We start from the raw sequence: 72,089 nt of genomic DNA, 5'->3' as shown, positions 1-72,089 counted from the left end.
ATAAGAAAGGAGAGGTCACACTGCTGTGTGTGTGTGTGTGTGTGTGTGTGTGTGAGAGAGAGAGAGAGAGAGAGAGAGAGAGAGAGAGCAGCTGACCACCACTGCCCTGCCCCACCCAATTACCCAGACCTTCTGCTCCCCGCTCCCCTGAGCATTCATGTAGTCTGAGGAAATTAGAGGAAATACAGCACATGCAAATCTAATCACTGCATCTTTCCAGAAAGACCTCGGAATTGAGTTAAAGTGAACAACGAAGCTCTTACGAGCATGTGTGTATGTGTGTGTGTGTGTGTGTGTGTGTGTGCCAGTTTGTATTTGGGATTTTTCTCTCTGATTTTTGGCAACGTCGTGTGTGAATGAGTCTGCGATGAGTGATAAGGATTAGCCAGTTAAGAAAACAAGATAAACAACACAAGGTCGTTTCAGACTAATTTAAGATTTAAGATCAGGTCCACATGTGGAGCAGGAACGCTTACTAGGAGCCAATTTTGGTCTTATTTAAAAATAAATAAATAAATAAATCTTTGACATAAAAGAAAAGAAAAGTTGTAGCTGCTTCAATTTGTTAAAAAAAAAATAAATAAATGAGGAGTTTGTTAAATTAATTTTATTAAAAAATTTGTTAAAAACAAATAATATAAACATTCATTTTGTATCTACTTTGACTTACAAATATGTATTTAAAAAATTGTTGCATCTGTTTGAACTTATAAAAAATTATTTTAAAAAAAGTTGTATCTGCTTACCAATAAAAACGTGTAAAAAGATTAAAGCTAATTTTGCTTTGACTTATTAAGAATTGTTCAAATATAAAAACTGTATCTGCCTTGACATATAAAAATCTTAATGTATCTGCTAAAAAAAAGAATTGTTTCTACTTTATATATATATATATATATATATATATATATATATATATATATATATATATATATATATATAAAAATTGTTGTATCAGCTTTCACTTATACAAATCACAAAACAAAAAATGTCATCTATCTGGCTACCAGTAAAAGCAAAAAAAAAAAAAAAAAAAAAAATCATGTTGTATCTACTTTGATTTATAAATATACAAACCGTTTCAGTTGTATCTATTTGGACATATAATTGACATATGATTAAAAAATTTAAGTTGTATCTGTTTTGACAAAAATATTTTCTATAAACATGAAAGTTGTATCTACTTTGACTTACAAAAATGTATTTAAAAAAAAAAAAAACATTTTGTTGCATCTGTTTGGACTTCAAAAAAAAAAAAAAAAAATTCTAAAATAAAATCTGCCTACCAAAAAAAAAAATTAAATAAATAAATAATTTAACTCGTGCATTGACGATAAAAAAATTATTTTAAATTTGTATCTACTTTGAAATAAAAAAAACCTTTTTAAAAAGTCTGTACTTTTAAAAGATGTAGCTGAATTTGCTTCGACTTATAAAAAAAAAAAAAAAAAAATCAAAGAGAATTCCAATTCAAGTTGTAACTCCCTATCTATTCAAAATGTACAGTGTATTTACCTTGACTTGTAAAAAAATTTTAATTAAAATAAAGCTGTATGTGTTTTAACTTATAAAACAAATTTTTCAAAAATGCACCTGCTTTGACTTGTGATAAAGTATAACGAGTATTACAGTGTATCTACTATCTACAGAAACGTACTGTGCATCTTCTTTTTCCCTTCTCTGATCTATGAATGAGTTTGTGACGAGTGATGAGAATTAACCGCTTAACAAAAATGAGATAAACAACATGAGGTCACCGTTTCGGATGAATTTAGGATGGCTGGGCTCCACGTGTGGAACGAGGATGCTTTCTAGAAGCCGATTCTGGGTTTTATCGTCAGTCCGAAAGCTATCTGTCGAGCTGCGGACGGACAGATGGAATGAATGAGTGATCGTTTATAACCAGCATCCTGTGGGTTTGTGTTTGCTCCTTAAAAACACTGATGAATCCGGTGTAAATACTGCGGTTGTGTTAGGAGTCCGGTGCTGTCAGCATGCAGGCAGCTGGTACCTGATGGACGTGAGGAACAGGGGTGTGGCTCGCACACACACACACACACACACACACACACACATACACACACAGCTGAGAGAGAGAGAGAGAGAGAGAGAGAGAGAGAGTCCTCACAGCTACAAAATCAATCCCCACCCTTTTTTTAATTTATTTATTTATTTATTTCTATTCGCCTATTTGATCCCTCTCTCGCTTTTCTCTTCCAGCCCGCGTTCTTCAGCCGTCCCTTCATCTCTACGCCTTTGAAATCGTGCGAAAGGCATCCGGACACCAGTCCGTGTGCCGTGAGAGCACATGCTCCTACACTCAGTCGTGGCAGCTGCATGGCTCCGGGTTGAGTAACACAAAGGACGACAACGGTCCTCTCGTGTAGCGCAAAGAGGCCGTCTCACGTCCCCCGAAGACCTCCTTCCTTCCTTCCTTCTTTCCTTTCCTCCTCCTCTTCTTCTTCTTCTAAATCCCACCAAAAATGGCTTCCTTTGTAATGATGCAACCATGTCCCCCGACCACCGGCTGAGCCAGATTTGTGCGACCAGGGGTTGTGTAGATTATTGTGCATAAGTGCTCGTGAACACCTGTTTCGCTTCGTGGACCCGAACTGTAGAACACGGTTTCCAGAGCTCCTTCCAGTGTACTCACCTACATCACTGTACATGTTCATTAAGGTGGAGTCGGAAAAAAAAAACCCTCTGAAAGACACGTACGAATGCTTGGGGTGGTACCGTGAAGACCGATAGACCTGGAAAAGGTGCGTGTGCTCCACTATTGATGTTAAATCGCACACATTTCCAAGTGAAGGTACTAAAGATTATTTGGGGTTCCACCCCAGACACACACACACACACACACACAAGCAAAGGTGCTTCCATAATAATACAGCCTACATATCTCTCACTGCACTGCACTTTATCTCCACTAGTGCACTATTTTGATGACATTAGACCCTCTTTCCTGTCTCTCTCTCTCTCTTTTTTTGTTCCCCCCACAATCCTACCCTGCACCGCTCCCAGCTGGCCCTGGCTGCGGATGGGCGGATGCGACATTAAACACACACTGTAGCGCCGCGACAGCCGCAGGGTTGCCAGATTTCATCACCATTCATTCCATCATCTGCACACAAAACCCTTCCACGCTTCTCCTCAGATCATCCAAACCCTTTCATCACATCACATTCACCCGAAAGGCAATCTTACACTCCGAATCCTTTACATGATGCCAACGCTCCTAAAACACAGAGAGTACAAAATGTCAATCTGGCAACCCGGGGTCTGAAAAAACCCAGCCGCAGCAGCTCGAACAAAGAGCAGAAATGAAAGAGCTGGAGAGGAGATCGGACATGCTTCATCAGCTGCTCTGGGTCAAAGAAGCAAATAACAATGCACTAGTGTACACTCTGATCAATTATAGCATCCTGGATTAGATTTGAAGTTATTATTATTATTGCTATTATTATTTAAATGAACACTTGTGTTATTTTCATATGCAAAGCCGGTGCACGAGATCCTTTCAAGTGACAGCTCGACATTTGCATAAATTAATACATAATAAGTCAATATCAGAACACAGCTCTCGAACGAGTCATGTTTTTGCACATAACTGTCTAATCTGTTAAAGATTGCTGTATATATTTATAAACAAAACATCAGGATTGAAATGGTTCCAAAATATGAATGATGAAAAAAAAAATGATCTAGTGCATTAGGTCATTTTATTTTGTCATCTGTCCTGCAATGAAAAGCACCTTTTTTTTTTTTTTTTTTTTTTTTCCCCCTCCCTATAGAAATCAAATATTTTTCTCCATGAACTCACAGTGATGCGAGGGATGTTCTTCTTGCCCTGATATCCGGACATCTTCACCCTCTTTTGGATGAACCGTTATGGCTGAAATAGATGTCAAAAATTTAAAAAAAATTCTCCAACGCTTTTCAAGGAGAGGAAATCAGGCCGTGCTGTGCGACGGAAGTCGGAGACGATCGAGCCGAAGCGCAAAAAGAGAAAGAGAGAAATCACAGGGAAAGAAAGAAGAATGTCTATCTGCTCTCCTTTTCTCCGCTGATGCGCCAAGAAGGACAGAAAGAGCGCAGCGCGCATGCGCAAAGCCCCCGCCCTGTTCCATTCCGAATGGACAGACGTTTAGCCACGCCCATCTCCGAGTCCAAGAACTGGGTGGAGGAAAACATTGGATCCAGTGTGACCAAACGCTTCTGAATGCCAAGCGAGCCACGGATTTTTAATGAAACAGGGTTAAACAGGCCAGAACAAATTCGCACCGTGGTCACATGGGGGGCACAAGAGCACTGCTGCCACCCCGGAAGCACCCCAGCATGCCACCCCAGTCTAACCTCTGAGAGGTCTGTGCAGTTCATGCATTAAGCGTTAATGGATCATATCCAACTCATGTTGATTTATATGCAGTGTTGAAGGGCTTCTGACTCATTATTAAGAACCGCAGAGCAAAAATCTCCTGCTTTTATTCTTAAAAGTTATCAGATGTTCTACAAACAACCTTAACCTGTGCAAAGGTAGGTGGCGCTATCCCTCAATGACATCTCTGTGCAACTGAGGGAGATTTCCTTACTGAGATATAAAGAGAAATCAAGTACAATGATAATAATAATAATAATAATAATAATAATAATAATATACCATAAAATGGGTTAATTAAATGTTCAATCTAGGAATACGATTGAAAAACAGAATACATTTTCGTTGTTGTTTTTTTTCTTCACAGAACATTATATACACTCCTTACTGTACCGTACCCCACCCACAGTAAACACTACTATGAGACATGCTATCTTTAACGGAAGTGTGCATTAGTTACAGAAGGAGTGGCCGGTCGTTACGGATAGCGATCTGACCAAAGAAGATCCAGTCTGTCTCTCTGCTAAAAAAAAAAACAAAGGGGGAAAAAAAGGGATTGATTCGGTCATATGTTGGAGCCTGGTTTCATCAACCTCACCGATTAATCTCTCCACTATTCACTCCTGGATTACGTTCCTGTCTCTGGGTATTAAATACAATAACTTTTCCTAAGAAAGAAAGAAAGATAGATAGATAGATAGATAGATAGATAGATAGATGGATGGATGTAGACATAAATAACTAGACAAATAGATGGAGTAATGGCTGGATAACAGACAGAGATAAATATTACATGGTAGATAATTATATGGATGGATGAATGGACAGATAGACAGACAAAGAGAGAAAAAGAATTAGAGTGAATGGATGGATAGATTGATAACAGACAGAAGGAGATAAATAATTACAGGGATGGATGGATGGATGGACGGAGAACAGACAGACAAACATAAATAATTCAACAAATAGATAAATGCGTAAGAAAGACGGATAAATAATCACTGGGATGGGTGGATGGGTGGATGGATGGATGGATGGACTAAGAGAACAGACACAGAGATAAATGACCAGAACAATAGGCAGATGGATAGGCAGGCAGGCACAGAAATAAGGGTGGGTGGTTTTAAGATAGATAGATAGATAGATAGATAGATAGATAGATAGATAGAGTGCTCGGGTGTTACATTAGAGTGCATTAGTCCAGCTGCTTCACCACAGTTGTATATTGATCTGGTCGATGATTACAGGCTCTCGGTGAGGGAAAGAGCTGCAGCATCTCTCTCACATCCACACGGAATGAACGAGTGAAGCTTTGTGAGTGAGAGCAGCTCAGGGTCATGTTACTACGCCTTAAATCATGTGTTCCCCCCTTTTACTCTACTCTTCTTCTCGAGATCACATCAACTGCACTGATTTATGATTATTAAATGTGTTCTCCCCCCCCCCCCTCTCTCTCTCTCTCTCTCAAATGCAACAGGAAGAGAGAAGCAAATTCTCCTGAATCACTCCTCCGCCATTCCTCCGCTCCCGTTTTCCCTCCGTCGCTGTCGTTAGACGGGGCTGGGTAACTATGGTTACTGCATCCCAGATATCGAGAGCTCCCTGTAGTCTTAGCATGTCCTCAGAGGCAGCGGAACAGCACGCAAGCCAAGACTCAGAATTTATAAAGCTTTGTCTGATTTGTCTGAGAAACGGTTCATATAAATGCGCTCGTCCTAATATACTACTGTTTCTATAGTAACAGCTCAATCAAAGGGATTCGTATATCTGTTAATTGTTTTTTTTTTTTTTTTCTAAACGGATTAAAAACACTATTTAACAGAGGAAAATGTGTAATCGCTGATGTGCCGAGGTTTTCAGTAAGGACATGTTTATTTAACATTTATGGAAGGAGTCTCCAGTGTCAGTGCTTTGGAACAGTCAGAGGTAAAGCTGTGACTTTGCAGTTTCTTGGGGTTTTTTTTTGTCTACAAGAGAGAGAGAGAGAGAGAGAGAGAGAGAGAGAGAGAGAGGTTTGGTGAGGGAACGAATGTTTATAGCTGCAAAAGTTCGAAAGATCACCTACTGAAATCCCGCCCACTAAAATGCAATGATTTACATGCATTCGAATTTTCATTTCACATTGTCTTGCTTAGAGAACCACGTTTTATGCTGTTTAAACTATAAAAACATAATCTGTTGAATAATAAAGTGTTTCATGTCTTTTTAATACCCAGCAAACTACTACAACTGCTCTAGGAACGTGTGCTATACCTTTACTCTCATTAGAAATGTAAATGTCTATGAATATGCATTAATATGCAAATGATGAACACCACCCCCATTTCCTCCTGCCATTCCGACTCCTTCCTTTCCTTCCTCCATTAACCCTCCAACCCTCATTACGATATGCCAATACTTATGGCACAATATGGCTGTAATTATGGCTACAACATTTAGTCTAATCCAGAAAAAGATTTCACACAAAAAATATGTCATTTAACGTGAAATAATTTGTCCAATCCAGCATAATTTCTCTAATCTGGAACATTCTGTATGGCCGAGAATATTTTCGCTAATCTGGATTTTTTTAAAAATCTAATTCAGAATAATTTCTGTAATCCAGAGATATTTATCTAACCCAGAATATTTAGTCTAATCCAGAATAATTTCTCTTATCTGAAATATTTTGTCTAATCCAGAATATTTCATCTAATCTGGAATCTTTTGTCTAATCTGGATTTTTTTTTTATTTCAAAAATCTAATTCCAAATCATTTCTCTAATCTGGAATATGTTGTGTAACCATGAATAATTTCTCTAATCCAGAATTATTTATCTAATCTGGAATATTTTGTCTAATCCAGAATATTTCATCTGACCTGGAATATTTTGTTTAATCTGGATTAAAAAAAAAAATCTCATTCTGAGTAATTTCAATAATCTGGAATCTTTTGTCTAACCCTGAATAATTTCTCTAATCCAGAATTATTTATCTAATCTGGAATATTTTGTCTAATCCAGAAAAACTTCTCTCATCTCAAATATTTTGTCTAATCCATGCTATTTTGACTAATCTGGAATATTATTTTTTTTAAATACACAATAATTTCTTCAAACCAGAATAGTTAATCTAATCTAGACTATTTCGCCTCTAATCCAGAATAGTTTCTCTAATCGGGAATAATTTGTCTAAGCCAGACTGATTTTTTCCAAACCTGAATATTTGATCTAATCGAGAATATTTCCTCTAATTTGGAATATTTTGTATAATCCAGGAAAACAAAATGTCTTTAATCTGGAATATTTGATCTAATCCTGAATATTTGGTCTGATTCTGTGAACAATTTGTCTAATCCACTTTGGCTAAAGAGTCTTAAGAGGAGACGTCTATTGTGCAAGATTGAAGGTCAGAATGATCTGGTCAGTAAAATGGTGAGTTTGAGCAGAATTTAGTACAGTGTAGGTAACAGCAGCAGACAGCTAGCCCATTAGCTGCTAGTAAACTAGCTTGCATCTGTCACAGGAGCTCAGTATTTGAATGTTGATTTGCTACATCAATTTCTCAGTGATGTCCAGAACAGTAGCCAAATCAGGGATGCTTAGAACACAGATTTAGAGAGACAGACAGTTGAATGGATGGATAATCACAGACAGACATAGACATGAATAATTATAGCAGTGGATGGATGGATGGATGGATAGATAGACAGATAGGGAGATAGATAGAGTTGCAATCAAAATGATTCGACCCCCAGTGCAAATCAGGTTTATTGATTAAAATGTACAGACTTGCAGCGGTTTGCGATGAACAAATCAAATCAAAGCGATTGAAATAGTTCAACACGACGAATGATTCAAGTGGTTTCCCCAAATTCAACTGAAAATGCAACTTATAATGATTTCCCCAGTCTCAAAATTATTCACCCCCTTCATGACGAGCATCTTTAGTACTTAGTAGAGCACCTTTTGCTGTTATGACCTGCTGTAAACGAGATGCAGAGCTTCTGCAGCGTTCCTGAGGAATCTTCTCCCGTTCCTCATGAGCACTGTCCTCCAGTTCAGTAATATTCTTGGGTTTGCGTGCTGCAACCGCCGCCTTCACATCCCACCTGAGATTTCCTATGGGGTTCAAGTCAGGTGACTGTGATGGCCCTGTAGAATCTTCCAGAACTTCTTCTGTAACCAAGCCTCGGTGGAATTTGAGGTACGCTTGGGATCATTGTCCTGTTGTACGGTCCAATGATTCCCAAGCTTCAGCTTCCTCACAGATGGCATGAGGTTTTCTCCTAGGATTTCCTGATGCTTCAATGAATCCATCTCACCTTCCACACGCTGCAGGTTTCCAGTGCCAGAGGATGCAAAGCAGCCGCAGAGCATCACCGAGCCCCCACCATGCTCGACTGTGGACAGAGTGTTCTTTCTTCATTCTTCTTCCTCCAGACATACCGCTGATCCATCGTGCTGAAAAGGTCCAGTTTTGTTTCATCGCTCCACAGAACACAATCCCAAAACTTCTGTGGATTATTTATATGATTTTGAGAGACTTTTCTTGTGCTTTTGGGTCAGTAGCGGTGAACGTCTTGGAGTTCTGGCATGGAAACCTTCTGAGTTTAGTACGCGCCTTACTGTGCTCACTGAAACCTCAGTGTCTGTTACACCAGGTCTTGCTGCAGGTCTTTTACAGTCACCCGAGTGTCTTTCACAACCTGCCTTCTCACAAATCTGCTTGCAGCTGTTGATAGCTTCCTTTTTCTGCCCCGTCCAGGTATTTCATACATTTTCTACCCCTAGCCAGTTCAGGTATTTCATGTGTTCCAGCTCAAACACACCTGCTGCAGCTAATGAAGCCCTTGATTAGTTTAACATCAGGTGTGCTTGAGAAAACACCTGTTCTGCATATCTGTGCTGTTGTGAGGGATTCTATTCAGGGGGGTGAATAATTTTAAAACTGGAGAAATCATTATAAGTTGCATTTTCAGTTGAATTTGAGGAAACCATTTGAAGATGGAGGGATGGGTGGAGGGATGGACAGATGGAGGGATGGGTGGAGGGATGGACAGATGGCGGGATGGGTGGAGGGAGGGACAAATGGAGGGATGGGTGGAGGGATGGGTGGAGGGATGGGTGGATGGAGGGATGGACAGATGGAGGGATGGGTGGATGGATGGACAGAGGGAGTCTGGTACCTGGTCATTGAGGTTCTGCAGCAGCTCTTTGCCAGCGCTCCTGCGGATCTCCACCTTCCTGTTGTCCGTGTTCGTGCTCCTTTGCTGCCCCTCCATCTTCTTCCCGTCGGTCCACAGCGAGTCGAGCGGACACAGCACTCCACACAGCCTGGGGGTCGGGGAACTCCGGGACAAATCGGCTGTGTCTCTGTACATGGACATGGCTCAGACTGGAAGCTCAGGTGAAGTGAAGGCTCTGGTTCTCAGGACTGAAATGAAATGCACAGAGGAGTGGAGGAGTGGAGGAGTGACTCAGTGTTCAGGGTGGAATTAAACCGCACCACCACCACCACTGCTAACGCTACTGACAACCAGGATTAAACTTCTTTATTAAATAAATAAATAAATAAATAAAAACACTGCATGCGAATCTCATCCTCATATTCTGGTTATATGTTGCACGCGACTAAAGCCATATATATATATATATATATTTATATTCTCAGCTCGTGCACATGCACGGTTTAGTTTCGATCATAGGACAAGCACGCGCTTTAATGCAAACCCCGACGCAAATGTCACGCCTTAGGAGAAAATATAGGTGTGCGTTACCGTGCAGCAGATCTGATCAGGATGCGCCTGGGAGCTGCGGGAAGATGTCCACGCACAGCTTCTTATCCGGAAGTGCTGCGCTTTCACGCAGTCACGGACGCGTCCAAGCTTCTGATCTCTGATCCACTTCCTCCCGGATTGATTTATGGTGCAGCTCCTTTTGTTTTGCTCTGTCTGACCACCGTGGCCGTCCCCCCCGCACGCACGCACGCGCGCGCGATTGTGTGATTGCCTGACCGCGTGATCGATCTCCGGCGGATTACCGGCGCTCACACGCACCGCACATCTGGAGAGAATTATAACACACGGTGCAACTAAAATACAAGCATGAACGCGGGGAAAGTTTGCGTTAACTTGATGTCGGGGCTGCGTGTCCGCGGTGGCGCGCGCTGCCCCGCCCAGGGCGCTGTCCGTTCAGCACCGCGCGAGCCATTCCACACACCTACACCCACACCCACGCATTACTGCTTACATAGTCTACAAGCCATAACACACACACACACACACACACACACACACACACATTATTGCATACACAGTCTACAAGCCATAACACACACACACACACACACACACACACACACACACACATTATTGCATACACAGTCTACAAGCCATAACACACACACACACACACACACACACACACACACACACACATTATTGCATACACAGTCTACAAGCCATAACACACACACACACACACACACACACACACACACACACACACACATTATTGCATACACAGTCTACAAGCCATAACACACACACACACACACACACACACACACACACATTATTGCATACACAGTCTACAAGCCATAACACACACACACACACACACACACACACACACACACATTATTGCTTACATATTCTACAAGCCATAACACACACACACACACACACACACACACACACACACACACACACACACACAATCAGTTGGAATCATAAATGACCCGCAAATTAGTGGTCCCAGCACTAACTGCTGCACCCATGCTGTTTGTCCAGTGATCTTGTGATGGTGTGACGTGTTATTAGAAGCATGCTTTAAGTCTCCAGATAAACAAAACAAATGAATGAAGAAATCATTCTCTCTGCATCGTGCTGTGAAGGGAAAATAACCGACGACAGATTTCGCGTTGATTCCGAACCGTTTCATTCCACTCACACTACAACATTTGGCCATCCGTTCCATTATTCTATTACGTAATAACACTGCATACTTTCTCAAATCTTATTAATAATTACACTTAACATTGTGAAAGCGAGTTCCTGCATGTCCTCGCTTACGTTACGGCAGCTATAACACTCGCTCCTTCAGCAGCCTGTCTCGTTTCTCTTTTCCGAAGCTAACAAACTTGTCAAACATTTTCATTTATGTTTATACGTGTAGCGGACGCTTTTATTCGAAGCGTCTTCCAAATGCGGAAGTACAAGCGAAGCGATATATCAAGCGGAGAACGATACAAGTAGTGCTACCGTACAAGAGCTATAGAGTTCTAGAGAAGCAACGTGCACAGAGTAAGTTTATTTATTTATTTATTAAATAGTGTGGGGGTTGGCATTTTAGGGTTTGGTTAGGTGTTGACGGAAGAGCTGGGTCTTTAGTTGTTTTCTGAAGATGGTGAGAGATTCTGTGGTCCGGATTGAGGTTGGATTGAGGTTCATTCCACCACTGAGGGACAGTTAGTTTGAAGGTTCTTGAAAGGGACCTTGAGCCACGCTGAGTAGGTACTACTAAGCGTCGATCATGGATTGATCGCAGATTGCGTGAGGGAACGTAAACCTTCAGGAGAGAGTTGAGGTAGGGGGCGCTGTTCCAGACAAGGTCTTGTAGGTGAGCATCAAGGCCTTGAATTTGATACGAGCGGCTACAGGAAGCCAGTGGAGGGAGATGAAGAGGGGTGTGATGTGGGTTCTCTTGGGCTGGTTGAAGACGAGGCACGCTGCTGCATTCTGAATCATCTGAAGGGGTTTGATGGAGCTGGCTGGGAGACCCGAGAGTAGTGCGTTGCAGTAGTCCAGTATTGAGATGACAAGAGCTTGGACTAGTATCTGTGTAGCCTGTTCGGTGAGGTAGGGTCTGATTCTCTTGATGTTGTACAGGATGAACCTACAGAACCATGCAGTTGTTGAAATGTGGTCCGTGAAGGTCAAGCTGCCATCAAAAGGTTCCTGGCTGTCCTGGTTGGCTTAAACGCTTAAACTCCTCTGTCAGAAAAAAAGAAAGTTCTGTTATGTATGCAACCGTGGTTCTATGGACGTCAGGTAACCGCCAGGGTTCCTCAACGCTCCAAACTTTTAGGAACTTGTTTAGAAGTTTCCAGGGAATGATGTTAACGTTATATGACGGCCACACGAGTTTGTGCAAAGGTTCTTGTGTACGTGTGTTCACACGCACCACTGGTATGAGGTTATGAGAGGAGAAACTGAACTTACCTCTGACTGCGACAGAAGTGGCATTGGCACTGGAGACGTCTTCCGTAAACATGATAGAAAACGTCACCACGGCGACGAGTTTTTAATAAACCCGTTCACGTGGAGCGTCTGCCGTGCGGGTCCCTGAACACGAGCTGTTACTATAGAAACGATAACGTGTTCGAACGAGCGCATTAATACAAACCTGTAGAACTCTCAGAGCCGCTGTTACAGAGAATAAATCAACACCTTCTGAAGGAAACGCTAATTTATTTCCCACGTTCAAACTTATTACTGAAAACCAGGCAGAGCGCTGAGTTTCTTTATTAGAACGTGTATATTTTAACACACACCACATACCAATGAAGTATATCCTTACGACTGCAGTTATCATTACCAAGTAGCTCGGAAAAGCATACTGTGATGTCATACATCACAATTTCGATATTATCTCATCATACTGCCTCATAAATCCTGCTTATTACAACACGTCCCACACCGCCTTCCCTTAGAGAGCATCAGAACATGTGTTTCAGCCTATCAGGACGGAGCAACCCATGAGTTTAGCTCCTCCCACTCCTGCCGCTGATGTCATAGGTCACCGGGATCTGGCTGGATGATTGTATTAGTGTGTGATTAGATATTTCTGGGTGTGTCTCACTGGGCTTTCTTCCTAGATTATAAAATACATAATGGTGGTCAGTTTTTAAAAAAAATTTTATTTATGGAGGGAAACATCAGGAAATAATTCCAATGAAGAAGCAACGACTTATTGAGCTCTGAGAACATATCGTCGGTTTTATGCGGTTAGAACTCACTCCCGAGTAAGTGATCCGTGTTCCTGATGGATTCTTGCATGCGTGTTGTATTTCCAGCTCGGACAGAGCGTACTGACTCATCAGATTCATCAGCTTTTGTCTCTCTGCACTTCTCAGGTCTTAAAGCCAGACATGGACACACCTTTTACTTCTCATCTTACCCACTAGAGGGCAGAGTAGATCACTGAGAATGGAAAGCTAGTACTGATTGGGAATTCTGGTTTTATTGAAAAAAAAATTTGTCAGTGAGTCAAATCGTTTGACTCAGCTCAGCAATATGAGTCGACTCTTTCGGCTCCCAAACGACTCACTGGTTTTATTGGTTTCAGAACTAGACACACGATGATATTTGGGCTGAAATCATTTTACGAAGACCTCATATACTTTCTAAGAAACAGAATATCTTTACTTTACATTGCATTTCATATCAAATAATTTTCATCCATTTCAAATCGACTTCATTTCCATTTACCCTGAGAATAAAAATATATATATATATTCTAATTGCCTAATTTTATTTCAGGACTGTCAGGACTCGGTGGATTTAGATGTACATTCCTCTTCCTATTAACTCCATCCATTTTCCTTTTAGCTGTTACTTAAGAAGAAGGTTCTACCATACAATTTACACTCTACATTAAAATCATCTTGTAGACTGTAATACACTCTGTTAGTCCGCTAGGGGGCAAAATAGAGCAATAAACTCACAGCCATAAACTCAGCTACTGACCAAGTGTGTTGCATAAAGATGTGAACACAGGTGAAGTGTGAACACCTGACCGTGACACCCACACATGCTTCTTCAACAAAGCAGGAAGGTCAAAATTGTACAGAACACTGTAGCGTTAGAATTTACCTTCACGGGAACTAAGAAGCCCAGACACTGTTCCATCATGAAGGTGTCCCTGTGCAACAAAGCCAGCCCCATGATAGCTCCATGGTGTGTGACTGGAAGAACTCGAGGTGTCCTGAACTCAACCCTACTGAACACCTTCGGGATGAACTGGAACTGGAGCCTCCTCAAGTCAACATCAGCGCCTGACCTCGACCTCACTAACGCTCTTGTGGAACGTCTGAATGAACACAAATCCCCACGGCCACGCCCTCAAATCTAGCGTTAATCCTTCCTGGAAGAGTGGAGCGCATTATAACAGCAAAAGTGTGACTAAATCTGGAGAAAAAAAAAAAACAAAAAACACACATTAGTGTCTCAGTCAGGTGTCCAAAAACTTTTGCCAATACTGTGTAGTGTATATATTTTCAATTTCAATATTAGGGCTTGTTTTATATAGATTCATCGTATAAAATTCGGAATAAATCCATTTCAGTTCCAGGTACCGTATATGATAAAACCTTAACACTGAATTTTAATTTTATTTGACTTTTTTTTTTAAGATAAGGAGTTGCAGACTTTTATTTATTTATTTATTAATTTATTTATTATTTTTAGAAAACAATGTGCATACTAAAGTAATAACTACCCCAACCCCACCCTCTCAAAATAAATAAATCAATCAATAAAAACAAACAAACAAACATGATTTCTTCTTTAAATTTAATGTCAAAACGATCCGAATTGTCCACGGACAGGGGTAATCTGTGAAAGAGGTTTCTCCACGCCCCAAAGCAACTCGCTGTAAGCTTTAGCTCGGCCACAATCTAAACAATCCGACAAATTCAACTCATTATCTCTAGCTACAAAAGCGGTAAAAAAGAAAGACAAAAAAAAAAAAAAAAAACAAGAAAAGAAAGAATCCCATCAACGGAAAGTAACAGGAACGTGGCGGTGCACACGGGGGCGTGAGCACTTACGCGAAATGGTGAAGGAGAGACCGAGTGATGAGGAGGTCTTATAGGAGGAATAAAACAAAACGGAGGACAATTGTGAAAAACGTCACAATGTTGCTTTAAGACACAATGTGTCGATCACGCAAACTATCTGAAAACGTGGCTACGTGCACTCAGAGGTTCTGAAAGGGTTTTTTTTTTTTTTAATCGAAGAAACATTATGGATCCTTAAAGAAGCTTTGAAGAACCCTAAACATGTACGAGGACTATGCTGAAATAAAAGTGAAATAGTTACAGAAATTACAGATGATAACGAGTCTTTATTGGTCACAGCAGAGTGAAATTCTTTTCTTCGTATACCCCAGCATGTCAGGAAGTTGGGGTCAGAGATGATACAGCGCCCCCCCTGGAGCAGAGAGGGTTAAGGGCCTTGCTTAAGGGCCCAACAGTGGCAGCTTGGCAGTGCTGGGGCTTGAATCCCCGACCTTCTGATCAGTAACCCCTGATACGAGTAAACTATCTACAGTACCTGAGAGCATGCTCCAAGACTTACTCGTTATTATGATCGACGACTGAAGGCTATGGAGGAAATACAGTCATCCTTGTACTGCTGCCCCATATCATGCCTGATATGGCATTTGATCGGATTGGAAGTGTAAATCTTGCCAAGCTGCGAGCTGAAGTGTGATCCGTACTCGCTTTAAACGTTCCGGTTTTTAGCTCACGTTTTGAATGAATCATTGTATATTCAGTAATCACGCTCCGCGAGACAGAGGAAGCGTTACTTACTAACTAACTGAATAGTTTCAGTCGAGAAATGCTGTTCGTCTGAGGAGAAATACGTTTCCGTTCCAGACCAAAAGACGGTCCATGATCAAACATTTCATTTTAACGTGGGACTGTATTATCATTCTAGTACAATTTCATCTCTAGTCTTTGGGGCGGAGCCTAGAGGGCGGAGTCGTATTAAATGCAGCTCAATTACAAGGCTGCTTTCACAAAAAGCGCTGACCAGAGTCTTCAGTTCTTATACGTTCAAATGCGTCACGCACGCCGTCGCCAGGACAACGCGCTTACCCGTCCTAGCTAGAATCAGCTAATTTTAGAATTTAGCTAACTAAAGCTATTCTCGGTAATGCGGATGAAATAGAAGACCGGTGTATCCTCTGGGGACGAGGAGCTTGTTTGTCGTCGTGCGGCGGAAAATGAAGAGAATTTGACCCGACTTGACTGTCTGCTACTACGGTTTCTCTCTGCCGTCTTTGTGATCGTCGTCATGATCTGCGTAAAACCCCTTATTGAACATCCAGAAATATTTACTAATCTAAAAAAAAAATCCTGAATCCTAGACTGGTACTCAAAATATCCCTTTGATATTTTTTTTTTAATTCAAACACTAACTGTACTAGGAAAACTCTTAGTACTGGATTATAACGGTCTGGATAAAGACACAAGCGTGCGATCTGGGACACGACGCTAGTTCGTTTATTCAGGTGCGGACCGCGTCACGTGGCGTTATACCTCAGGATACGTGCGGCAGCCGTCTCGCGTACACATATGCGTATTATACATCAGCCTTAACCGGATGTCGTGACATAAAGACAGTTAGTTCCAACCACGCGATCTGATTGGCTGAAACACATTCACGTTATATCTGATAAGGGCGTGGTTTACTCACTGGATTACTCCAGGGTTACTCCAAGATCATTCAAATTACTCACCATGGAAACAAAAATAATAATTTAATAAAAAAAACCCCCAATGGCTTATATCTTGAGCCCTGGTTCTAAAAGAGGGGTCTGAAGCGTAGACAGGGGGTCTGCACTTTTATTTTTTGTTTTATTATAAGTAGTGGACATGACAATCCACAAGTATGAAAGTTACTGCATCTGTAAATAACGTCGACTCTGATCTAATGACAATCTGATTAAAAATGGGTTCTATGGGTGGGAAGAAAAAAAATATATATATTAAAATAAATAAAAATAATAATCTGTACTCTGTATATGTATTTATTTTTAAATAACAAGGTCAAGAACCCTTGATTTAGACCCTTTTGTCTGCTTGATGTCAGGAACCCTGAAGGCCGAGTGTAAGGACTGGTCTGGAAAAGATATTTTTCCCCTCACGATATCTTTAATCTTTAACGCTGAAGAACCGAATAACGAAACGTACGGATTAGCCGCTAATTTGCAGTCTCGACAAAATGTGTAGGGTTTTTTTCCCCACCCAAATAACACTACTTCACTGCTTCATTGCGACAAGCCACTTGCAAGTGGAGCTAGGTTTTGGAGCACAAGAAATGTCCGATAACGGAGAAGAGAAATGAAAACGGAAAGCGACAAAGAAAAAAAAAAAAAAAACAGTGAAGCGACACAAACACAACGGACACGACCGCAGACTTCGTCCCACTCCGATCTACTCGCACACAAATTTAAATACATCACGCGGTAACATTTACACACTTCACATGTAACAGGTCTCGCCCACGCCCAACATCTGGGTCTCACACACACGTACGGTCTTTTCCGGAAAAAAAAAATGCTCCGAATTGGAATAATAAAATTAAAAGGCCGCATCATAACGAATAAGTCGCATTCATTTCAATGTTTCATTTTGGACTGCATTTAAAAGCGGCACTTAGGTAGGCGCCCCCTACTGGTGCGGGGTCTAGTTTCGTTTCTGTCTCAGTAGTGTTGCTGGTTCGTGAGATTTTGTGCTGGTTTGATCAGGATAATTAAGGACATCGTTAATTACCAGAATTGCTGGATTAGCATGTGTGTGTGTGTGTGTGTATTATAATGAAAAATAAAAACGCAGAAGCGATAATGGTTTCACTCACTGCGCTGCGAAAGGAGTCCAGAGAATACACCGAGTTTAAAATGGTTTTTTTGTTTTTGTTTTTTTTTAAACGGCTAAATAAATCCAAAATACCTCAACGAGCTATAAAGCAATATCTACGAGACCTGCAAGCTGATGTACTTACTTTAATTGACCCCCGATTTAAAAATGATTATTATTAGTATTATTTTTTTACGGGTTTCGTGAGTGGAATATTTTAAGGTTCGGTGTTCGGTTTAAACTCTGCCCCCTCTGTATCCACGTCCACAACACTGAACACACGACACAACTGTAATCACAACTCCTGACAATACAGAATAGAGGGAAAGGAGGGGGAGGGGAGAGGATATAGAGCGTTTAACTTCCTCCTGGTCTCTTATGGCACTTTCCAGGCCGAGCGATGCAGAAATGGATTGTACCGATATAAAAGGAGAGAGGAGAACGGTGACTAAAAGTAAGTGATTATGGGGCGAGCAGGGGGGGGGGGGGGGGGGCTACGTTTCTTGTACAAAATGCGACATTCTCTCAAATCCACACGAGCCACGGCTGAGGAGCGTCTTCACGTCGACGCTTAAAATGAGCTGGCAGGGGGTGTCGTCAACCTCTTCCCGATGTACACCCTGTCAGAGAGAGAGAGAGAGAGAGCGAGATAGAGAGCAACAAATGATCATCACAAACGACCGACATCTAGTTTTCCGAATTGCTCCAATATCCAGATGTTTCCCCTGTTACTGTTGTTGGTTGAACGTACAGGTGTACAGGTGTTCCTAATAAAGTGGACAGCGTGTCTGCGTATAATTTAAGTGCTCACCCGAGCCCCAGGACCAGTAAGTGTGAGAGCAGCAGCGAGGGGAGGAACACTCGGAGGAACTCGGCAGAGAAGATCCCTCCTTTCTTCATGGCTCCAGTTTTACGCATGCTGAGCGTGACGGCTCTCCGAGGGTGTCGGAAATGGAACTCCCTGCCACAGACACGCAACAAAACAAAACAAAAAAACAGTTTGTTTTTAGTCATTGTACGACATTAAAGCGATAAATCAACTGCACTTTTTAGATATAGATTTTTCACAGGAAAGATTTTTAGACATGTAATAAAAAAGGGAATTTTAATAATATTTTAATAAATAAATAATTCTTTTTAAAAAAGCAGCGTCACACACTTGGGAGGAACATTCTCAGGTCTGCTGGACCAGTCGGCCACCCAGTCCGAGTCCTTCATCAGAATTTCATCATCCCTCAGCTTCTCCAGTGCCTCCTACACACACACACACACACACACAATTACAGATAATTCACACAAAACTAGATCACAGCTTTCCAAATTTAGTCTATTCTATATGCTGTTTTTATTATAACTCTGGCGCATCTACAGATTTACAATGCACGTTATTCACTTTATATAAAATAATAATAATAATAATAATAATAACAATGTCTGTAATAATAATATCGGCTCCAATCCTGTCAGGTAACGATACCGAATAATCCCATAAATTGCATCATATCTGCAAATTGATATACACAACCGGTTAAAAGTTTGGAGAATGAAATGTTTCTCATGATCTTAAAAATCTTTTGACCTGAAGGTGTGAGATTAAATGTTCGAAATCGGTGTCGTAGAGAGCAATATCATCGTGCTGACGAATTCATTTCTTTCATTATTAAAAAAATTTTTTGTCTAATTTATTTACAAAAAAAAAAAATTTTGTCTAATTTATTTACAAAAAAAACATTTTTGTCTAATTTATTTACAAAAAAAAAATTTTGTCTAATTTATTTACAAAAAAAAAAATTTTGTCTAATTTATTTACAAAAAAAAAAGTTTTGTCTAATTTATTTACAAAAAAAAAAATTTTGTCTAATTTATTTACAAAAAAAAAATTTTTGTCTAATTTATTTACAAAAAAAAAAAATTTGTCTAATTTATTTACAAAAAAAAAAGTTTTGTCTAATTTATTTACAAAAAAAAAAGTTTTTTGGGTTTTTTTTTTTTTTTTTTTTTTTTTTTTTTTTTATACGGACGACTCGGTGGGAAATATTTTCCGAAAAGCAGCCGATAAGAGTCCGGCGTCGGTGTGAACTCCTTTAATACTGTTTAAAAATCATCTCAGGGAAATTCCTCAAGAAATCTGTTGAGAAAATGCCAAGAATACATTTCTGGAAATTCTCGGCGAAGAGGGCGTCGACTTTGAAGATGCTAAAATATTACATTATTCTGATTTATTTAGGATTTTTTATCACAACATAATTCCCATAGTTCCATTTGTGTTACTCCAGAGTTTTGATGACTTTATTATTATTATTCTAAAATGCGGAAAATAAAAATAAAGACCGAGTGTGTTTAAACCTTTGACTGGTAGCGTAGCAATTTTTTTACGAAAGCTTTTTTTTGCTACTCATTTTACACAACGTTCTCTCCGTCAGTGTTACTCTTACCATGTTCTGGACAATCTGCTAAATTTGTGCTGGTTGGGTTTTTTTGATTCTTGCGGCCAAAAACGCGAGTTTGAGTTTTTTGTGCGTATATTCGCAGAAAACGATAAATTTTTATACTTGTTTGCTGGTAAACGAGACCTTTTTAGCTGTACTCATGGTCGACGCACGTGAATCGGAGAGAGGGAAATTCGGTCTAAGAGTACCTGGGTTTCTCCTCTGTCCACGTCGAAGCTGATCTGACCTTCATCCTGAGGACTGCGGGGACGTTGTGGACTGCGGGACGGAAACAACCGGGTTAATTTCGGAATTTCAGAGTACAAAAGGTGTCTGGCGTTCCACGTTTTCAGCACCTCATCCAAGTATTATTAATAATGCACTACATCTGTGAAAATGTGAACACATTGTTGTACCGGCTATCCCCAGTGGCTTGCTTTTCTCCCGTACACAGCTCTCTGGTCTTCATGTTGGTTTATCCTTTTTAACAACAAATACAGTCTTCACAGGTTAAACCCAGGGCTCAAACCAAGAGTAGATGTTCAGAGCTATTAATTATTTAAACAATCAGTCGAACAGGACACACCTGGGCAGCACGAAACCCCTATACACGTGTTCCAATATATTTGATCAAACGAAAGGCACCATTTAAGTTTTAAGTTGTTTAGCACGTCTATATTTAAATATGAGGAAATGAAAGCTAATGCGACTGCTTTTTCAGAGAGGGATATATGTGATGCTAATTCAAAATGGTCAATGCAGATAATCTGTTGTTGTTGTTGTTGTTGTTGAGCCCAGAACTGTTCCGCTACCTGTCGCAGGAGGAGTTGCTGCGGCTGGACTCGTGCTGTGCGTCCAGCAGGATCTTCTCCATGTCTCCGTTATGGATGGAGGATGAAGAAGGTACGTGTTCCAGCCCCCCGACTATCCCGTCATCCTCTTCAACAACCTGGGTCAAACCGGACGTGCCCAGGGAGGCGGACTGCGACGTCTCGGGGGAGTTCTTGTTCATCTCGAGCTCCACCCATGAGCCTGAGGACGGGAAAACGTGGAAAAACATCAGAACTGAAAGCAAAGAAACGTCGCGAACATCCTACACGGTACCGGGAAATAAACACGGACCAACGAAGGGCCATCGTTAGGATCTCAAAAGCGTGACAGAGTCCAGTTACTGAGTTTTATTTCTCCTTATTATTTAATAATGTCTGCAAAACAAGTTAGTTCCTGTTTTCCTGACACTGGAGACTCCTTCCTTAAACTTCACCATATCGACAATTATGCATCTTCACATCTCTTTGTTAAATAGCAACACGTTTTTACTCCGTGAATGAGCGGTTAATATACACGCTGGCTTGGAGAAGAAAAATCGAAACAAATATCTTTTGTTATGCATTTCACTTGTGCGACTTCCTTCCTCGTGAGTTCAGCAGAAGCTCGCACGCCAGCGCTGGGTTATTTTTAGACGTTGATTTCAACACTGTTTGCAAACCCGTGTTGTAACACTGATGTCAGTCCGCAGGCAGATATTTGTCTTCTTTTGTTTGGCTCCAGCTGTTAAAACTCACCTGCTGATTTAAGTGCTTAATCACTCCTGCACTAAAGGGATTGGAGCTGCACCAAGAAGGATTCTCGCTTACGATGCGTGGACCAGTACTTCTTTAAAGAAACGATCCGTATATACCCGAAAAGGGTACGGAGACAGACAAACAAAGATGAACAGAGAGAGTTGGACAGAGACAGATGGAGATGGACAAACATAGCCGGAGACAAAGATGGACAGAGGCAAGGATGGACAGAGATAGAGGCAAAGATAGATGGAGACAGAGATGGACCGAGACAAAGACCAAGATGGACAGAGACAAAGACCAACATGGACAGAAACAGAGACAAAGATGGACAGAGACAGAGGCAAAGATATATGGAGACAAAGATGGACAGAGAGAGACGGACAGAGACAAAGACCAACATGGACAGAGACCGAGATGGACAGAGATAAAGATGGTCAGAGACCGAGATGGACAGAGACAAAGACGAACATGGACAGAGACCGAGATGGACAGAGACAAAGACGAACATGGACAGAGACCGAGATGGACAGAGACAAAGATGGACAGACACCGAGATGGACAGAGACAAAGACCGAGATGGACAGACACCGAGATGGACAGAGACAAAGACCGAGATGGACAGAGAGAAAGATGGACAGAGAGAAAGACGAAGACGGATAGAGTCACAGATAGAGACAGATACGAACAGAGACAAAAATGGACGGAGACAGAAAGAGACGGACGGGGACAGGAGGATTTCCCATAAGCCCTGTGTTGGCTGAGCTGAACTCTATTTACAGCGTGGTGAAAGGAAGTTAAATGCCTCTCACTGCCTCCCTCTATAAACTCTCTGACATCTGAACCAAAGCCTTACGTGAGCCCAGTCAGGAACACACAACCCCCCCCCGGCTCCCTCCTCCACACACACACACTGTTGATTATCTGAGACACAACTGCAGCAATAAATCCAGTGTTCCTGGTGATTAAGAAATAAGCAGGAAAAACAATCACATGACTTCCTTTAACCAAGTAAACATGTGGGGGTCATGTGACTCCAGGGTGTGTTGACTTTGCTCTGGAACTGAGATCTGATGAGCTAAGCAGGAAGCTCGTATCCTCACACACTCTCACACACTCCGATTGGAAGGCTGAACACTCTGATATGGGATGTTACACTGATTTACATAGCGATGCAGCAGAACCTGATAGCGGCTGAGTCATAACATCCTGAAAAAAGACACAACAGTAATGTTGTGAATAATCAAACCTCTGTCCATCAAACCACAATCTGCATCAGGTTTCTGAAAGACAAAAATGCTCACCCACTACACACTGCTTACTTAATCATGGAACAACGTGTGGACGCAATTCCAGTGGCAGACACAAGCAACAGGGCAATAAGAGACAAATCAAACCAAGATTTTCCCAGACGAACGGAGACGGAGACAGAGACCCAGACGAACAGAGACAGAGACCCAGACGAACAGAGAGGAGACAGAGACCCAGACAAACAGAGACAGAGACCCAGACGAACAGAGACGGAGACAGAGACCCAGACGAACAGAGACAGAGACCCAGACGAACAGAGACAGAGACCCAGATGAACAGAGACGGAGACTCTCATAAACGGAGACTTTCGGAAACGCCGAAGACCCCGTTTTAGTTTGAAATCTCCGGGCTCATGTTTCAGGGTAAAACAGACCAGAACGTTTTGAAAACGAAGGCGTGGCTTCGCTCACATTCGCTCCCTGATTGGTTCTTCTGGATCACTGCGTATCCTTCCCTGATTCGTCAAGCCCCTACCACATGACCGTTACGCTACCTTAATCATATACACAACAACACGGAGACTGAACCGCGAGCTTTGCTGGCTTTCTCGTCATTCTTAGCCACCGTTGTGCGGTTCCACTCTGTATTATATAACACTGCAGCTGCTACACGCGCAAGAGGCGAGCTACGATTAGAGCGATCGCCAACAAATCTCATTTCGAGCGGCGTAAGCCCTACACGGAATCCCGGTTTGGACTAGCAACCGACTTCCTGTTTACACTCGTATGCGCATGCCCAGTGTGCACGACTGGTCACGTGACATGCTTTTACGGTCGTGTAGCGTGGACGGAGATCGTTTCTGAAACGCGGCGGAAACGCCAGCGTGGGCGAGGAACGTTTTCATTTTAGAACGAAAAGGCACCAGTGTAAACAGGGCCTCGGGTTGCCTTGGTTTTATATTGTACTGCGTTTGAAGATATAAAACTATTTAGTATGAGAAGTACACAAAAACAGAAGAAATCAAGATGGCGCAAATACTTTTTCACAGCACGAAGTAATAATACTCGTGTATATTATTATTATTATTATTAACCATGTGCTACTGTGTGACGTAAGCCTTGTGTACGTTTTCCTGACATGAGAAAACATGATGATGATGATGACGATGATGAAGTGATGAATACACTGGCGCAGATGTTCGAACGCTTTGAGCAGAGAAAATGTCAGCCATGTGGACATCCGACAACCGATTACATCTAAAATGTGCTGTTTCAGGGGTTTGTGTTGTTTCTTACAGCACATTACTGTAAAAGCACCTCAAAACCCCACCATCTGCTCACCTAATAATAATAATACACCCCCTCCAATCTCCATCAACCTGAAATGGTGGAAATGCTCATTTCCCTTTTTGTTTGTTTGTTTGTACGCCATTGGTTCTGGACGATTACATCGTCTACCGCGATATCTTCAAAATCGCCAGCTTGGGAAAAGGAAATCAATATCAAGTCTGCTCGAAACAAAGCAGACTGCAAACTGTGCTCTGTGAAAATATCGACAGGAGGAACTCCGACGTCTTCTTTACAACACAAGTCACCTGATAAACCGCTTTTATGGTGTTTACGCGGGTTAAAAACGGCCGAACCTGAGGGCGTGGAGAACTGTCGGCCAGTGAGGTCGTTAAAAAACACAAACGCTGGCACTGAAGAGAAAAGAGGCTCTGAAGTGCTGGAAACTCGAGCGCGCGGTTAGGTAAGAGGGCTGAGCACTGGAGCGCAGCCTAATCCTCTTCCACAGGGCACGTAACGCATGTACACAGAGAGAGAGCGAGAGAGAGAGAGACAGACAGAAAGAGACAGACAGGATAATTCCAAAACTGTGAGTCCTGCATCCCGGGTCGTACGTGTGGCTCTATTTCTGGAAGCGAGTGGAATAAAACCGAATCTCGGTTAAACTAAACACTTCGGGGAAAGAAAATAAAAACACATGATTAACGTCTCACGGGAATGATGAAACTCTGCGCGCTTTTCCGAGCACAGCGGCGTCTTTATTCTGCACGAAGATGCGAATTTTACTGCGAAACTCTGATACCTTTTTCTCTCCTCTCAACTATCTCAATTATGGTGTTTAAAAAATCAAAAAAAAATCGTTGACATTTATGGCATTTTGGCAGACGCTCTTATCCAGAGCGACTTACGTACATCTCATTTATACATCTGAGCAGCTGAGGGTTAAGGGCCTCGCTCAGGGGCCCAGTGGTGGCAGCTCGCTGGTGCTGGGATTTGAACTCATGACCTTCTGATCAGACGTCTAATGTCTTAAGCACTGAGCTGCCAGTGCCACTGAGTAGGAGGGGCATACGCTCTCTCACCTGCCAATCACAGCGTCACTAGCCAACCACGGGTATCTGTGAGGTCGTGTATGCGGAAGAGGGCGGATAGCACGGATTATTATTATTATTATTATCTATTAAATATGACATGAAAAAATCCTGACAAACGTGTAAAGAGACAATAGTACAGTGTATGTTGGATGGAGGAAAGGCGTACGGTGATACGGTGATAATTTCAGCTTTATGATGGAAGATAATGTCAAAATCGAAATAGATTTAAATGATTACAATTTCAAAAATAGATGTACTTTTTTTTTTATGTCATCTTACATTTTTTATTAAAAGAATCTGAGGAAAAAAAACTGTCATGGCTTATTATTATTATTATTATTATTTAAGCACACAGCAAGGCCGAGGCGTGACAGATTTCCATTTCTCGGAGAACGTTCGGCACGTCCCGCACGTTTAAAGCTTTCCAGCTCTGGAGCCAGAGTGATCTACAAACCTCGCGTCTCTCCGACGCCAGGTTTGTGCTCAGCTAGCGGGAGCATGACGACTGGCTCTCCGCCTCGCGCTAAACGCTTCCAGGTCTTACTGTATACCAGCTGTATTAGGACTCAGACACAGAATTCATTCACGTCAACATAATAAAATAAGGATAATTACGTCTCTACGATTACAAACATACACCGGGATTTCATTACAACTTTATTATTATTATTGTGTTATACAGTACGTCTAAATATGAAGAGTGTTCAGTAGTTTTTGTTTTTTGCCCCCCCTTTAGACGTCTCTAAAGATTACAGACGGCGATGTTTCTGGTTTTCAGACAAAACAAGATCGTATGTGGACTATTCTGTCCTCGATTACGTGCAAACAAATACACACACGTGGTAAGGGCAAGACGACAATATGATATCAATATTGTGATGAATTATGCCACGATATAAATCGAAATATAGTGTATTATAGAAATATTTTCAGAACATCACGATGACATTTTTTTCCTCATATCATACACACACAACCGTGTATTTTTTCCCTCTCTCTTACTTCTTTACATTCTTTTTTTTTTTGGTCTTGTAATTTCATTTGCAATATTGTTGCACTATTTTTCCCCCCCCCCCTTAAATGTAGCTCAAGTGACATTTTACAATTTACACTGCAAAAACATTTGAGAATTTGTTGCAGATCACTAATATACACATACTACAATGCCTACTACTGTATATTATGTAGTACACCTGTATGCTTACAGGCGAAATCTCGCGAGACAACACGAGATTTTGACTGAAAATCTAGATGTCGCGATATCAACACGTTTTAAATTAGAAAGATGAAACTACTGATGGAAGCAGCTGCTGTAAAGATTTTAAAAGCCTTTCAGACCTGAAAAGTAACTGTAATTTATATATATATTTAGAAATAATGCGAAAACAGAGCTGACATTATGTTTACTAAAGGAATATATCTCATTTTATATAAAGCTGGCTAAATTGGAAATTAGGCTTTTCTCAAGCAATGGGATTTTTATTTGTTTATTAATTATACTAATAAAAAAGGTTTCAAAACTATAAAGGTTTTTTTTTCATGTAGAGTATAAATCTTCATGTTTTCAGTCGTCTTGTTGACATGAAGCTCAGCAGAGCCACGTCACAGCGTTCACCGTCATGATTCGTTCGGAGACTGTCAATCTTTCCTATTGTCCCGCCTCGTTAACACTCCGCGCATTATTATTGGTCACGACAGGTGTCAATCATGTCGGGACCGCTATAGGGAATGCTTGGGTTAAGTTGTTTTGAACTCAGCAAACGTCGTTTTGTACATTAAGCGACGCTTGAAAAGTCCTAAAAAACACAAAGTGTGGTACGATAAAGTCTTATCTTTCGCACTACCTGGATGACGGGGTAATACGAGTCAAACAGGCGACGGTACATACCGTTTAATCCCGACTCTCCTGTGTTTCGTGTAGCAGCAGCGTCCGACATCATGTCTCTGAAAGGAAGGCTCGGGTAAAACTGCCAGCGAACACGCGCGCGCGCACGCACGCACGCTGTGTTCCTATTGGAGGATTTGTGTATATGATGATCCCTGCGAAAATAAGGATATAAACGTGTCTTTCTAAAAATAATAATAATAAATAAATGTGATGTATATACTTGGGTGATACTTAGTCTATAAGTATTTTTTTAAAACGTAATTTGTCAATTCACGACATGTCAACATTTCAATATGGGAAGTCCAAATAGTTGAATTCGTGAGCTCACTGTTGCTAGGCAACTGAAAATATATGGTCCGAGGTAGCACGTAGCTGTTCCAAGTCTTTATAATAAGAAAACAAACAAACATTGTAAAGACCGAATAACAATGGAAATTGGGCAAAACAATCACAAAGATCAACTTTTACCTCAGACGTCTTAGCAAATTGCTAATAAAATACTCAGTATGAGTAAAATTGTGGTTTGATTCCATATGGAGTGAATTAAGTCGTTAATAGAAACACTGGCCTTACACCTATCAAGAGGTTTACCAGTCCATTGCCTTTTCTACAAATTAATCAATAAAAAAAACCCCATATGAATCGATATGAAAGAAACTACTATTGTACAACTCATGAATATGTGCTTGTAGACCTGTGCTAAGCATGGACACCAATGTTATGCTAGCTAATGACTGAGGCAAACAATTCAGCTAGCTAGCATGACCTTATGACCTTATATAAAGTGACAACTAAGCTAGAAATAAGACAAAACTGTTGGTAATATCAATGTTTATCTATAATACCTTGGTGAATTGCTAAGAAAAGATCCAGTACGACTAAAATTACACTTCGCATCAAGTGTATCCAACTTCTATAGCCTATAGGTCGCCATATTGAGAAACTACTCAGCAACACGGACCTCCTGAATAAATAAAAAAATAAAATAATTGAAACACTCATAGAATTTGTAATGGTTTAATGTCTATAATTGAAACTGTATTGGATGTAATGGAAGTGTAACGGTCCTTGTGGGTCTCTTCTGGTAATTTGTTGCCTTCTAGTGGTGGTATGTGGATACCATTCAGGACCATAAATGATAATGGTTTAATTGTTCGCAGATGGTTTGTAGTGGAAACCATTTGAATTTCTGACTGTTTCTATTGTCTCCGCCAGCAGGTATTAAACTACCAGATTTGGAGCCGTTCGAAAATCTCGACTTTGGAAGTGAATAGCGCAAGACTGGGGCATTTCTCTCAAACACGATCCCATTTCAACTGGTGTTCTCGATCTCATTAAGCTTCTTCCTTTAGCGGATTCTTTGCCATACCATTCCACACACAAACTTTTCCATCTTTCCATCCATGTTTTGCTCATTGAGGGAGAGTACAAAAGGTCACACGGGACACTTACTGCACTTCTAACACCTGTAATTCCATCTAAGTAGTTGCTAGAGTTTAGTAAACACGAGCGCACATAATTGCAGGTTTAGAGTACAGTAATACGAAGCCATAAGACGGCAACACAAAGGTTTCATTAGGAAAATACCAGCCCAGTGCTCAACAACATTAACGCCGTCACACAGGTGGGCAGAACGACGGACTGCACCTTTTCGCTCTAGTTTTTCCAGCTGAAGAAAATGCTTACAGCATAATTCCCCAGAGACGAGGCCAAAAAAGCCTAGGGTCAGAAGGAGCGTCATGAAAACGAAAAGTGGTTTGTCAGGAGCGGAGAAGGATTTGAGGTGTGAATTTTGTGCTAAATTGATAGACCTATACATTCAAAAATTCGCCTCATAAACGTTAATTAAATAAAGCACGCGTGTCTTTCACACCCCGTGCCCTTTCCCCTTCGGTTAATTGTTTTATTTTATTTTATTTTTTTTTCTTTTCTTATTTTATTCGTGTTTGGTCGACTTTATCTGAAAAAGCAGAAAAGTGTCGTTTTCAGGTAACGTATCGCTGCAGCAATGGGTCAAAAATCGTTTTAAAAAAATAAAAAAACAACAACAAAAAAAAAAAAAACGCTAAAATAAAAATACGGTTAAATCAGTACTCCAGATTTCAGTTCAGTCTCAGGGGAAAAAAAAAGAGACACGACTCTGAATGTAATGTTTGTTCAGTTTATAAATACCATTATTTCCATTGTCATAATATCTATAATCTTTCTCAGCTTGCAACGAGAGACAGACAGAGAGGTGGGAACAGAAAAAAAATAAAATAAAAATACAAACAAGAGTTCATCAGTCTGTTGGAGCATGTCGAGGTCAAACAAACGGTGGCAAACAAATCATACGACTACAATACTGCCACGGGCTCGTCTGCACCGAGACCGGCCTTCTTTGTTCTTTACTTGCGAGTATGTACGTGTGAATGCATATTAAAAAGTACTGTGGGTATTTTGGGAATGAATGGCTGAATGGAACCATGTGGTTTGAGTACAGTATTGAGGAGAATTTATTGAGCAAAAGAAAGACAAAATTCTTTAAACAGAATTAAAACAACCTAAACAACTTGGCAATTTCACTGAGAAGATTAAAAAAGAAAAAAAAAAAACTTTAATGGCACCAAAAAGAGCTGAGGTGTAAAGAATACAGGGACTCATTCGAATTAGGCATGTGCTTGATATTAAATATTTATATCACAATACAATATCGTATTGCGGAGGCAGCCGGAATCCTCGTCCGCTGCACGGAATTATGGACTTTCTCGTTTGTGTTTGAAAAGTACACGTTAAGAATATTAATATATGCAAATATTGCGATGTATTGCGTAATTGATTATCGGCACATTCCTAGTTCGAAGGTTTCGACAAGTACAAAAAAAAAAAAGACAATAACAAAATGACTGACATTTCAGAACCTGTGGCCAACGTGGCCCTGTAGCCAGGCCTGATGGGTAAGAGGAGAGGATTGTGGGTACACAGAGTGGACGGCGTGTGTCACGGCTGTCTCGGTACAGCGTCATGGCGGCAGTTTGCCCCGCCCCGTCCTGTTCGTGATGATAAAGATGACGACAGTAGTGGTGATGGTTGTCACAAAAACTATTTTCTCTAGTTCCTCTTTAACTTTTTCTCCACGTACGTGCACGCACACACACACACACACACACACACACACACACACACACACACACACACACAGTCACACACTCGCACGCACGTACGCAGACGGAGGTGTGGGAGGTGTGTGAGGTTGGTCGTTCGCTCCTAGTTGCCCTTCTCCTGGAAGATGTAGAGGTTGTTGGTGGTCGCCACGGCGATGATGTTGGCGTGCGGGTGCCAGGCCGTGTGCAGGATCTTCTTGTTGAAGTCCAGGCTGTCCACGCTGATCTCGTCCTTCTTCCTCTTCCCGCCAGCGCACACGCGCCGCGGCTTCAGCACCTGCCGGGGCTTACAGCTCTCACGGCACGCCTCCAGGGTGACGTCTCGCCGCTGCGTGCGCTCCAGCATGCGGAAGAAGTTGTTGTATGAGCCCGTCATCACCACGCTGAGTGGGGGGAGAGAAAATAAATAAATAACAGAAAAATAAAAGAATAAATAAATAAATAAATATTTATTTATAAAATGTGTGTGTGTGTGTGTGTGTGGGCTTTTCGAGCACTCTGTGCGTGTGAACATTTCTATCTCTTTGTCTGTGTGTGTGAAGGTGTTTCAAACTTCCCCCTTTCTCCGACCAGCTGTGTTCTCATCACTAGTTACGTATGTAACATTTCCAGCTGTGTGTGTAGTCATCACTACTTATGTGTAAACTTTGCCAGCTGTGTGTGTGTAAAACATTACCAGCTGTGTGTAAAAGCTGTGTGTGTAAATGCTGCCAGCTGTGTATGTGTGTTGTGTGTAAACATTACCAGCTGTGTGTGTATTTAGTGAGCACCAGCAGAGTGAGTGAGTGCCTGAGTGAGTGTGTGTGTGTGTATAAGGAAAAATATAGAACAGGCGTTCCAACACCAAGAGTGAACTGTCTGAATAGAAGAGGTTTAAAGTGTCGCTTCTTGCTCCAGTTCGCTCCGGGCCGCATCACACCACCCTGTCGCTGGTTACGTTCCTTTAACAGCGAGCGCTCTCGCGGTTTCATATCGTTTAAATTAGTGCCGATTATGAGAACGCTGGTTATTTCATCAGAACTATATGAGCAAATCTGACTGAATATCCAGTGCAACAGTCAGTGATGCGTCGAGTCCTCTAAACCTGCAGCGTGTGAGAAGAGTGGCTCGTCTCGATAAGAGGACCCCACCCTCGCGCCGTCGACTCGCGCTGCACGAGTCCCTGCGAGTGAGCCGTTACCATAGAAACGAGGGTGTTAATATAAACCTGTGATTAGCCTTTTTTTTTTTTTTTTTTTTTTTTTAACCTGGAGAAAACATGTCAGGTAGAAATATATATATATATATATAGAAGAAATAACTAACAATTTGGCTAAATGATCTTCTCATCTGCTTGGTCGCTGGACGCGAACGTAACGCGTAAACATAACGGATCTCCGTTCCGATCTCCTCCTCACCTGTCGTTCCCGCTCCAGCAGCACTCGAACTTGTCGAAGATGCAGTCGTTTTCATAGAGCGAGCACAGCTTACTCCTGAGGTATTCGTGAACCTGTGGAGACCAGAAGGGTTGTGAGGTCAGAGTCGGCTAGCGCAGTGGTTCTCAACCTTGGGGTTAGGGTTAGATCGGAAGGGGGGCGCAAATTGTTTTCAAGAAATAATAATAATAAAAAAAAAAAACAGGGCATCATTTGGGTCCTCGGTGTATTTCAATGCTTTTCAAATAGAATGTGCATAAATGGAAAAAGCCCACGTTCCCTCTCCCTCTGTATAAGGCAGAGCTTAGCCTGCCTTTTATAGCGGACAAATCGAGGGACTTGTCGGACCAACCGTAACAACTTTCCAAATGTGTCCAGTACTGTCCTGCGACCGCGAGGTCTCGCTTTCCTGCTACACTCACACCTCTCTCTACGTCTGCTACACCTTCAGATCAAAAGCTTTTTAAGATCATGAGAAACATTTCAGTCGAGTGTCCACAAACTTTTACCGGCAGTGTATACACACACACACGTCCCAAAAGTCTCAATTATACATACATACATACATACATACATACACATATATATATATATATATATATGAATGAATGAGACTTTTGGGACACCCTGTAATATGAAATGTGCTGTGACGTCGCCCTCTAGTGGTTTACATGCTGCATAATCACCCTGTTGAAGCATTAAGAACATTACAATAGGATAAATATTATAATTCATTTTGTGTGCTAAAATTAACACATTTATTATTATTATTATTATTATTAAATATAATTTTTTAGTTATGGACATATTTTAGTCATGGACATATTTTAGTCATTTGATTACTGTCGTCTCGATTTACTCCATGATGACGCAGAACAGTTTTTTCAACAAAAAATTATTATTATTATTTTTTTTTCCATTCAAAAGTTTTACTTCCTCCCCCTGCACATTAGCTCATTAAAGCCTTTCTCTTTCTCCGATGTGCTTCGGTTAAATGAACCTGGGTGAAATTCTAACATGGCCCTGACAGCAGCTGCTTCGTCCTAGCTCTAATCGAAAAGGTCGCTTAACGAGGATAATGAAGCTACCAAACCTGTTGAGGTACAATCTCCCGTCTCCTGTCAATCACAGTGACACCAGCGCTTTTAACTCTAGCCGTCGTGTGATGTGGGAGAGCTGACTGGTGGGAATTAGGGAGAAAAGGGGGAGCACGTACTGTAGGCGAAATCATGTGCTATTTCGTTTGGATTTACACTTTACACTGCGCGCCCTCAATTATCTAAAACAACAACAACGGACATGACTACGTTAAACTACAACCAATCAACCAACCAACCGGTCAATCTCCAGTAAAACACCGTACATGGCCCCACCTGATACGTCTCCACTGGCCGGCTCTCCATGTTCAGGTCCCAGATCTTGATGGACAGATAATCTCGGGTCATCATGTAGCGGCCGCTGTGGCTGAACTTAACGTCCGAGATGGAAGAGATGATTTCTGAGAAGAAAGAGCGGTTGCTGGGGTCTTCTGGCTCCTCGAACACTGACCACACACACACACACACACACACACACACACACACACACACACACACACAAAATCGCTTTTAATGAAAAACATTTAAGCAATCAGGTTATATTAACTCCATCGTACGTTCCACGGTATTAAACGTAAGACCCTGTGAGTAATCCCGCCTTCGGCGCGGCGGTGAGACTCACGTTTGGAGTGTTTGTCGCAGAGGGCGGAGGCGCGCATGTCGCACATGCGGATGGTGCCTTTGCTGCTGCTGTAGACGAAGGTGTTGCACTGGTGCGGGTGGAACTCGGCCGCCGTGATCACCTCCGTCAGCTCCTCCATGTTGGCCGGCTTGATGTCCACGATGTCTGACAGCGAGTTAAGGAGTACGTGCAGCGCTCTGAGACAGTGCACTCTCTCTCTCGCACCCTCTCTCTCACGTGTGCACTCCTCCGTTTACTCAAATCTGAGCCAATATAGCTTTTAGCTAAATACGTGGATCTATTATCTCATTTATTATCCAAGTATCTTATTTATTTATTAAGACTGATCTAATTTTAAAACCTATCATCTCAAATAAGATTGTAGCGAGAGGATTTAGACACCGTTTAGAATTGTTGTGCCATCAAATCTATAATCAGTGTAAATTTTAAGAGTGTTTTTGTTTTAAAGAATTAAAACTATCATATATGTACCCAATAATTAAATCAAGTGTGTTCAGATCATGTTTAGAGACCACTGAGGAATTAATACATGACCAATAATTAAATGCTATTAATAAAATACTAAATAATGACTATTGAGGAACAAATAATAGTGACTATGATGGAAGTCATGATTTATATTATTATTATTATTATTATTATTATTATGCGCTATGCAGGATGTGAATTCGCTTGCGTTTTATTTACGTTTATTTCAGAAATATATTCATAGATCCCTCCTAATTAATTCTTTATTAGAATTATTTATTAATTATTATTAATTATTATTCTGTCTCACTACGTTTTAATTAGAAGGATTTGCTTTGGAGTTTTACGCTCCCATGTAAAGTTATGATAGAGGTTTAAAAAAAAAAAAAAAAAAAAAAATTACATATTCAAATACAAAGTCAAACGGGTATCTTTGTAAATCTGTAAATTCATATAGTCTTTTGGAATTTTCAGGGATTTTTATTTATTTAAAAAAAAAACAAAAAAACATTTACTCATTTATTTTTGAATGTGTAACACTTGTGCACCAATCATTCGTCACTTCAACTCTTGTGCTTGAGAGAAATTTACTTTAACTTACACACACACGCACGCACGCACGCGCGTGCACCCTCTGCCCGAGCCTGACCTTTGCCCTGTGCAGGATACTGAAGCTGCGGTCGGTGATCTCCAGGTGCCACAGGTTGATGCGCAGGTCGTCGGCGGACAGGTACGTCTCGTTGTCGCTGTTTACCGAGATGGAGTTGATGTGGTAAGTGTGAGCGTTTGCGAACACACGCCGAGGGCTCGCCTCCACCATCAGGTCCATGGGCCTGAACACGGGTACCTGACGCACCACACAGAGCACGCAGGTAAGACTCGGGAGGGATATGAGCGCGCGTACACGTGTACATGTGCGTGTGTGTGTGTGTGTGTGTGTGTACGTACCCGTAGAGTAGTAATGGTGGTCGAATCTCTGCAGCGGCCATCCTCCTCTTTCAGATTGTAACCCTCTGGTCTCTTATCGCGTTCACTTATCTTCCACAACTTTATAGTTTTATCTGTCGATCAAAAACAAAAAAACAAAACAACAGGAATGAAGCGCTTTATGAGACTTAAAGGTGGACTATAACGGATGAGCTCCACATTCAGAGAGATATATATATATAATATTCCTGTGTTGATTCTTTTGATTCGTTTGCCTGTTGGGTTTTCCGTAACCGAGTCGATTCAGAATCGAATCATTTTCCTACTAGAGTTCAACTGGAAGCGGTTCGATACCACGTCGCGCAGACGCTCCCGGACCTTATTATACCGATCTGAACAAATGCGATTTTAACGTTGTACAAACGGCAGGACGTCATTCTGCTCATGTTTTACGTACGTCTTTACTGAGAAAAACATCTGTGATTAACTAGGCCAAAGTAAACAGTCGGTCAATACCCGGGTGCGAGATCATCGATCTCGGACACGCAGCCTCTCCTGCGGATATAAAGCGCGCTCGCTTCAGTAATGCGTGAAACGTGAGCTTCTACCTGCAAGTGTGTGAGGTTTCGCGTGCTTTCGCTGCATCCTGCCTCGGAAACACTCACCGTTTGTGGACAACAGGAACTGTGCGGCGTTTTTCTGTGGCAGCCAGCGGATCTTGTTGATCTTCTCCTCGATCTCCAGACTCTTCAGGTAGTCGAACTCGGGCTCGTGGCTCTGGAACGTGCTGTAAACGTTGTAGTCGCTGCGGCACTGTGCCTTGTTCTGGAGCGTTAAATAATAATAATAATAATGATAAAAAAAATAAATAAAGGACAGAGACCGATTTTGTTAGATGCAGGACAAAATATGGCTCACAAATCATTTTTCTTACGCATTATATTTCGCACCGTTTCCTCCGAGACCCTCTACGGATCAAAACGCGTTACTGTTCGCGTCACTATCGAACCGCTTCTTCATCAAGGACACGCCACCTCTCCATCTGCCGGTCTTGTAGGCTGCATGCGTTGCATATTAATGTTTATTTTCCCCTGTTATTATAACTACATCTGTCCTAATACATTGTAACGTCAACAATCGTCACAAAACAGCTTCGATCTCGGGGGCTTTTTTGTGTCTGTTTGTGTTGCAGGCAAAAAAAAAAAAAAGCTAGATTATTTTTTTTTTGCAGAATCGCAACTGCGCGAAATTGTTTTGCGCGCTCTTTCGCAGCGACGTTTGTTGGTAAATGAGACCTTTCAGCCGTACTCGCACGCGACTCGAAGACGGTTTCGGCTGAACGAGCGGCGTGACGACGTCACGTGATGCGTCTCGGCCGATAATTCTGAAAAATTTGCATGCGCCTTCAAAATATAATTATAATCACAAATAGTTCAAATCACCGAGGCAACTATCAATCACTTCGGAGTTCCACGTCCCTTTCCACGTGTGCTTTGGGCGTATTTCTGAGAGAGAACTCGTACCGGTGTTCGCCGATGTTAAAACGCGTGACTGATCGAATGGCGAATATGCAGCGTGGAGCGATGCATGATGGGAAACGTGTGCTGATACCTCAGTGTCTTGCTGGAAGATGACGACGCGTCCGCCTTTGTCTCCGGTGGCTAACAGCTCCCCTGAGTGGTTGAACTCCACGGTAGAGATGATATCAGCTGTCGGAAACACACACACACACACACACACACACACACACTCAATAACCCGGTACACTATACAGCAGGATGTTGACGCACATTATGTCATCGTGAACATTTTAAAAGCACAGCTTGTTATCATGCACACATTTTGAGGACACGTCGCTGCTGTTAAAACCAGACGACCGACACGCCGGCGTTAAACCAGCAGTTACGGTGAAATGAGAGATGAATATCAGCACACGGCGAACACACTCCCACGCTGCTCTAAAATAGGTGTGTGGCCGTCTGAGTCTCGCTCGCCTGAGACTGATTCACGCTTTAACCCTCGGCTGTTCGCTGCTGCACAACAACAAAACGAGCGAGCGCGCGAGAGAGAGAGAGAGAGAGAGAGAGAGAAGAAGGAGGCTTTTGTGTGAGCTCGGGCTCCCTGAGGCCTCTCTCTAAGTGTGTGCGAGAGAGCGAGAGAGTTAGTTCATATAGTACAAAAGGACGTCCATCTTTTCAAAGCAGGAATAATACCCCCGGGACGAACCAAAGGGGTGCAGGGACGGGGGGATGGGGGGACGGCTTGGGTCTGCAGAATGAAATGAAGGACCGTGAAAATGAGAGCAAGCTTCTGGAAAGCTTAAATAAATAAATAAACAAACCATCTTTTTAAAAATTCCATGCTGTAAATACATACACGAATACAAAACGAAGTATACGCCGTTTATCTATTAGTTCCTGGCTTTTCAGACACTCGGTACAGTTCACTGAAGAATCCTGGGAGATTTCGAGGGCGTCCGCGTGAAGACCACGGATCCCGGCGACGAGTCCGAGCATGTGGGGCGGCGTTGGTGCCGTTAGTGAGAGTTACGCAAGACGGAGGACGTCATGAACAGCTGATTGTACGGAGTCTAAACGCCGCGTTTCGGACGACTGGGAATGTTTTCTAACCGGCTCGGACCCTCCTGCTTCAAAGCGTTCGAGTCGGAAATAAAGACGAACACACGCTTTAAACCGGCAACGCAAACCGGAAGGAACGAGTTGTTTGGTTAGCGCTTCAGGTTATTTTTTTAAAAAGCGGAGGTGATACATCGGTGTGAAACGAGCAGCATTAGAGAAGTGTAATCAGCTCGTTTGCATATTACATGAATATGCAAAACAACACATTTGTTTAAAAGTTTTACCGGAATACAATCCGGATACAAGGCGCGGTTTAAAGGGATTCGATTTAAATCGGACAAAAAGGAGAAGAAAAAAAAAACAAAAACACACACACGCGCATCCGAAAGCGTCTATGCCGTATTTCGGAGTGGAGTGGGCGGGGCCTCGGTTTGATCGGCGCCTCGTTCTAACCCGCGACCGATCATTTCCGACTCCTGCGACGACGTAGACCTAAAAAAAATCCTTCTGGTGCAAGAGGATAAACGTTTCCATGCAGCTGGGAATAGAGGCGATGACTCGAAAGTTTGTGCCCCCTCATGAAATAACGTCTAAGGTGTGCCGTGGTTGTTATTTAACAACCTCTCGGTCTCCGTCCCACACGACGAGGAAAAAACGCACTCGCCCGTCACGATCTATTTGTATCCTTCGGATCGCTTTAAAAAAAATAAATAAATAAATAAAGTGAAGTCGTTGTGGTTAGAGTTAAAGTTATGTGGGACCATGACGAGGCAGGATTCACGTCTTCCTTCTTTCACAATCAGATTCCAGCGTTCTGTAAGCTGAACAGAATACACACACTTCCTTATTAGTGCAGAGCGAACATTGTGCATCGAATACCAGGTATTGTAGGAGCCACTTATCCAGAGCGACGTATACTATAGAAGAGTACCACCGAGAACATTATGTTATTAAAGAATAGAAAAAGTAAAAAGACAGAACGAAAGCGAGTCAAAACAAACCTATAAAAAACGAAGACAAATAAAACGGATCATTACAGAAACGTCGCCGGATGAAAACGCCGTAAACAAACGCCTCAGCTGATGGGAGATGTAGCGCTCGTTTATTATTAATACGTTTATAGATTATGAAGTCTTTTTAACGGCATAGAAGGGAGTGAAAATAACCCTGACTTCTGATTTTCCGTCTTTACTCCGATTGCTCATTTCTTGCTCCTAGCTGTCGGTGCTCTTATACCTTATATGGAGTTTTGTGGGCGTCACAAAATGCAAATGAGCCGTGTCGGGATTCGCATTTTACGTCTGATCGACGTACGCACGCGTGTAAGAAGAAAAATCTGCGAAACTGTCGTTTAATCCTGTGAAAAATGTTAGTGCGGCGTTTACGCACAACTTTACGAAAAGACTGTAAACATCGTGCTGAAATTTACTTTCTTTAAAAAAAAAAAAAAAAAAATTACTTCTACACATTTAAAGGTTAAAAAAGAAAGCAAGCACTTACCTTCGGCTACGTCATCATCGATTGCTCCTTTGACCTGCGAGAAGCACCACTGCACGTCGTTGCCCCCGCCTCCGGCACCTGCGGCGAACAAAACGCACGGCTTAAACTCCGCCCACAACCACAAACGGACCGATCTGATCGCAGAGGAGAGCTCAAACCCCACGGACGTGTGGAGGGGTTCGTTCTAACATCCTGACTCCTCGGCTTAAAACGGACACGCCAGCTCGCATACAATCTGCGTCCACTTTATTAGGAACGTCTTCGCCTCGCCTCGCGGCCAATCGTGTCATGACGAGAAGCACGCCCTGGCTGAGCGACACACTTACAGCTCATAGGACTGTCCTAGGAAAATGTAAAGTCACGGACATAAGACGCAGTGGAAAAGCAGGATGTGCGGCCGTGCTATTAAAAGCCGCCTGGAGGGAAGCGACGCAGACGAGGACGAGGAGAGTGGCGTTCAAGTGTGTTTAGAAAAATGAGTAAAGACGCTTCATTACAGAAATAAAAGCGTTAAAAAAAAAAGCACGAGTTAAAGAGAAGAAACAGGATGGGCTAGTCATCAAAACCGAACGTCAGATTACACAATAAACCGGTTCACCGTGATCACTGAGCATCCATCCAAAGCGTCGTTTTACTCGAGTGTGAGAAAAGAAAAAAAAATCACGACGATTAGCTCGTCACGCCAGTACGAAGGTGCGCCAACTGACCAGTAGCACGTCTCATCCGATTTATATCACTTTAGACGCCGCTATTTTACAAACTTAATCGCCTACAAAAAGCGTCACTGAGATTTCCGCACGCAGACGGTACTGTTATTTTTAATGAAACTGTTTAAAAAAAAGAATATTATAACGGATATTCACTAGAACAGAATAATATCTGCACGATCTGATCTCTTGTAACATTTTTAAACAGACATTCATCAAAACTTGATCAGCCATAGGGATATAAAGACGGCTGAGCCGTTATTCCTTCCTGAACGTGTTCCGCGTATAAGCAAATACATGCAAATTAAATTGAAATAAAACAACAATAGGAACGCTATAGTGGAAATATTACAAGACCGCTTCACTTTCCAAAGTAAAGAAAATCACAAGGAAGAAACATCATGACTTTATTACAAACCTTAACGATTAGGTTTTATTCACTTAAAGGAACATTTTTAATTAAACGTACAGTTACGGTGGATCGCAAAGGCATCCTATAGACAACTACACCATAACCATAATAATAATAATAATAAGAAGAAGAAGAATTAAAAAAATAAAAAAATAAAATTCAAGATGCATGAAGAGAAACATTTCAATAATCACAATCAGGGCAGAATAAATCGTAAACAAAACAAAACTTAAGGTCGGTAGCGATTCCCACACGCCTATACAGTCGAGTGCAAAAGTTTGCGCACCCTTCCCAGGTGAAATGAAACCACGATTCGAGATTTTATTGGTCACGTACACGGTTATATACGTACATATTTAAGGCACGTTAAATATTTAAGTCACCGGACACATCGGGGTGCTCGGGTCTTAATTACGTGGGTCTAATTTGAAGAAGAAAATAAATAAATAAATAAATAAATTGTGAATCGCGCCAGATAATTAACTTTTAAAAACTTAAGCTTGAATGAGTTTGTGAGTGGGGTGCGTAAATATAAATATGTTCAATTAAAATAATAATAATAATAATAAATAAATAAATAAATAAAAGCTTAAATATGTTCTGGACTGGATGTAGAGTTTATTTGAGGAGCTTTTGGATCCAGCGGTCCCCCTTCAATCCCAATTCAGTAAACACGGGGGGTGCAAACTTTTGCACACAGAGTTACAGTGAGCAGATTTTCTCCCGAATGATTATGATGGAAATTGTGTGTGCATTGGTTGCTCCGGTCCTGAATGAATGAACTTTAGAAACCAGGAAATAAGTGACCTTGAACCTGAGGAAGGTGCTGGATATAACCTAAATATGAGATGTTATTACTACTATTATTATTATTATTATTATTATTATTAAGCACAATCTTTATCATCCCTGGGTGCACAAACGCAAGGACGAACACCTTCACAGATATTCCTCTGGAAGAATTTATGGGTTGAAAATGATTTTTTGCAGCTGAAAAATTATTATTTCCTCCCCACACATTCTCACTGCACATGACTCTGCAAATACTCATTAAAGTTCATCAGCTAGTTAGTTGAAATCCCTACAAACCTATTCCAGATGAGTAAGTGACAATATATTTAATATAAACTCACCAAAATACAGTGATCACTAAACATATATAAAGAAATAAAAGTCAATCAATCAATAATGCGCCTGCTTTACTGGCAGCAAGTTGAGCTAGCAAAGCCGCGCTATTCATCCCCACCCATTTTCCGAAACATCCCGCCTCCTCAGATATGATTGGCTAACACGTTCCATTCGCTAACAGCCATTCAATAACAACAAGCCAATCATACCACAGGAGGCGGGATGGGATTAACCAATCAAGTCCGCGTGTCTGATCATATCGGAAAACAGGTAGAGCGGGGGAAAAACACGCTAGCAAACCAAGTAAATTTGCTCCCTTCCCATCCCTTTGCGTACTCAACGTACAGAGGTTCAACGTAAAGAGCTAGACACAATAAATGCAATAAAATGGTTTAATTAACACACACAAGATTAAATTAAAAAAAAGTTTGGGCGGAGTTGCTGACGAACCGGGAGGGAGAAGCAGGATGCTAGCATGCTAAGATAAAATAAGCTAAGCTAAAGGCACGAGCACTGTTTCCGTTTCATGGGATCATTCCCATGTGATGATAGGAAACAGTCGCTGCAATACAGAGTTGTTAATAACGCGGTCAGATTTTAAGCACGCTGCAATCATACAGGAACCGATGCATTAACTAGCTATCATGACGTTCATGCAGGCTAGCAGTTAGCTTAGCAAAGTTACCTGCCATGGCGAGAGAGAGAGAGAGAGAGAGGGAGGGAGGGAATCTCAGCGGCTGATAACTTTCCCGAGGTTTGTGTTATTGCACCAACGAAATAATTAATTAAAATCTGTGCTGGATAATAAATCTCGGATGTGTTCTGGCCGCTTTATTTTCTCTCCACCTTTCGCAAGCTGAAGTCCCTCTGAACCAGTCCAACAATCCTCCTTCAGCCTTTTCCTCCCACACTCCACTATCCACATTCAAAATGGCGCAACCCCGCCCTGCCGTGACGCCATCAACACGCGCCGACATCTTTCGGGGAACCTTCCCTGACATGACGCCTTTCATGTGCGTCAATATGTGTGTGTCTTATATCGGCGCATATCTATCTCGTTTTAAATTTTTTACTCTTAATTAACTAAAAACAATACAATACAATACAATCCAGAGTGCTTGTTTTTTTTGCAAACAAGAGCAGGGGTATATATATATTACAAAATAAAAAAAAACTTTTTATTTTTTTTTAAAAAAAAAGCGTAAATAAATAAAAAAAAATAAAGTGTATTTTGAATTTTTACATTATGAAATAGTCTGCAATGTAGAAAGCCATTTATAGGCTATATTCATTTTAAAATTTCATTAGTTGATTATAACCATTTCATGACATGATTATAATAACATATTGCATCATAATTAAACAATATAACTGAAATCAATCTGTTTCTTCAAAGAAAATATTATTATTGACCATTGACCTCTTTTTTTAAATATATCTGCAAGTTGCTGTTGCCCCCCCCCCCCCTTTCCTGGAATATGACCAAAATAATTGCTAAATATTTTCAGGGCTAATTTTATTGAAAACACATTTATCATCAATATTAATTTGGAATGTTCATACAGCAAGGGTCTTTCATCCATCCATTTTCCATACCGCACAGGGTCATGGTGAGCCTGGAGCCTATCCCAGGAGACTCGGAGCACAAGGCAGGGGTCACCCTGGACGGGTTGCCAACCCATCGCAGGGCGCAATCACACACACATTCACACACTACAGACAATTTGGAAATGCCAATCAGCCTACAGCACATGTTGAACTGGGAGAGGAAACCGGAGTACCCGGAGGAAACCCCCGAAGCACAGGAAGAACATGCAAGCACTGTGCATACATGGGATTCGAACCCCCAACCCCAGAGGTGCAAGGCAAATGACTTAATCTCCTTAGCCTTATTAATGATACAATATTACTTGGGCATGAGCCACTTTTCTTTCCAATTAATCCATTTTCCAAATGAAGAATTCAACATCGTAACACCAAGGACATCGTCTTCTTGAAGCATCTGTGCATATCCCCATATAAACTTTTTCTTTCTTTTTTTTAATTGAAAAACCTGTTTGTGTGATCACAATTGTTGTGGTTAAGTGCTTTGAGGGAAGCAACCAAGAGTCCAAGGTTAATTCTGAAGGCGCAGGAGAGATTCTCAGCTCAGGTGGGAGAAACTGTTCACAGGAAAACCATGTGAATTTATGAAAGAGTAGCAAACAAGACGAAATCTTATTTGAAGTAAATATTGAGGGGAAAAAAAGCTTCTTTGGTTTGATTTCTTTGGGTCAAAATTGAATATTTGTGGCCTTGGAACAAAGCTCTACTTTTGGCAAAAACCCAACACTGCTCATCACCTTGAGAATAAAAATCACAATTAAGTCCATTTCAGTTCCAGGTTGTAGCACTTACAAAATGTGGGAGAAAAAAATGCAAGGGGGTGAATACTTATGCAAGGCTCAATGTATATTCCTTTCTTTACTCAACACGCGGCTGTGATGTGAAAGAATGACAATAAGGCTTGATTTGACTTGTCTTGAGAAACACCCTCATTCCACTGAGTGTGTGTGTGTGTGTGTGTGTGTGTGTGTTCAAATGTTGATGTTTTTCATGTTGTTACTTGTTTAAACTCGGATTTTAAAGGTTGACGAGCCCAGCTGTCACGTCGTTATGGTTTTATATATCGTTCTAACACCGATGTCATTGAAATGTGATTAAAATAACGATTCTAATCTAGCACAATGAGCACATGTTCCACGCACAGTAAAGCCACGTGTAAATAATCGCACGATTCACATCCGAAACGTGCGCATGTCGTGTTTAACCTCTTCCCACGATTCGTTTCTTTTCACCTGTGCTTTTATTGCAGGGTGAATACTACATTACATATTGGGCCGAGTGTAACGTGGCACCCCGAATTTAAATAAAACCATCCAGCGTATGAATAAATGGAAAAGTAAATGATCATGTACCGTGACCATCTCCAGCTGAATAAGAAGTTAGGGGGGGAAAAACTTATGTCTTATGTTGCTGTATGAATATATTCCTGTCTTTTTCTTAGCAGGAAATCCATTTTGTGTCATTTAAAGAGAACAGCACACAGACTTCAGCGTAGGAGCTGAAGCCAACCTACAGTATCTCAGCTGCTGAATCAGAAAGTGCTGTAATTCTCTGTAGGAACACACACACACACACACACACACACACACACAAACACACACACTGCACCAGGGATCAGCAGTGGAGGTGATGCTAATAGGCGAGAGCAGAGCCTGAGTCATCACATAAGCATTGGGAGCTGAACAAGTGAGTGAGCTCTTACTGACTTTCGTGCCACCAAATGCAGCACCACACACACACACACACACACACACACACACACACACACACACACACACACAGCACTGTGCTTGGAACATGAGATAAAAATAGCTACAGAGTATGCCCATTGTTACAGAAGGAGGACATGCTAGGAAACCAACTCCATTTGCTCCGTATGTGACATTTCAGATAAGCATTTCTGATGTTTGTAAAATTGTCCGTTTGTAAAAAGTTAAACTTTTTTAAGAGTACGCCTACACTCTCTAGAACATCTTAACGCTAGAGGAAAATGCTATACGAAACACTTCTCGAGGCAAGGATTTGATATTTGACCACGGGTACTCCGGCACTATGTGTCAATCAACATGATTGACAGGTAAGAAATAGTACCTCCATTTTCTAATTGGTTGGAGGTTGGTGGCCCTGTTTCTTTTTCTTTTTTTTTTTCTTCATTACACAGAGACTAGAGTTTTCCTTGATCGATAACTGACAAGATGAAGCTATGAGTCGTCAGGACAGAGGAGTTTACACTCCACGACGTCAAATGTAACTATAAACGGATAAAAAGTCATACACAACACGGCGCAGAGTGTTTTTTTTTCATTTTTAAATTCCTTTCATAATGCTTGGCGTACTGTAAGTCTGTATTTATAGTCATGAGTAACACTTCGTAAAGTATGAATTTATGACTTGAGGTATAAGGATCATTATACACTCCTCACTGAGCACTTTATTAGGAACACTATAGTAGTATTGGGTAGGGCCTCCCTTTGCTTTGCTCTCAATTCTTCATGGCATGGATTATGCTTTGCACCGCTGCAACACGATTGGCTGATTAGATAATTGCATGAATGACTAGGTGTACAGGTGTTTTAATAATAATAATCGTAATAATAAAGTGTTTGTTCGGTGTGTCTGTACATAAAGAGATTGCAGACTCGCAGATGTTTCCGAGCGACCGCCTAGAAAAATTCTAGGCGGTCGCTTTACCTCTGACCGTTCCAAAGCGCTGACACTGGAGACTCCTTCCGTAAACGTTAAATAAACATCTCCTTCAAACAATACACATAGTTACACATTTTTCAGTCCATTTATGTAGCACATCTGCCACACAAGTCCCTGTGAACGAACTGTTAGTACTGTACAGAAATGATGGAATGTGATTTGCGGCTGCATTACCGTCTGAGCCGCTGTTATAGAAAACGAATCGACGCCTTCTGACCAATCAGAATCGAGCATCCGAGAGCACTTCACGGACATTATAAGGTATTATGTGTTAGACGCAGTACAACATGATATGATTGATAGCATGTGTTATCGTCTCTTTCATTTCTTTCTTTTCCTCCCCTCTCTCAGGTTACGGCGTGTGCACACAAAACAAATTGAGTCTTCTATTTCCGCAAGCGTTCTTTTTCTTTCTCCCCACGTCTGAAACGTAACTAGGAATAAGGCGGCAGATGGTTGTGTTTCCATTCTAGACTGCACGGCTCTCGGGAGCTCCTAATGTGAGCACTTTATCACGAAGAGAGCTGGGATTGAAACCGACACCAACAGGTGGCAGTGTTGCATCATGGGAACGTGGACGGCCGCTCCGATCGGAGCAGGCCGATCCTGAAATCGATCGGCAAAGCGTTACGTTTAAGTAAACGGTTTATCGAGTTTGTGCCATTTCCATAAAATGTGGGTTCGGGTTAAAGTCCGGGTGACGGTTTGGGAAATTTCGTTTCGTCCTCTGTGTTTGAATGGAAATGAATGAGAACGAGGGAGAGGAAAAGGGAAGGAAAGCTTCTAGTCGGCACATGATGGCAGCCTTTCTACATCCAACATCTCTCTCTATGGACAGGTGAGTAAAGAGAGAGAGAGAGAGAGAGAGGGATGAGAAGAAACAGAGGGATAAGAGGGAGGTGGAGGTTCTTGAAACATATCAATTGGTGTGAAAGGGTCACTGTGGAGAGCCGAATCTCTGGCTCGAGTTTTTTTTTTTCCTCTCTCCCTCTATCGATCGCTTTGAGCGACAGCCATTTAATTAGCCTATGAAAGTCATGCTAATGTGTGCCAGCTCTCCAGGCCGTATCGTTCCTCACGATCACTCCATCCTCTCCTCTCACAATCGCTGTATCCATCCTGGCAGGGGAGGACAAAGAGCCGTGCCAGTTCTGTGCTCACAGCCCGACAGCGTATTACAGTAGAACTCGGAAGCAAAATAAATAAATAAATAAATAAATAAATAAATAAATCACGTTTTTTTTGTGTGTGTGTGTGTGTGTGTGTGTGTGTGTGTTTTCTTTACCGATCGCTGCAGATGAATCATTTATGAATCATTGATTTCGATCTGAACCCCTAAACCGGTGATTCGTTTGTAAAACGTGAGGAAAAAGTCCCGGAACGGCAGCGCTCGGAGCGGTCGTGTGCTGTCGTATCGAGCTAGGGATAATAGCGTGTTTATAATGACTTCGGTACGACGGGGGATTTCGCGATGCCGTGGGAGGACTGGCGGAGTCGACTACGCGTTTCCTTCACGAGACGTGCTCAAGCTCGCGACAAACACTTTGAGTCATATCTCTACGGGTCTTACAAAAGTACACTTAGCGCTTTAAACGACGTGAACACCGATATAACAACTTGAATGACGATATCAATGGAAATACAAGACTATCTGAGCAGGCCTAATTATGCAAATTGCTCCGCGCTTACAGTACGGTCGTGATCGGCTCTGCTCATCCGTGGCGCTCTGGCTTTGTTATGAACGCATAATGTGACCCTTTGGATAACGGTGTCTGGAAAATGCCATAAATATAAACGTGAATGTAAATAAAACGTGCAATTTAAAAGCAGCGCAGACTGACTATTATAACAGCACGACCTGAAGAGTTTTATTCGTCTCACAGCACTGCGACGTCCCAGCGATAACGTTACAAAAAATCTCAGCCATTTTTATTGGTTCCTGGTGATTTTCTAATAGTTTTAAACCCCAATGTTGGGTTCTTATGTGCATTCGTATTACACGTGGTTCAGGTGACCTGTGCTACGCACGTTTGACGCTTTTCTAATAGCACTTAGAAGTCCTACAGGAGTCTGATGGTCTCTAACGGTCAACTTTTCTCTTGTGATTATAACTCACCAGGCAGGAGTTCGTGTGCCATCCGGGTCACGGCACCGAGTTGTTAGAAATTCAGCAGGCAGAAGACTGCTTTGATCTCCAGATTCACGCGACGGAGCCAGACAGTGCGTCACGTCCGACTGTGGTGTGTTCTGAGATGATAGCGAGACACAAGGAATGAGAAACACAACATAACGAGCATATTTAACACAGAGAGTCAGAGAAAGGTTAGCAAATGGTCATGGAGCCAAAGGAAAATAATTAGAAGCAAATAGGTCGGATATTTCCTTCGCTACTCACTGTAGAGCATCGTTCCAGGACGTAAACCTCTAAGCATAACATCTCTCGGATAATGTGTATTGTGCATAGCATTTCTTTGAAAACACAAATAAAATCTCATCTTTAATGGCGTTCTGAAAGATAACACTTACAGATTCACTTAGATGAGTTTGTTTCTGTGTGTGTGTGTGTGTGTGTGTGTGTGTAACCACCATGTGAGTTTGTGTATGTAGGGGTGTTTATAATAGCCTTCATTAATTCTCATTAAGCACTGTCATTAAGGGCCATTAAGCACACAATGGGATAATCACCTCTCTGGAGCTCTGACCTGTATACGCTGCTGTTTGGGGTTAAGCAGCAACACAAAACCTCACATGTAGAGCCTGAGCGCTGCACACGTTCCCCTCGCTTTATCACTCACACCTCTGAACCGTCATTAATCTTATCAGATCTCCGAGCAGTACGGAGAACGCTCTCGCCGTCTGCTGACAGTCAGATACATTACAGCGTATTTATCAAACGTCAGACGAACTACCGGTCCAGGATCGGGCTCTTATACACTCTTACACGCCAAGCATTTGTTGAGAAACGATAAATAGAATCATGCAGACAGAATACCTGGACAAGATTAGAGATTTTTAAGCGATGTAAGGAATAAAATAAAGCCGTACGTAACTGTGATAAAGTTTCTCTTATAAATTAGGCGCAATAAGACATTAAGAACGATAACTACTAATAACATAGAACAATTATCATAGGAAAAGTTACGTGAATGTGGTCACTCTCTCTCTCTCTCTCTCTCGTGTCTCTTTCTCTCGATCTCTAAAATATTAATTGTACTGTACTCATCCTTGTTCGTCTTCATTCTTCTTCTCTGCTGGACAAAGGATGATTAACGTCCCAGGTGGAACCGCAGAAGATTTCATCACGTTACTCAGAACAGCGTGCAATTTAAATGATGAATGATGAATTATTTCGGGACCTTTCTATTTAAAGGGGTCATATGATGCTTTGTAATGTTTTCCTTTTCTTTTAGTGTGGAATGTATCTGTTTGTGCAAAGCTACAAAGCTCATAGACTGATGGATTCTGGGAGGCTGCGGTTCAGGTGGTAGAGCGGGTCGTCCACGGATCGTAGGGTTGGAGGTTCGATTCCCGGCCCACGTGACTCCACATACCGAAGTGTCCTCGGGCAAGACACTGAACACCAAGTTGCTCCCGATGGCAAGTTAGTGCCTTGCTACCATTGGTGTGTGAGAGTGTGTGTGTGAGAGAACGGGTGAATCAGAACCAGTGTAAAGCGCTTTGCAGAACCGCTAAGGTTAAAAAAAATGTAGCATTTATCTAACAGAGAGCACTCCTCCAGAAAACGCCTCAACGCCTCGATCGAATGTCTACGTCACAATTTGACTAACATAGATGCGCTACGTGCCTTCGAACCAGAACCATCTGAAAGGTAAGAGAGTTACAAAATGATGATAATGATAATGAGTCTTTATTGGTCACATATACATATGCACAGTGAAATTCTTTTCTTCGCATACCCCAGCATGTTATGAAGTTAGGGTTAGAGAGCAGGGTCAGCCATGATAGAGCGCCCCCTGGAGCCGAGAGGGTTAAGGGCCTTGCTGAAGGGCCCAACAGTGGCAGCTTGGCACTACTGGGGCTTGAACCCCCGACCTTCCGAAATAAATGTCCGGCTCAAGTTGTGCTCGCAAAGTTGGTGCCGATTGAGCTGCTCGATCATCCGCATTTTCATATATCTGACTCAGGCTCGAACTGATACGGTAAAACCGACGACATTATTAACAGTGTTGTTTAGGAATTGCTTTGGAAGCCATGGAAGCTGACGCTCGCCATTATGCTAAGCGGCGTTACATTTCCGACACACGCTTGAGGTTTTTGGCCAATCATAACGCAGTGGGTCAGCTGGCCAATCAGAGCACTCTGGGCTTTTGCACACGTATATTTAACGAAGATATATATATATATATTTTTTGTTGCCAATTGTTTGATATCCATGAGAGCAGAGTATTGTTGTGAACGAAAGATCAAAAGGTTAACCTTTGCTCATATTTACCAAGGGTGCCAATATTAGTGGAGTGCACTGTAGCGGCCATAAACAGTTGTTCCCTCTTGTAACAGAGAAAGGAAATAGGTTATGAATCTCCCCAAAATGGTTGATCATACGTTAGGTTTGTTCATCCTATGGCGTACGAGTAATTGGAAAAAGGGGGCGGGACACCTACATGTTAGAATTGAGCAAAATGTATGGAATTTCTCAAGTTTGAAGTTTAAATATCTCGTGGTTTGCTTGTGTAACTCGCACATGGCGGGAGAACTTGGCGGACACCGCGCTTTAAGTGCAAATGTTTTATGTATTTTCTTTTAACCGACTTCTGTCTTGGTTTATAAATAATCATTAGAACTCATCAGAGATGTATCAGCGAGCCACCCGGGTCACGGCACCAAGTTTCAGCCAAGATGAGTCAGCACACAAAGACGGGTTTGAGCTTCAGATTCCTTGACGTTTATTCTTTCAGTTGAAGAATCTTTAGATCGGTCTTTTCACCAGCAGAAGCATAACTTTGGAAAGGTTTCATCGGCTCACGCTCGAAGCCGACGTACGTACAGAGCCGAGAAACAAGGGCGGACGGATAAAAGGACAGATAACCTCGGTATATTTAAGATACAATTCCAGACATGAACATAAACCCTTAGCAAACGGTCTTCGAAGACGTTTTCCATAAACGTTACATAGACACGTTCTTTTCGATCCGTTTATACGGAGCGTCCAGCGTACAAGTCTTTATTACTGAAGAAAGGATAACAAGCACGTTTATAGAAATGGTATAATGACCCCCATGTGTCTTTCGAACCACCTCAATGAGACGACATTCGAGATTTCTTTTGTTTTCTAAGACTGTGTGTACTGTTTATGAAATCCTTTTTAATTTCTCTAGGGAAGTTCAGATAGGAGCATTACGGTGAATGTGGAGTGCTTTGTATGGAAACTGTGTTATTCGTGAATGATTGAGTAGTATAACTTGATTTCGGGGATCGTCTCTGCTTTCTAACGCGATTTGTCATCACGAAGGCCCTTGTAGCTGACTCGGAGAAGGAAAACAGGACGATATGCAGTACAGAAGTATTTAAGAATCCGGATTATAGAAGTTGTAGAAGCCGTTCTCGGCGAACTAATTTGCTCTTTATTTGTTCATCTGTTTATTATGTAATGAGCATGGATGATCAATCAGGGAAGCAATCAGAGCAGCTCTTCTCCATCATCTCTAATCTGCTTCTGGAGTGTGAATTAAAAGCAGCAGGTGTTTAATTAGGACTGAACAGCATGACACATATCGCTACTACTTTATGATGGTAATATGAAAGTATTGGTATTGTCATTGCATTGTTGGTTTGTTTGTTTAAAAAAAAAAAAAAAAAAAATCCACAAAGCTGAACACTTAGATCGGAGAACATTTTCGAACGCTACATCATCAGCAGCGGTGTGGAAATGATTAAGGAACAAAGACACACTGGGTTTGCATATTTATATCGTCATAGGCCAATTCTTGATGAAGATTTAAAAAAACAAAACAAAACAAAACGAAAAAAAAAAAAAAACAGGACCAAGTTTTTTTTTAATTTTTAGATTGGACATGAAAGAGAGTTAAAATATGCCCAGTGATTATTTCCCATCCGATTCCTTCCATCTCTTGCGTGTACCTGGGGCTTCAATTCGAGGTCCTGATTGTTCAGAAGGTGGTTGATTCATTTTTTCTAACAGCAGTTCTGACAATAATGCAGGTTTATATTCATACGCTCGTTCTTATACTGTACGTCATCGTTTATAAACGTGCCTAATTTTGTTTTAAAGCTCCCATACGATAGATTTACACGCATCCGAGGTCAAAAAACACGTTAACGTGCTCATCATTTAAACTGCAGCGTTACCTTTTTTCCCCCAGTGTCACAAACGACTCGTTAAATGATTCGTTCTAAACTCTGCTCTGATTGGTCAGATGTCCCAGTCTGTTTTGATTGCACTAACGCTGTCAGCGAGCAGGTGATGAAGACGAGAGGCGGGGCTTTTTGTTACGAACCTACGTAGGTTTGTACAGGAAGTAAAGTCTGGATTCACTGACGAGTCGTTTCAGCTGTTCAGAATCGATTCCTTCTTTTGGGAGTCGATAACTCCGTTTGTCGTGCGCTTTGATTTTTGAAGCTTTGCAGACTTTTTACATTCACGAACAGCTCTCTATATAAAACACACTACATGAGGAAAAAAACATAATAGGTGCACTTTAATATCACTGTCATCAAACGTGTATGATATGATATCGAAAACAGATGATAAAATAAACGCATAAATAAAAAGGCACTAGATCGAGAATGTTTGTAGCCTAAATGAGACTTTAAGAATTTTAAGGATTTTCATTTGTCCAGTGTAAATTCAGACTTTTTAATTCAAGCCTCGCAGATGTTGTAATTGTACGAGCGTAAACTTTATGTGATTGGATTAATTACAGTTTCTGTCATTTATTCGTCACGTTTCTTAAAACGAATTGTACTGTCTTAAAACCTAAAATGATGCTTTGGGTAAATTTAGTTTCGTGAATGATTACCGCTGTATAATGGATCAACATTTTTTAATTAGAGGACAGAAATATTCAGCGTGCTGTGTAAATGCTTCTCTCATTGGGACTCAGTTTGTCTCTGGGGAATTACAGCAGAGAGGCTCATGGGAATAACTCATGATTTGCGCCTGGCTGTCTGATGCATGAACGCTTCAGAGCTTTGGAGTGTGTGTTTATGAATACTACATCACCTGTCATGACTACATTGACAAGGCCACCAAGTCCATTAGTCGTAACACAGTTCAGAAAAGAATCAGAGGCATTATAACAGTCCCAAAGTGATTCCTGGGATTATTACACACATTATACCACGGCAATTTGCCAATGATTTGAGTTTTATTTATTTATTTATTAAAGAACAATGCATCATACTCAGTCATTTGAAGAACCTTCTCCTGGCTTGTAAATAACGATATAACTCACCGGAGAGGTATTACTGTACCATCCGGGTCATGGCGGTTAAGGCTCTGGGTTACTGATCGGAAGGTTTCGAGTTCAAGCCCCAGCACTGCCAAGCTGCCACTGTTGGGCCCTTGAGCAAGGCCCTTAACCCTCTCTGCTCCAGGGGGCGCTGTATCATGGCTGACCCTGCACTCTGACCCCAACTTCCTGACAATCACAAGAAAAGGAACGAAATAACCGGAAACGTAACTGCAACACGAATACCATCACACTGTTGTGTCACGATTGATGGATTCGTTCACCTCAGGCATTCAAATGAAAAGAAGATGGATGTTAAGACAGATGAAGTATCTGAACGGGTTCAAATTGAAACGCAAAACCGAGTCAAATTCCAGCCCTGCACTGAGGCGGTCTGAATCACGAGTTTTGCTCAAGAATCCATCCTTCACAAGAACGACCTGAAATAACCTCACTTATTCAAAAACACGTAAACTCGCTAACACAGTCCTTGAGAATGGACAATGCAAAAACATTAGCATGGAGGAAAAATAGCTTTTTAATTACAGCACCTCCATGTTCCAGGCTGCTGCCTTCATTAGACTGAACAACTTTTTCCCCTGGTTTATTTAAATTGCAACATCATCAATCAACATATGTGCACATTTACGTAATTAATCCAAACCATTCGAGCAGTCTGGCTTTCCCAAACCACAGTGCTCAAAGCTTGAGCTGAGGAAAAACACGAGCCAAATTGAACACTGACCATGACCATGACCTTTTTACCGCATACATTGATCTCTTCTACAACACTGCTGAATTCTGGATTCTGATTGGTCAGATGTTGATGTTTAATTGATTAATTCTCTATAAAAACAGCTCTTTTTTTTTTTTTTTACATTTCTATAGTAACAGCTCCTTCACTGAGACTTGTATTAAATACACTCCACATGAACGGATTAAAAATACGTGCAATCGATGTAATATGGTTCAGTTTTCTGTGAGGAGACGTTGTGTTTAACATTTATGGAAAGAGTCTCCAGTAGAGATCGACCGATAATCGGTTTTACTGATATTTTTCCTGATATTTAAGCATTTTTCCATTATCGGATATCGGTTTTGTAATATCGGATCCACCGATAAATGGTGCCATCTTATGGGCGTTTTAAGAATTGCGGGAAGGACCGCCATTGCAGCACTGCATCTGTTTTTTTTAATTTTTACATTTTTTTATATGCTTTATTTGTTTTACCTGCTTGTTTACCTCATCAAAGCTTTTATTTAAAAAAAAAGACATGCTAGTAACAGTGCACTTGTTTTTAAACTTTTTTGCACTCTTCAGACTCCTCTATTTATTGGTGTATAAATAAGAGTTGTTTTGTTTTGTATACAAGGGAGAAGTGAAATTGACAAAATTGTTAGAAATAAAACGGTTTGTTCAGCTCAGTGGTGTCGTTATCATTGTGTCAAAAACAGAAGTAAAACAACGAATAAATATCAGTTCTGCATATCGGTTACCGGGCACATACATGCAAATGCAAACATGCAAATAATCGGTATCAGTATCGGTATCGGTTGCAAAAAAAAAAAAATCAATATCGGTCTCTAGTCTCCAGTGTCAGTGGTAAAGCGACTATAACTGTAAGTTACATGACATAGGAAAGCCTTCCTCTTACAGAAAATTCACGTGAGATTTACACACGTGGTTCTTAGCGTCTCCGACATTTTTACGTTTTTTCACATGGGAATCGTATTTTCCCATAAGGATCAGCTTTCCACAAGTCAATGCATTGGAAGTTAAAGTTAAATTTGCAAAGATACACAGTACTTATGCTAGCAAAGTACAAGCTAGTAAAGTAGGGATGTATTATCATAGCTAGGATCGACAATGTCCACATTAGGTCTCTTGCAGAAGTGTTTTATACGTTCGAGGCTTCAATTAAGTCCACGTTTGCAGAATCGGTGCGTCCTCTCCATTGAAAATGAATATGAATGTTTGTCATTTGTTAGAACCAGTCAAATGGAGGTGTTAGTCCTTCACTGCATATTTCAGTGTCTTCCTGCCGCACATCTTAGTCAATAACTCGCTAATTAACGAGGATAAAATGGGTATTAAAGCAAAGCACTGAAATCAGCTCACATTCCTCCAGTGAAGAAAGGATCAGCATTGGAGAGCCACATGGAAAACTTGCATCAATCATTCCGAATAGAAAAAAACACAAACAAACATCCCCTCCCCCCAAAAAAACCCCCAAACAAACCCATCCCATATGGCAAGACATCTTTAGTCATTATATTCAAGGAGCTTTTGTTTCGTCTCCAGAATAGCAGGACGTTTTGAATAAAAGTGCTTCATCAGCTGTGCAAGCAAAGGGCTTTTAAATCTGTAGGCCATACTGTATGTACGTTTACATTTAAATGAAGTCATCGCACAGATGCTCTTACAAAAGAGAGCAACGTACCAAACAGCTAAAAGTACACAGATATAAAAAGTACTTAAAGAATCTGTAACCTGAACGATTAAAGACTAGTGCTGGTTTGTGTATAGAGGGGTTTAATCGGGAACAGAAAACATCATTTCAAATAAGGTGTACTCACAAATGAATATACAGTGTCATGCATAAGTATTCACCATTCCAACCTTGAACTACATTTTGTAATGGAGCTGAAATGGACTGGGATTAAAATTTTATATACACAAAATAGCCCATAAAATTAAAACAGGAGGAAAACTCAATACAGTGTGCAAAATCATGTACAAACAAAAAGTAATCATCCCTGTTGCTGTGAAACCCCTAAATTATTTCTAGTGCGGCTAGTTAAACCCAAACACACAGCATTATAAACAAGTCCAGGACAGGTCTGGAAAGGTATGATGGTTTAGTTATGAAAAAAAAAAAAAATCCCCATTACTTAAAAATGGAAAGCATATGAATCATTTGGGACCCTGTCTAGACAATGCTGTCTCCCAAATTTGAATGAGCTGGTAAAGAAGGGGATTAGTCATAGAAGCAACCAAGAGGCTAGACAAGGCTGGGAATAGATATTCGCCAGACGACCTCGGTATTTCGCAAAGCCGTGCTTTACGGAGTTGCAAGCGTGTTTGGAGATTGGACAAAATACATACTTGAGACTCAAACATGTAGAAAAATGTTCTGATGAGACCAAACGTGAACTTTTTGGCCTCGGCACAAAGCATTATGTTTGGTGGGAAGCTCAACATCACCCTGAGAACACCATCCTCTCTGTGAAGCACGGTGGTGGTAGCATCACGTTAAGAGACACGTTTTGCCCCTTCGTTGCTTCCGATACAAAGACATTCGGAATATACTGTAAGGACGACACAAAAGGAAGTGTACAGGAAAAGAGCTGGATCTTTAAAGCGTATTTGTTCGGTTCCAAATAGTACCAAATGTATACAGTGAGGGAAAAAAGTATCTGATCCCCTGCTGATTTTGTACGTTTGCCCACTGATAAAGAAATGATCATTCTATAATTTTAATGGTAGATTTATTTGAACAGTGAGAGACAGAATAACAACAAAAAAAAAATCCAGAAAAACGCATGTCAAAAATGTTATAAATTGATTTGCATTTTAATGAGGGAAATATGTTTTGACCCCTCTGCAAAACATGACTTAGTACTTGGTGGCAAAATTCTTGTTGGCAATCACAGAGGTCAGACGTTTCTTGTAGTTGGCCACCAGGTTTGCACACATCTCAGGAGGGATTTTGTCCCACTCCTCTTTGCAGATCTTCTCCAAGTCATTAAGGTTTCGAGGCTGACGTTTGGCAACTCGAACCTTCAGCTCCCTCCACAGATTTTCTATGGGATTAAGGTCTTGAGACTGGCTAGGCCACTCCAGGACCTTAATGTGCTTCTTCTTGAACCACTCCTTTGTTGCCTTGGCCGTGTGTTTTGGGTCATTGTCATGCTGGAATACCCATCCACGACCCATTTTCAATGCCCTGGCTGAGGGAAGGAGGTTCTCACCCAAGATTTGACGGTACATGGCCCCGTCCATCGTCCCTTTGATGCGGTGAAATTGTCCTGTCCCCTTAGCAGAAAAACACCCCCAAATCATAATGTTTCCACCTCCATGTTTGACGGTGGGGATGGTGTTCTTGGGGTCATAGGCAGCATCCCTCCTCCTCCAAACACGGCGAGTTGAGTTGATGCCAAAGAGCTCCATTTTGGTCTCATCTGACCACAACACTTTCACCCAGTTGTCCTCTGAATCATTCAGATGTTCATTGGCAGTCTTCAGACGGGCATGTATATGTGTTTTCTTGAGCAGCGGACCTTGCGGGCGCTGCAGGATTTCAGTCCTTCACGGCGTAGTGTGTTACCAATTGTTTTCTTGGTGACTATGGTCCCAGCTGCCTTGAGATCATTGACAAGATCCTCCCGTGTAGTTCTGGGCTGATTCCTCACTGTTCTCATGATCATTGCAACTCCACGAGGTGAGATCTTGCATGTAGCCCCAGGCCGAGGGAGATTGACAGTTCTTTTGTGTTTCTTCCATTTGCGAATAATCGCACCAACTGTTGTCACCTTCTCACCAAGCTGCTTGGCAATGGTCTTGTAGCCCATTCCAGACTTGTGTAGGTCTACAATCTTGTCCCTGACATCCTTGGAGAGCTCTTTGGTCTTTGGAATCTGATTGATTGATTGCTTCTGTGGACAGGTGTCTTTTATACAGGTAACAAGCTGAGATTAGGAGCACTCCCTTTAAGAGTGTGCTCCTAATCTCAGCTCGTTACCTGTATAAAAGACACCTGGGAGCCAGAAATCTTTCTGATTGAGAGGGGGTCAAATACTTATTTCCCTCATTAAAATGCAAATCAATTTATAACATTTTTGACATGCGTTTTTCTGATGTTCTTGTCGTTATTCTGTCTCTCACTGTTCAAATAAATCTACCATTAAAATTATAGACTGATCATTTCTTTGTCAGTGGGCAAACGTACAAAATCAGCAGGGGATCAAATACTTCTTTCCCTCACTGTAGACGTCTGATATTGACTGGATACAGTATGTCTTTGCAATCTGAATGTATATTTGTGACGCATGATCAAATATAAAGAATTTTATATACAGAGTTTTCAGAACTCATGAAGTAAAAACATGTTTTCGTAGTTGCTCTGTTTTTTGGACGCACACACATACACTTTTTAAACCGTTAAACCGGTGCTGTTAGCTGCTAGCTATGTTATAATCATTAATTGTGGCTTCAGGCCCTTGGTGTGTGCCCTGAGGGTTCACAGGTGATCCCCCGAAAACACCTAAAGCTCCCAGCCTTGTTCCAGAGCTCTGGCCAGAGGGAAACATTTAAAGCCAATACTCAACATTCTGATCTTCTGTGATCTTCCATGGTGCATCAAAATGGATGGGCTCTGATCAGTAGCATGTGATCAGTTACTGCATCTAAAGATTTATTCTGTAATGAAATTCAGGGTTTCATTTGGTTTGTTAGTTACAGTTACATTTATAAAGCGCTTTACAATGTATGGGGAAATCTCCTCAACCACCACCAGTGTGTAGCATCCATCTGGATGATGCGACGGCAGCCGTAGCGCGCCAGAACGCCCACCACACACCAGCTATTACTGGAGAGGAGAGGAGGATGTAGCCAATTCAGGGATGAGGATTATTAGGGGGCCATGATAGATAAGGACCAATGTGGGAATTTGGTCATACCCCTCCTCTTTACCAGAAGTGTCCCGGGGTTTTTAATGACCACAGAGAATCAGGACCTCAGTTTAATGTCTCATTAAACAGTGCTGTTTTTACATTATAGTGTCACTATACTGGGGCATTAGGCCCCACATAGACTACAGAGTGAGCGCCCCCTGCTGGCCTCGCTAATAATACCACTTCCAGCAACAACCTTAGTTTTCCCCAGAAGGTCTCCCATCCAGTACTGTCCAGGCGCTACCCTACTTAGCATCAGTGGGACACCAGGACACCAGAACTGCAGGCTGATATGGATTTGGCAATTTGCTGATAATGTTGCAGTGGGATTTATCCATCACGTCATCTCAACCTAAAGAGAGTGATGCAGCGGTGTTTTGTTCCTTTAGTCTGTCCAGATCTCTGTCCAGCTTTCATGCTAACACCAATATTAACCCCATCGCACTCGTCATCTCGTAGATCGGTATCCAGTCGAGACGAGTCTCTTAACCACGTCGTATAGCCGCATTGCATTCTGCGGATTGGAGTCCAGCATTTGCAGCAACGTCTCCACTACTTCTACGCTCCATTTCTCATTAATAGCATGTTGAACATCACTGGAAAATGTTTATGTTTAGTGAAAAATGTTTTTGAGCTAACATCGAAACCTGACTATTATCACTTATGTCTGAGGTCGTTGATTTTTAAAAATATTAAACATCAGTGCAACTGCTCTAGCAAGAATAATGTCCCCCTGCGACATCAGAGTGAGATGCAACCGCACAAGAATGACGAAAATACAAAAACAACCAACAAATTAACACTCAAACATAAAGCCAGACACTGCTTTCATTCTCCCTGTTCGGCTGTTTCTATTTCCTCAGCACTCAGAGGAGACTGTGGTGATTCACAATGCATGCTGATGGCCATCACACTCCTCAAGGAGCCCAAACACTTCATCTGGACTAGAACAGGAGGACACACACACACACACACACACACACACACACACATGCAGAAGGAATCTGGATGGAGACCAGCAGCACTTTATCAGGAGATTATATGATTGCACACACTAGAACTCTGGAATAGCCGTTAGAGTGATGCTGTAATATTTACAACACCATTATATTTTACAGAACGGTCTATTTTAATTCTATGTATCGGAATTTTCTTTAAGTCTCTATTTTTTTTTTCTCCTTCGCTCACAAAGAGGCAGTCTAATCTTCCCTTTTGGGGTTCAATAAAATATTACAATAACCATAACCATAATCATATTCACAGCCATTACCATAAGCGCGACGTGTCTGAGGGTTAAACGAGTGTGTGATTGATTTAAAAGCAGATGGAGGCATCTGGAGGAAATGCAGATATACAGATTCCTCTTATTAATACGTCCATCACGCGTGAATTTATGCAGATACGCTCGCCGGCCACTTTAATAGGAACACCCTGGGCATTCATGCAATTCAAAATCAATCAGCGATCATGCGGCATAAAATCGTACGTATGCGAGAGTCTCGAGCGTTTCAGGTAACGTCCCATCACCTGCTCTTTTTCCGAACTTCAGAACGTCCTGAAATACTCAAACCAGCCTGTCTGGCATCAACAACCACGCCATGGTCAAAGTCACTGAGTCATGTCACTGTTGTTTAATGGCAGAGGAAACAAAACAAAAAAAGATTAGAAGTGCAAATCCATTCAGAGCTTCACAGTTTATTAGTAAAACGTTGCATACGTTTGCGATGTTGCGCGTCTCTTGGCAGCCTCCCTGGTACGTTTTTGTCTTGTCTTGTTTTGGAGGGACATCCTGTTTGTAAGCTCTTTGCGGACCATGGCTTCAGCTGTCAGATGAAACCAAGAAGATGTGAAGAAAATCCAACAGAAACGGCTGGTCTTTATTTGGGGTTAATCAGAATAATTTCCTTGATTGACAGCTGTATAATGATTACTTTTAAACACGAGATTGAATGTGATCGGTTCGTTCTGAACAGGGCCACGTCCCCAATTATAAAAGGATGTGCATGCTTATTCAACAAGGGTATTGTAACGCCTCCACCCAACTCCCCCCCACCGCCCCCACCCCCACCCCCACCTATTTGTCCTAATATTTTTTTGATTGTTTTTTCACGTCATTTTTTTTTTTTTTTTATACGTTGTAATTTCACACTGAGGGCGGGAAAAGTCCTGACATGGTGCCATTTTAACAGGGGTGTGTAGACTTTTTCTATCCACTGTACCTGTCCACATCAAACGCATTCATCAGCAGCTTTTATTAGCTTGGATGACAAATGCATCACCCGTCCAGACGAACGTAATATTATCAAGTATCTACAACTTATCGGTGTTGATAAATCAGAGAATATGAACATCACGTGTGCTCCGTGTGCGTTACATCGACAGTAACATTTTCCTTTATGCTTCAGATGAACTTGGAGTAAAGGGTTCGAGAGGAGAGCTCGGATTCATCTCTGTCACACACAAAGCTATTGTTAGGAATATCGATGAGACACAGCGAGAGAGCGGGGAAGCAGCCTGATCTCCAAGCTAATAGAAAAATGTCCAAGGCTCTGATATGGAAAGGTCAGACACTGTGGGAGTGAAGGAGCATGTTTCGTGTAATCATCCATGGTTCAGAAGGTCCTATGAAACGATAGATTCTTGATTCTGTAGACGAGTCATGTCGAAGTAGTAGTTCTTTAAGAAAGCAGATTTATAACTATATAAGTATGTTTTGGAGGTTTATTTTGAAAGCAGTTGCTTAAAAAAAAGCAGACCGAGGGCTTTAAATATCGTTGTTTTTTATTTATTATTTTTTTTTAACGTTCAAATATGAATTATCGAGCCTGCGTTCATTTCCATAACAAGGTCGGACTTTTAAAGTGATCTCATCAGTCAAGATCATTGAAAATAAAAATAAATAAATAAATAAATAAATAAATAAATAAAAAGAACGAGAGACTTTTCTTCGCTTGAGATGATACGAGTGGGTCTTGAGCACGTGACTTGTGGGATATTTCGTACGGGCGAATGTGCTTTTTATAGATTCGATTAAAGAGGTCACGTGATGCGTTTGAAACGTTTTTTGTAAAAAGTTCGTTATTTTGTTTACTGGGTGAAATAGGATGCGTTCACGTGCTTTGATGCTTATAGAACACATTATTATTCACATACTTTACTTTATTATTGCAGTACCTCTATTCCCAGTCTGCCTGAAATGCTCCGATTGAGTTCCGGTTTCTCCGAAGCCCCTCCTTACACACGGTTATCACCACGACATCGAACAATTCACTGAAGCCACGCCTTCTTTCTTCGTGCCTGCCTGTGGGCGGGATTATGCTAATAGTTCAAATAGTGACGTAGACGTTTCTTGAAGTAATATCCGGACTTGGATCGAGGTGTTTTAGGCAGGTCTGGTGCAGTGTTCTCTGTTAGATTGGATAAATTCCCTTTGTGGGAGTCTATGAGCTTTGTAACTTTGCAGATCTTATACATGCACAAACAGATACATCACATGCTAAGAAAAAACAAGGGAAGAAAACATTACAAAGCATCACACAACAACTTATTTATTTGATATTTGTAAATGTAATATCAGTGGATACAGTTTAGCAACATAAGAGCACCTCAGAGATGATTATTTTGAACCTAGCAGCTGCATTGTAATTATACTACACCTGCATTTCAGGCTCTGAGTGATATTATATTCACGAAACGTTTCAGAGTGAGAGGATCCGCTCCTCCTTGGTGCTATAATTACATTCATTACCGTGTACAAAGCCAAAGAATCCAGTCTGTGCGTTTTCATTTTAGAATAATTATCCAAAGGTTTCGCCTGGTCAGTGCTGAACCTGCTATTGACTGTTTAAACACAATGCCTTATATTCTATACTTATATATACTAAAAGTTTACTTCTCAAAAATAAAGGAGATGGCGGTATTCTGGATTGCACTCAGATTGGTCCGTTTTTGTTCAGTGATTTTTGTTTGGAATGGAAAGATACCAGTGTTTTGGATTAATTAATTCATTTAAAAAAAAAAAAAAAAAAGGAAAGCGACAAGTTGTCCATAGACGTCTCCTGTTTACGTCCATACAGTTGCTACTTCCTGTTTTACAGGAAGTCTTGATATGTCGTTCCGGTTCCTAGTTTTCCCAGCTGTCTAGTTCTCCAGTATTCTATGCATCTGGTTAACGGCTAAATCTTAGGTTTTCTTTCTTTCTGGTTTCCCAACACCCTCCTGGTTCTAGCCTGAGCCATTCGTTTATGTGCTGTCGAACAGTCTAGTTTTCAGGTTCCTAAAGTGGTATAGTTGCAGAAAATACAATCTTAGCAAATGAAAGAATCTTAAGTACAGGTAACTTTGTGTCCATGTTTTATTTTTTTATTTTTTTACCGTTTTGAAATCATCCTAAAAACACATTAGTGAGTGTATTTATAGATATTTTTACTCATTTCAAGCTGGAAAAGCTTAGAGAAGCCTTAAAAGTTCTCTCTAGGACAACGTGTGTCCCCATTAAACATCCATCGGAAACTCGAACACTCGGGATTGTTGGAAATTCGGTTCGCGTCAGTTATCGGCTCTATGAAAACGCCAGTCAGTCAACCAGCACACACAGCACACTGGATTTTTAACAACAAAGTTGTGAGGGATCTTGTATTTTATGAACAATTCGGGGAATTTGCCGAGCTTAACTTTCCCAAACTCCATGTGTGAACAATCAAATAAAATGTGGCTTTTAGTTACAGGACGTTTCACACATCGTCACATGTCGTATATACCGTATGTCTTCATTTACACGTGGGATTTTTTTTTCTTTAATCTCATATCTACTTTTTTTTTGTCGAACGCTACTTAAACAAAATTTAAGGTGACACATCTATGCTAATGTTTAAGCGAATGCTAACTGAAACGTTAGTCAGAATTACCACAATCACATGGTCAAACTTTTCAAATCATTATTATTTTTTAAATTATAAAATTCACATTTCGCTGTCATTCATCTCTGACAGAACTGGAATACTACTAGTGTTATTTTTTTTAATATAGCAAAAGGTTATATATTACATACATAAACATACAGTATATATATATATATATATATATATATATATATATATATATATATATATATATATATATATATATATATATAATCATTGGTATAATTGAAGTTTTAAATTTTTTTTAAATAAAAAAGTTAAAAAAGATTATAATTTGAAATAATTATTAATACATAACATAAAGTCTCATTTATACGAAATATATTTAGTGGTAGTGTGTTCCAAAGTTTGACATCTTGTGTAACATACTTATTTGGCCAAAACATATTTTTCTGGGTAAATAATCAGTTTTCCGAATAAGTTTTTAGATTTTATGATTGTCTCGGACTGATTCGTTACATATGTGACCCGCTGCTGCAATCTTTCTATTCCTTTGATTACAAAGAAATGTCAGCGTGTAACATTTTCCCCTGCTGTAGCAATGTGTGTGTGTGTGTGTGTGTGTGTGTGTGTGTGTGGCCTTACAGCTGTGTGTGTGTGTCACTCGGGTCAGATTCTTTATCAGTGTCCAAAAGCCTCTTGAAGTGAGTGTCCCTCTCTCTCTCCATCCTGTCATTCCTTCACTCTTTCACCTGAGGCAGCAGGAAGTCGCGTCTGGAGGCAGAACACAGATAAAGGCAGTGTGTACGAGTGTGAGCGCGCGCTGAACACCGAGTGTGTTACTAAAAGTACATATCTTTAGACAGATTTACGTGGACTGCTCTGCTGAAGAGGATTTGTGTAGCACATGTAGGGCAGAGATCCAAAGGGAATTTTAATATAAATATCTCCTGACAGAAAACCTTCCTTAAATAGGTCTTCGGAGAATAAAGAACGGGAAATAGGAATGAATCTTTTTCACAGAGAAATGGACTGTCACTGCGTAAAGACCTGATATATCTGTATATGAAAGAAATTAAATGCTCAGAGTGCACATGTTCTCTTCATAAGTTCTCCTCCAGGAGTGTGAAATCTTCTTCAGAGATATATGGAATCAGCATCCTAATGTATCAAATATATTTATATTAACCTATGAGTAAAAACAAGACAAATATAAAACAGTGCATTATTCTGTGATTTAGTTTTGTGCAAAATTAATTTTGAACAAAGTATTAATTTTAAGTAATGGGAGGCCACACCTCTTTCACTGAGACTGACATACACAGAGGCCACACCTCCTTCACTGAGACTAACAGGCACAGAGGCCACACCTCCTTCACTGAGATTAACAGACAGAGGCCACACCTCCTTCACTGAGATTAACAGACACAGAGGCCACACCTCCTTCACTGAGATCAACAGACAGAGGCCACATCTCCTTCACTGAGACTAATAGACACAGAGGCCACACCTCCTTCACTGAGACTAACAAACACAGAGGCCACACCTCCTTCACTGAGATTAACAGACAGAAGCCACACCTCCTTCACTGAGACTAACAGACAGAGAGGCCACACCTCCTTCACTGAGACTAACAGACAGAGAGGCCACACCTCCTTCACTGAGACTGACATACAGAGAGGCCACACCTCTTTCACTGAGACTGACATACACAGAGGCCACACCTCCTTCCCTGAGACTAACAGACACAAAGGCCACACCTCCTTCACTGAGACTAACAGACAGAGAGGCCACACCTCTTTCACTGAGACTAACATACACAGAGACCACACCTCCTTCCCTGAGACTAACAGACACAAAGGCCACACCTCTTTCACTGAGACTAACAGACACAGAGGCCACACGTCTTTCACGGAGACTAACAGACACAGAAGCCACACCTCCTTCACTGAGACTAACAGACACAGAGGCCACACCTCATTCACTAAGACTAACAGACACAAAGGCCACACCTCCTTCACTGAGACTAACAGACAGAGAGGCCACACCTCATTCACTAAGACTAACAGACAGAGAGGCCACACCTCCTTCACTGAGACTAACAAACAGAGAGGCCACACCTCCTTCACTGAGACTAACAGACAGAGAGGCCACACCTCCTTCACTGAGACTAACAGACACAGAGGCCACACCTCATTCACTAAGACTAACAGACAGAGAGGCCACACCTCCTTCACTGAGACTAACAAACAGAGAGGCCACACCTCCTTCACTGAGACTAACAGACAGAGAGGCCACACCTCCTTCACTGAGACTAACAGACAGAGAGGCAATGCCTCCTTCACTGAGACTAACAGACAGAGAGGCCACGCCTCCTTCACTGAGACCAACAGACAGAGAGGCCACACCTCCTTCACTGAGACCAACAGACAGAGAGGCAATGCCTCCTTCGATGAGACCAACAGACAGAGAGGCCACGCCTCCTTCGATGAGACCAACAGACAGAGAGGCCACGCCTCCTTCTCTAGAACCGAGTCACAAACCCAACACAATAAGTACTGAAGGACTAAAAATGAAATGGTTGCAGAGTGCAGCTGAATTCTGAGAGAGGGAGAGAGAGAACGCCAGGAACGATCTGCTTTGACAGAAATCCTTTGTGTCGAGTTCTCACAGCCGTGTGGAGTTGATTTAACAGGATCAAAAGAGTCGTCAATAGCCATGCAAATCAGACTGACAGAAGAATTAAGTTTTTATTGCTTTAATTACGGACTTTGAAACCTGTAAGAGAATTTTAAGCATGCTGCGGATTGGGACGCTGCATTTCGGTACCTTTTTTTTTTTTTAAATTTCAATTTGTCTTAAAAAGCCAAAGCTGTGCTCTTCGTGAGAATATGTTTCATTTGGCAAAACAGTTCTCATTCAGGCTTAATGGAAGTCCGGTGTCTGTAAACTGCAGGGGTGCAAACCTCAGGCTTCCACGCCATGTCATACAACGTCGTTTCTTAGGCAGCGATTAGCTTTTTGACGCTACCGCTGATTCTGCTACTGTCACGTAAATCACGTAACGTAGGTTAGGACGGTGCAGATAAGAGCTTTATTAGACGAGAGCTAGGCAGACCTATCCACAGGGTTAGTCAGAAATCTATAACCATTGGCCAGCAAGGGTCAAACGATCGTGCAAACTTGGCGAGGCAGAGAACAAAAAACCAAACGTTAGCATCGGGAAATCTGCGAGGAGCACAATGCTAACACGATCTCGCTTTGGCACCAACGACCTCATTTTTGCTAACGGTATTAATCTACGATCGCTAGAGATAGCTTGGCTCGGAGTTCAAAACTTTGTTTGTTTGGGAAGATCTTTCAAAAAAAAAAAAAATCGCGATTTAGATCGACAGTCAACACGACTAGCCGGGTCAGAGGATCAGCTGAATTCTGCTATACGCCGTGCGTTTAAATGAAATCTGACCGAATGGATTTACGCTCATTATTTTTAAAAAAATGCGAACATAACGGCCCCTTGCAGCACGAAGCGTAGCTACTAGACGTGTGTAGCGCAGATCCGACAGGAACCCACTCGACTTCAGAGACGAGTGTGCCAAATTGCACGTCCTCTCCACGGCTGATTGAGTGTTACGTGTTTTCCATTAAAAGCCGTTCCGTGTGCAGTGCTTCACATTAATGATTTTAATGGCGCCAATTACCACCGTGTGGAAGTTCAAGGTCTTGAAAGGATGCACAGATATAAGATGTCGAATTGTTTAATTCTGAGAGGTTGCACACAAATACACTGCCTTATTATCCCTGAATGCTATCAAATCGTAGCATTTCACAACCGTGATGTCATTTAGTCCAGTGGTTTTCTGAGTGGGGGCTGCGGCCCCCTTTAGGGGCCGCCAGGGGGTAAGATGTAATTGTAATTATTAATTTAAAAAAAAGGGGGATATATTCAGAAGTCTGTATTTTTAATGTGTTTTAAAGACACCTTGCAAAAGGGGGGCCTCGGTCAAATGTTAATGCCATTTGGGGGGGCCTCGCCCTGGAAAAGTTTGGGAACCCCTGATTTAGTCTCGTCAAATAACCCTGGTGCTGCTGCGAGGAGAACGAGATGCTGTTTGTCATCTCTCACACCGAGCTCCATTTTTGGTCTGTTACAGATAGTGATACACACACGCATACGCACACAGGAAATGGATAGAGAGGGAGAAAGAGAGAGTGAGAGAGAGAGAGAGAGAGAGAGTGAGAGAGAGCTCATATCTACGCTCTGTTTACTCGCTTTTCAATGTGTACACTGACCTAAAAGGTTTGTTTCCTTTGAATTGTTTACCCATGTTTCCCCCTGTGCCCTTCTTTTGATTTTTTTTTTCTTGTTTTTAAAAAAAATTTATTTGTGTGGGTCCTTTTGTAGATCCTCCCAGGCAGGAACTCGCCATCTGCTCGGTTATTTATTTATTTTTTTTATTTATTTTTTTAGTTTTAGATCCTTTCACTTCATCTCTTAAATGCAACAACGCCCAGATTCACAGCAACAGGTATCACGTCATTATTATCATCAATTCGGATATCATATAATATAATAACAGATATCATAAACTCGTCCGAAGCGGTCGAGTCGAACCCGTGAGGCGAGATTTCGGAGTGAAACGGTCGAAAAGAACTGAGCGGTCACGTGTCAGTTTAAACGCGACACCTGAATAAAGTCTTATTTCAATGCTCACGTTGAGCGATTTGTTCGCTTTTACACCTAAAGGCCGATTCATAAACTTAATAGAAATCCATTGAAAACGAAGAAGCACACTTTCTATACACTGTGCACTTTAGTTCATAATCTACAGCCTTTTATTTAAGGATGAAAATGTATGTCAGGGGTGCCAATAATTTTACATCCATCCATCTTCTATACCGCTTATCCTTTTCAGGGTCACGGGGAACCTGGAGCCTATCCCAGGGAGCATCGGGCACAAGGCGGGGTACACCCTGGACCGGGTGCCATATTTTACATATACAAGTTTATTGTTTGTGTGTAATGTTTACTCGTTGCATTCAAGGGTGCCAATAATTCTGCATTTTGTATTTTGATGAAAACACACTTTCGTCTGCCTGTCACACCCTCTGCCCGGGGTCTGCAGTTCGTCACGTGCACACAGCCGAACGTTTCCTCTCTCTCTGTAAACCGCCGCAGTCGGGGATGTGAAATTTGCCCGCTGTGCAGTAAGCAACGCTGCTTAATATTTCACATCTCCACCTAATTTACAGCAGTGCAGCAGGCCAGCACTGACAGGAAGAGAGAATTTGTCAGTAGTACAGTGTGTTCCATGATCGTCCGTCTCACACTGAGACAGGCAGATGGATGTGAGATATCAGAAGGGGAGAGAACGAGGTCAGAACCGAACTCACAAACAACCTCAATAAAACATCAATCATCCATCACGGGCTGCAAGTCGGATACGCGCTTAAAAACGCCGCGCATCAGCACCGAACACGCAGGACGCGATGATCTCTGCAAACGGTTCCTTAAACAGGAGAATGGAAAAATATAGGCTACGTTTCACGTGCGATCAGGGGTCCTTCACGTGGTTGTGCGAGTCATATGTGATGAATTCATGTCAAAAATGAACACAACTCATCGTATGAACAAAATCAGACATAAACATAGACGGACTGTGTCAAAAAAAAAAAAAAAATCACGAGTGAAATAAATGAATCGTATGTAAAATAAATAAATAAATAAAATAATAAATCACGTGAAATAAATTAAACGTGTAAAAAAATCACTTAGTAAAAATATATTAACGGTTTACCCAAAAAAATCCACGGGTGAAAATAAACGAATCAGGTCCAAAAATAATTACATGAACGTATATGAGTCATATATAAACAAAAATTATACGTGCAAATAAATGAATCGCGTTTAAAAAAAAATAAAAAATCACGTCAAAATGATTGATCCGTATGAAAAAAATCACATGGGGAAATAAAAGAATCGTGTCTAAAAAATCTTTGTAAAAAATGACTCATTTGGAAAAGAAACAAATCCCAAATAAAAATAAATAAAATTACGTTTAAAAAAAAAAAAAAAAAAATTGTGGAAAATGAATTGTAAAAAAAAAAAAAAAAAAATCACATAGTAAAATATATTAATTGTGTACAAAATAAAAATCACGGGTGAAAATAAACGAATCATGTCGAAAAATAATTACATGAAAGTATATGAGTCATATATAAACAAAAATTATACGTGTAAATAAATGAATCGTATAAAAAAAATGTGAAAACTGACTCATTTGGAAAACAAACAAAAATATTAAAAATATTATGTAATATTACGTGTGAAAAAAATCACACCATATATCAATATCAAGATGGCTTGAGGGTTAGCACGTTTGCCTCGCACCTCCGGAGTTGGGGGTTCGATTCCCGTCTCCGCCCTGTGTGTGTGGAGTTCGGGGGTTTCCTCCGTCAGTCCGAAGACATGCGCTGTAGGATGACTGGCGTTTCCGAATTGTCCGTAGTGTATGAGTGTGTGTGTGATTGTGCCCTGTGACGGGTCGGTACCCTATCCTGGGTGTCCCCCGCCTCGTATCCCGAGTCCCCGGGGATAGGCTCCAGTCTCCCTGTGACCCTGTTTAGGATAAGCGGTACGGAAGATGGATGGATGATGGATGGAAGAACATATCATATCATATCACGTTTGAAGCAGGTATGAAGACGGACAGATATAGATCGATAAATGCGCAGAGTGTGTCCCTCCTCTCCTACTTCACTCAGAGTGTGTGCTAGATTTCTATAAGCGATTTGAGACACAGCCGTATCTCCCTTAACTAGAGAGACACAGGCGTCTGCTGTCCTCATACTGAATGGCAGTTTGTCTCCTCTGTTTGTCTCATTTTCCCACTTTACCTCCATTGATTTTCCCCCATGGGTCCCTGAGCATCTCTCTCTCGCATCTCTCTCTCTCTGTTTGACACACACACCACCATGAAGCCCTGTAGACCCTTTTAGCGCTACACACTCGCTCCAGATGCAGAAAAACCCCTGCTGCTATGTTCATGAACCAGACGAGGCTGAAACAAGGTTTGGAAGATGTTCATGCCAGAGTGTGAGGTCTACAATAAGTGTGTGTTGAAATTTTTTTTTTTTTTTTTTAAAATCCCATTTTGTGTTGGAAAAATATTCAAGCATGAGATATTAGCGCCAATTTTTCCTGAACAAGCATAAATAAAACAATCACACACCATTGTGTTCATGGCTGCGCATTAAGATAGCAACAAGGGACCGCCATTTTGGACGTACATGTGTGACAGCGATAGCAGCATGTGACAACGTGACAGCATCCATCCATCCATCTTCTACTCCTTTTCAGGGTCACGCCGAACGTGGAGCCTATCCCAGGGAGCATCGGGCACAAGGCGGGGTACACCCTGGACAGGGTGCCAGTCCAAGGTGACAGCATTTGTATGCAAATCAGCCATGACACGCTAAAGCGACAAATCCAAACAGTTCGCTAGAATGATTATCCGGATCAGTTTGGTGTGTGCGCGGTCCGACATTTCTTAAAATTCCCCACTCACGACTTTAGTTCCTACCAGCAATCAGTTCCTATTTACTGCGTGACGCATCACGATGTAACCAAGCACATTTTAAACAAAAGTAGCGTGTATAAATTACATATGTATGTATATTTTAGCTGCTAATGCTTTTCATCAGACCTAAAATGAAAACAACAACAACAACAAAAATGCTTTGGGCAGACCACGCCCACAAGTGACAAGGTTAGCAGTCACTACATGCTAAGAAACAAGACCGCTGTTGTTTGCTAGTAATACGATACATGCTAATTTCTACGGTGGCCAAGTAGTGCAAAACAAATCCCCGCCCAAAAAAAACAACAACAAATTATAAACACAATGTAACGTAGGACAAAATGGAAAAAATTTTTGCGAATGGATTACTTACCGCTGATTGGACGACACATCTGTCAATCAAGATATTGTTATTTTGTTTTCAGATTTATTTATTTATTTATTTATTTTTCATATTTCTGATTTGTTTCGCACTTCTCGGCATGTTAAAGCAAGCCGATTATTTTTTTAACACAACATAACTTGATCACTTCATCGGAGAGAAATGACGCCGGTTCACGAAAAGGCATTGGATTACATGATAATTATTAACGACGGCGGCCATTTTGTGTCAGCGTGTTAACACGGCGGCAGCTTTAACGAGCTGTGACGGAAACTGCAAAATAACGAGAGAAAAACAAGAAGAGGAAAGATG

At 41.4% G+C, this 72,089-nt stretch overlaps 3 protein-coding genes across 6 annotated transcripts in view; all 3 read right to left on the bottom strand.

The window, feature by feature from the left end:
• Positions 1-4,311, bottom strand: part of dpysl2b (dihydropyrimidinase like 2b) — a 29,093-nt gene extending 24,782 nt beyond the window's left edge. For both annotated transcript variants that reach the window (XM_053644546.1, XM_053644547.1), the window contains exon 1: positions 3,824-4,311. In XM_053644546.1, coding sequence (XP_053500521.1) covers positions 3,824-3,865 — 42 coding nt within the window. In that variant the 5' untranslated portion in view covers positions 3,866-4,311. The remainder of the gene's footprint in view (positions 1-3,823) is intronic.
• A 10,607-nt stretch (positions 4,312-14,918) lies between these two features.
• Positions 14,919-27,728, bottom strand: bnip3lb (BCL2 interacting protein 3 like b). The gene is made up of 6 exons (XM_053644550.1): positions 27,521-27,728; positions 21,249-21,468; positions 20,646-20,715; positions 19,167-19,261; positions 18,819-18,968; positions 14,919-18,627 (listed from the first exon to the last, which is right to left on the bottom strand). Exons 1-6 carry the CDS (start codon positions 27,570-27,572, stop codon positions 18,579-18,581), a joined length of 636 nt encoding a protein of 211 aa, XP_053500525.1. The 5' UTR covers positions 27,573-27,728; the 3' UTR covers positions 14,919-18,578.
• Positions 27,729-29,667: 1,939 nt separating this feature from the next.
• Positions 29,668-42,662, bottom strand: ppp2r2ab (protein phosphatase 2, regulatory subunit B, alpha b). Of its 3 annotated transcripts, none has more exons than XM_053644548.1 (10): positions 42,386-42,660; positions 39,293-39,370; positions 36,825-36,922; positions 35,879-36,038; positions 35,235-35,347; positions 34,956-35,133; positions 33,798-33,962; positions 33,452-33,621; positions 32,061-32,152; positions 29,668-31,046 (listed from the first exon to the last, which is right to left on the bottom strand). In XM_053644548.1, exons 1-10 carry the CDS (start codon positions 42,462-42,464, stop codon positions 30,767-30,769), a joined length of 1,413 nt encoding a protein of 470 aa, XP_053500523.1. In that variant the 5' UTR covers positions 42,465-42,660; the 3' UTR covers positions 29,668-30,766. The 3 variants fall into 3 exon arrangements, 2 of the variants coding, with proteins under 2 accessions (XP_053500523.1, XP_053500524.1); XM_053644549.1 differs by having other exon boundaries at positions 42,225-42,468; XR_008388050.1 differs by having other exon boundaries at positions 30,971-31,046; positions 31,969-32,152; positions 42,386-42,662.
• Positions 42,663-72,089: the final 29,427 nt, after the last annotated feature.

Source organism: Ictalurus furcatus, chromosome 16 (genome assembly GCF_023375685.1).
Source record: "Ictalurus furcatus strain D&B chromosome 16, Billie_1.0, whole genome shotgun sequence".
Taxonomy (NCBI): Eukaryota; Metazoa; Chordata; class Actinopteri; order Siluriformes; family Ictaluridae; genus Ictalurus; species Ictalurus furcatus.
This window is presented reverse-complemented; position numbering and strand designations above follow the sequence as displayed.

What these genes read in the sequence shown, in the direction of transcription:
- bnip3lb (XM_053644550.1), bottom strand. Translation starts at nt 27,572, where the DNA reads ATGATGTCGGACGCTGCTGCTACACGAAACACAGGAGAGTCGGGATTA. An exon ending in AGGAGAGTCGGGATTAAACG is followed by an intron (nt 21,469 to 27,520) that starts GTATGTACCGTC and finishes TCCCGTCCTCAG; the next exon opens with GCTCATGGGTGGAGCTCGAG. An exon ending in TTACTGGTCCTGGGGCTCGG is followed by an intron (nt 18,628 to 18,818) that starts GTGAGCACTTAA and finishes TCTCTCTGACAG; the next exon opens with GGTGTACATCGGGAAGAGGT.
- ppp2r2ab (XM_053644548.1), bottom strand. Translation starts at nt 42,464, where the DNA reads ATGTGGATAGTGGAGTGTGGGAGGAAAAGGCTGAAGGAGGATTGTTGG. An exon ending in GATCACCGACCGCAGCTTCA is followed by an intron (nt 33,963 to 34,955) that starts GTATCCTGCACA and finishes ACTCGCTGTCAG; the next exon opens with ACATCGTGGACATCAAGCCG. An exon ending in GGCCAGTGGAGACGTATCAG is followed by an intron (nt 32,153 to 33,451) that starts GTGGGGCCATGT and finishes TGGTCTCCACAG; the next exon opens with GTTCACGAATACCTCAGGAG.